The 72,089-nt window shown below is 38.2% G+C and overlaps 2 protein-coding genes across 6 annotated transcripts; both read right to left on the bottom strand.

Annotated features, from left to right (window-relative positions):
• Positions 1–33,789: 33,789 nt before the first annotated feature.
• Positions 33,790–35,992, bottom strand: LOC143561203 (protein SINE1-like). Its single transcript, XM_077049332.1, has 3 exons — positions 35,926–35,992; positions 34,240–35,294; positions 33,790–34,155 (listed from the first exon to the last, which is right to left on the bottom strand). The coding sequence occupies exons 2-3, from the start codon at positions 35,284–35,286 to the stop codon at positions 33,790–33,792; spliced, it is 1,413 nt and encodes a 470-aa protein (XP_076905447.1). The 5' UTR covers positions 35,287–35,294; positions 35,926–35,992.
• A 6,756-nt stretch (positions 35,993–42,748) lies between these two features.
• LOC143561202 (mitochondrial fission protein ELM1-like) lies at positions 42,749–47,194 on the bottom strand. 5 transcript variants are annotated; one of them, XM_077049330.1, is made up of 11 exons: positions 47,016–47,194; positions 46,841–46,946; positions 46,675–46,744; positions 46,506–46,602; positions 46,234–46,383; positions 45,710–45,836; positions 44,477–44,589; positions 44,330–44,393; positions 44,155–44,248; positions 43,967–44,075; positions 42,749–43,045 (listed from the first exon to the last, which is right to left on the bottom strand). In XM_077049330.1, the coding sequence occupies exons 1-11, from the start codon at positions 47,130–47,132 to the stop codon at positions 42,944–42,946; spliced, it is 1,149 nt and encodes a 382-aa protein (XP_076905445.1). In that variant the 5' UTR covers positions 47,133–47,194; the 3' UTR covers positions 42,749–42,943. The 5 variants fall into 5 exon arrangements, with proteins under 5 accessions (XP_076905445.1, XP_076905443.1, XP_076905444.1 ...); XM_077049328.1 differs by having other exon boundaries at positions 46,506–46,744; XM_077049329.1 differs by having other exon boundaries at positions 46,841–47,188.
• Positions 47,195–72,089: the final 24,895 nt, after the last annotated feature.

The following is a 72,089-nucleotide window of genomic DNA, read 5'->3' as shown; positions in this document are numbered from 1 at the left end:
AGGCCCAAGTTAATTTCGTTCCTCATATCTACAAAACAGTCAACTCTAAGTGAGGGGTGGGTGTTAGCCTTGCTAACACCCCTCCGATGCTTAAGTCAGTATCTTGTTTGAAGAATAATAATACTAAAAATGAAATAAAAGTATAAGTTTGAGTACATACCTTGACTGTTTATTATAACAGTTATCCTCGGAATAGAAGTCTTACATGAAATATTTTTTGAGATGTATAGCATTCCAAGCCCTTGGTAGTAAGTCACCATCCAAAGTAGACAATTTGTATGCCCACTTTCCTGCTTCCGAATCAATCAGGTAAGGACCTTCCCACTTTGGTGCGAGCTTCCCATCCGTAGGATTGGTAGTATTTTGAAAAGCTTTTCGGAGAACCAAATCCCCTTCTTGAAACCTTCGAACTCTGATATTCTTGTTGTAGGACTTTTCTATCTTCTGTTGATAAGAAGCCATTCTGATCTTTGCCAAATCCCGGAGTTCTTCCACCGCATCTAGATCTTCAAGTAGACTTCGAGTGTTATCTTCGGGATTTTTATGATTGACTCTGGCCGTCGGGATAACCATCTCTGTGGGGATAACTGCTTCAGCTCCAAACACTAATGAGAAAGGAGTCTGACCAGTAGCATTCTTCTAAGTGGTTCTATTTGCCCAAAGAACGAAAGGTAGTTCCTCGGCCCACTTTCCTTTCTTAGACCCCAACTTTTTCTTTAGGTTATTGATGATGATTTTGTTGCTTGATTCGGCCTGTCCATTAGCTTGAGGATGGACAGGTGTTGATGTGATCATCTTGATTCCCTAACTGGCACAAAAGTTAGTTGTTCTCTTGCCGATGAATTGCGAGCCGTTGTCACATACTATCTCTGCCGGAATCCCAAATCTGGTTAGGATATTGCGCTTGATGAATGAGATAACTTCTTTTTCTCTGACTTGAACAAAGGCTTTCGCTTCGATCCACTTCGAGAAATAATCTGTCATAGCCAACATAAAGACTTTTCCTCCTGGGGCTCTTGGTAATTTCCCCACGATATCCATCCCCCACTTCATGAAAGGGCAAAGGGATAAAATAGGATATAATGGTTCTGCTGGCTGGTGCAGAATGTTGCTATGTCTCTGGCATGCATCACATTTCTGAGAATAATTCATAGCATCCCTCTTCATCGTTGGCCAGAAATACCCCGTCATCGGGATTTTGGAGAATAGAGCTCTACCCCTAGTGTGATTCCCACAATCTCCATCATGGATATCCTGAAGAACTTCTTGAGCTTCTGTCTTCTCCAAGCACCTAAGATATGGTCCTACAAAAGATTTTCTGTATAATATATTATTCATATAGTATATGGGATTACCTTTGTGCGAAAAGCTCTTGGGTTTTCATCCTTGGAGATAACTCCATCCTGAATATATTCCATGATTGGGATAATCCAAGAACTTTCACTATCCTCAGGATTATTGGCTCCCACATCTTCGTCATCTCTTGATATTTCATTGACACCTTGCTCTTCTATTGCTGGGCTCAGGATATGTACGATAGGGATCTTGACACCTTCTGGTATCCTGAAGGATGAAGCTAAATATGCTAGGGCGTCTGCTTCAACATTCTCTTCCCTAGGTACCTGCGAAATATCAAACATTTCGAAACACTTTGCTAGTTTTTTACTAGCTCTAGATATTTCATTAGTCTTTCTCCTCTAACAGTGTAAGAACCATTAAAATGATTAGTTAATAATAATGAATCAACATGTACTTGAATAAACCTGATTTTCATGTCTATTGCTAGTTGTAATCCTGCTATCAAAGCTTCGTATTCTGCCTCATTATTTGTGGCTTGAAATCCGCAGGATATGGATTGAGGTATAACGTCCCCCTGTGGCGATTTTAGCAGAATCCCGAGACCTGTTCCTCTAACATTTGAAGCACCATCAGTGTATAGAGTCCACTTATCTTTGGTTTCTTCAAGTTCACATTTCTGAGAATAATTCATAGCATCCCTCTTCATCGTTGGCCAGAAATACCCCGTCCTCAGGATTTTGGAGAATAGAGCTCAGCCCCCAGTGTGATTCCCACAATCTCCATCATGGATATCCTGAAGAACTTCTTGAGCTTCTGTCTTCTCCAAGCACCTAAGATATGGTCCTGCAAGAGATTTTCTGTATAATATATTATTCATATAGTATATGGGATTACCTTTGTGTGAAAAGCTCTTGGGTTTTCATCCTTGGGGATAACTCCATCCTGAATATATTCCTTGATTGAGATAATCCAAGAACTTTCACTATCCTCAGGATTATTGGCTCCCACATCTTCGTCATCTTTTGTTATTTCATTGACACCTTGCTCTTCTATTGCTGGGCTCAGGATATGTACGATAGGGATCTTGACACCTTCTGGTATCCTGAAGGATGAAGCTAAATATGCTAGGGCGTCAGCTTCAACATTCTCTTCCCTAGGTACCTGCGAAATATCAAACATTTCGAAACACTTTGCTAGTTTTTTTACTAGCTCTAGATATTTCATTAGTCTTTCTCCTCTAACAGTGTAAGAACCATTAAAATGATAAGTTAATAATAATGAATCCACATGTACTTGAATAAACCTGATTTTCATGTCGATTGCTTGTTGTAATCCTGCTATCAAAGCTTCGTATTCTGCCTCATTATTTGTGGCTTTAAATCCGCAGGATATGGATTGAGGTATAATGTCCCCCTGTGGCGATTTTAGCAGAATCCCGAGACCTGTTCCTCTAACATTTGAAGCACCATCAGTGTATAGAGTCCACTTATCTTTGGTTTCTTCAAGTTCACATTTCTGAGAATAATTCATAGCATCCCTCTTCATCGTTGGCCAGAAATACCCCGTCCTCAGGATTTTGGAGAATAGAGCTCTACCCCCAGTGTGATTCCCACAATCTCCATCATGGATATCCTGAAGAACTTCTTGAGCTTCTGTCTTCTCCAAGCACCTAAGATATGGTCCTACAAAATATTTTCTGTATAATATATTATTCATATAGTATATGGGATTACCTTTGTGCGAAAAGCTCTTGGGTTTTCATCCTTGGGGATAACTCCATCCTGAATATATTCCTTGATTGGGATAATCCAAGAACTTTCACTATCCTCAGGATTATTGGCTCCCACATCTTCGTCATCTCTTGATATTTCATTGACACCTTGCTCTTCTATTGCTGGGCTCAGGATATGTACGATAGGGATCTTGACACCTTCTGGTATCCTGAAGGATGAAGCTAAATATGCTAGGGCGTCTGCTTCAACATTCTCTTCCCTAGGTACCTGCGAAATTTCAAACATTTCGAAACACTTTGCTAGTTTTTTTACTAGCTCTAGATATTTCATTAGTCTTTCTCATCTAACAGTGTAAGAACCATTAAAATGATTAGTTAATAATAATGACTCAACATGTACTTGAATAAACCTGATTTTCATGTCGATTGCTACTTGTAATCCTGCTATCAAAGCTTCGTATTCTGCCTCATTATTTGTGGCTTGAAATCCGCAGGATATGGATTGAGGTATAACGTCCCCCTGTGGCGATTTTAGCAGAATCCCGAGACCTGTTCCTCTAACATTTGAAGCACCATCAGTGTATAGAGTCCACTTATCTTTGGTTTCTTTAAGTTCACATTTCTGAGAATAATTCATAGCATCCCTCTTCATCGTTGGCCAGAAATACCCCGTCCTAAGGATTTTGGAGAATAGAGCTCTGCCCCCAGTGTGATTCCCACAATCTCCATCATGGATATCCTGAAGAACTTCTTGAGCTTCTGTCTTCTCCAAGCACCTAAGATATGGTCCTGCAAGAGATTTTCTGTATAATATATTATTCATATAGTATATGGGATTACCTTTGTGTGAAAAGCTCTTGGGTTTTCATCCTTGGGGATAACTCCATCCTGAATATATTCCTTGATAGGGATAATCCAAGAACTTTCACTATCCTCAGGTTTATTGGCTCCCACATCTTCGTCATCTTTTGATATTTCATTGACACCTTGCTCTTCTATTGCTGGGCTCAGGATATGTACGATAGGGATCTTGACACCTTCTGGTATCCTGAAGGATGAAGCTAAATATGCTAGGGCGTCTGCTTCAACATTCTCTTCCCTAGGTACCTGCGAAATATCAAACATTTCGAAACACTTTGCTAGTTTTTTTACTAGCTCTAGATATTTCATTAGTCTTTCTCCTCTAACAGTGTAAGAACCATTAAAATGATAAGTTAATAATAATGAATCAACATGTACTTGAATAAACCTGATTTTCATGTCGATTGATAGTTGTAATCCTGCTATCAAAGCTTCGTATTCTGCCTCATTATTTGTGGCTTGAAATCCGCAGGATATGGATTGAGGTATAATGTCCCCCTGTGGCGATTTTAGCAGAATCCCGAGACCTGTTCCTCTAACATTTGAAGCACCATCAGTGTATAGAGTCCAGTTATCTTTGGTTTCTTCAAGTTCACATTTCTGAGAATAATTCATAGCATCCCTCTTCATCGTTGGCCAGAAATACCCCGTCCTCAGGATTTTGGAGAATAGAGCTCTGCCCCCAGTGTGATTCCCACAATCTCCATCATGGATATCCTGAAGAACTTCTTGAGCTTCTATCTCCTCCAAGCACCTAAGATATGGTCCTGCAAGAGATTTTCTATATAATATATTATTCATATAGTATATGGGATTACCTTTGTGCGAAAAGCTCTTGGGTTTTCATCCTTGGGGATAACTCCATCCTGAATATATTCCTTGATTGGGATAATCCTAGAACTTTCACTATCCTCAGGATTATTGGCTCCCACATCTTCGTCATCTTTTGATATTTCATTGACACCTTGCTCTTCTATTGCTGGGCTCAGGATATGTACGATAGGGATCTTGACACCTTCTGGTATCCTGAAGGATGAAGCTAAATATGCTAGGGCGTCTGCTTCAACATTCTCTTCCCTAGGTACCTGCGAAATATCAAACATTTCGAAACACTTTGCTAGTTTTTTTACTAGCTCTAGATATTTCATTAGTCTTTCTCCTCTAACAGTGTAAGAACCATTAAAATGATAAGTTAATAATAATGAATCAACATGTACTTGAATAAACCTGATTTTCATGTCGATTGATAGTTGTAATCCTGCTATCAAAGCTTCGTATTCTGCCTCATTATTTGTGGCTTGAAATCCGCAGGATATGGATTGAGGTATAATGACCCCCTGTGGCGATTTTAGCAGAATCCCGAGACCTGTTCCTCTAACATTTGAAGCACCATCAGTGTATAGAGTCCAGTTATCTTTGGTTTCTTCAAGTTCACATTTCTGAGAATAATTCATAGCATCCCTCTTCATCGTTGGCCAGAAATACCCCGTCCTCAGGATTTTGGAGAATAGAGCTCTGCCCCCAGTGTGATTCCCACAATCTCCATCATGGATATCCTGAAGAACTTCTTGAGCTTCTATCTCCTCCAAGCACCTAAGATATGGTCCAGCAAGAGATTTTCTGTATAATATATTATTCATATAGTATATGGGATTACCTTTGTGCGAAAAGCTCTTGGGTTTTCATCCTTGGGGATAACTCCATCCTGAATATATTCCTTGATTGGGATAATCCTAGAACTTTCACTATCCTCAGGATTATTGGCTCCCACATCTTCGTCATCTTTTGATATTTCATTGACACCTTGCTCTTCTATTGCTGGGCTCAGGATATGTACGATAGGGATCTTGACACCTTCTGGTATCCTGAAGTATGAAGCTAAATATGCTAGGGCGTCTGCTTCAACATTCTCTTCCCTAGGTACCTGCGAAATATCAAACATTTCGAAACACTTTGCTAGTTTTATTACTAGCTCTAGATGTTTCATTAGTCTTTCTCCTCTAACAGTGTAAGAACCATTAAAATGATTAGTCAATAATAATGAATCAACATGTACTTGAATAAACCTGATTTTCATGTCGATTGCTAGTTGTAATCCTGCTATCAAAACTTCGTATTCTGCCTCATTATTTGTGGCTTGAAATCCGCAGGATATGGATTGAGGTATAATGTCCCCCTGTGGTGATTTTAGCAGAATCCCGAGACCTGTTCCTCTAACATTTGAAGCACCATCAGTGTATAGAGTCCACTTATCTTTGGTTTCTTCAAGTTCATATTTCTGAGAATAATTCATAGCATCCCTCTTCATCGTTGGCCAGAAATACCCCTTCCTCAGGATTTTGGAGAATAGAGCTCTGCCCCCAGTGTGATTCCCACAATCTCCATCATGGATATCCTGAAGAACTTCTTGAGCTTCTGTCTCCTCCAAGCACCTAAGATATGGTCCTGCAAGAAATTTTCTGTATAATATATTATTCATATAGTATATGGGATTATCTTTGTGCGAAAAGCTCTTGGGTTTTCATCCTTGGGGATAACTCCATCCTGAATATATTCCTTGATTGGGATAATCCAAGAACTTTCACTATCCTCAGGATTATTGGCTCCCACATCTTCGTCATCTTTTGATATTTCATTGACACCTTGCTCTTCTATTGCTGGGCTCAGGATATGTACGATAGGGATCTTGACACCTTCTGGTATCCTGAAGGATGAAGCTAAATATGCTAGGGCGTCTGCTTCAACATTCTCTTCCCTAGGTACCTACGAAATATCAAACATTTCGAAACACTTTGCTAGTTTTTTTACTAGCTCTAGATATTTCATTAGTCTTTCTCCTCTAACAGTGTAAGAACCATTAAAATGATTAGTTAATAATAATTAATCAACATGTACTTGAATAAACCTGATTTTCATGTCGATTGCTAGTTGTAATCCTGCTATCAAAGCTTCGTATTTTTGCCTCATTATTTGTGGCTTGAAATCCGCAGGATATGGATTGAGGTATAATGTCCCCCTGTGGCGATTTTAGCAGAATCCCGAGACCTGTTCCTCTAACATTTGAAGCACCATCAGTGTATAGAGTCCACTTATCTTTGGTTTCTTCAAGTTCACATTTCTGAGAATAATTCATAGCATCCCTCTTCATCGTTGGCCAGAAATACCCCGTCCTCAGGATTTTGGAGAATAGAGCTCTGCCCCCAGTGTGATTCCACAATCTCCATCATGGATATCCTGAAGAACTTCTTGAGCTTCTGTCTTCTCCTAGCACCTAAGATATGGTCCTGCAAGAGATTAATAGTATAATATATTATTCATATAGTATATGGGATTACCTTTGTGCGAAAAGCTCTTGGGTTTTCATCCTTGGGGATAACTCCATCCTGAATATATTCCTTGATTGGGATAATCCAAGAACTTTCACTATCCTCAGGATTATTGGCTCGCACATCTTCGTCATCTTTTGATATTTCATTGACACCTTGCTCTTCTATTGCTGGGCTCAGGATATGTACGATAGGGATCTTGACACCTTCTGGTATCCTGAAGGATGAAGCTAAATATTCTAGGGCGTCTGCTTCAACATTCTCTTTCCTAGGTACCTGCGAAATATCAAACATTTCGAAACACTTTGCTAGTTTTTTTACTAGCTCTAGATATTTCATTAGTCTTTCTCCTCTAACAGTGTAAGAACCATTAAAATGATTAGTTAATAATAATGAATCAACATGTACTTGAATAAACCTGATTTTCATGTCGATTGCTAGTTGTAATCCTGCTATCAAAGCTTCGTATTCTGCCTCATTATTTGTGGCTTGAAATCCGCAGGATATGGATTGAGGTATAATGTCCCCCTGTGGCGATTTCAGCAGAATCCCGAGACCTGTTCCTCTAACATTTGAAGCACCATCAGTGTATAGAGTCCACTTATCTTTGGTTTATCAAGTTCACATTTCTGAGAATAATTCATAGCATCCCTCTTCATCGTTGGCCAGAAATACCCCGTCCTCAGGATTTTGGAGAATAGAGCTCTGCCCCCAGTGTGATTCCCACAATCTCCATCATGGATATCCTGAAGAACTTCTTGAGCTTCTGTCTTCTCCAAGCACCTAAGATATGGTCCTGCAAGAGATTTTCTAGTATAATATATTATTCATATAGTATATGGGATTACCTTTGTGTGAAAAGCTCTTGGGTTTTCATCCTTGGGGATAACTCCATCCTGAATATATTCCTTGATTGGGATAATCCAAGAACTTTCACTATCCTCAGGATTATTGGCTCCCACATCTTCGTCATCTTTTGATATTTCATTGACACCTTGCTCTTCTATTGCTGGGCTCAGGATATGTACGATAGGGATCTTGACACCTTCTGGTATCCTGAAAGATGAAGCTAAATATGCTAGGGCGTCTGCTTCAACATTCTCTTCCCTAGGTACCTGCGAAATATCAAACATTTCGAAACACTTTGCAAGTTTTTTTACTAGCTCTAGATATTTCATTAGTCTTTCTCCTCTAACAGTGTAAGAACCATTAAAATGATTAGTTAATAATAATGAATCAACATGTACTTGAATAAACCTGATTTTCATGTCGATTGCTAGTTGTAATCCTGCTATCAAAGCTTCGCATTCTGCCTCATTATTTGTGGCTTGAAATCCGCAGGATATGGATTGAGGTATAATGTCCCCCTGTGGCGATTTCAGCAGAATCCCGAGACCTGTTCCTCTAACATTTGAAGCACCATCAGTGTATAGAGTCCACTTATCTTTGGTTTCTTCAAGTTGTTGGACTTCCAAGTCTGCCTTTTCTTTAAGTTCACTGGTGAAATAAACCACAAAGTCTGCTAATGCCTGGGATTTGATAGCAGTCCTAGGTTCGTATGTGAAGAAATACGGATCCGCTCCCCGGGTAAGGGTCCTGGATCCAATGAGTCCACAGGGTACTATACGATAACTGCTACCATGATATGAGTAAAGCTCCCTAAAGTCCAGTGACCGTAACCTGCAAAACAGACACCTTGAGTCTCGTTACAGGAAGTACAAGAAGGGGGTCTTCCTGTAACCACCCTCCGGCGTGAGAATCAGTAACGTTCGTAATGGAGAAAGTACTGAAGTACAAAGACTAAGTGTAGTCTGTGAGTGAATGAATACCTCATACCATTTGACAAGGTATTTATAGCCGAATGATGAAGGAAGATGATTGGGGCAGCTGTCCTCTTCTAGAAGATCTTTGAAAACCGCCTGGACACATGTCCTCTTGTGATAGGTTGAGCTATACGTTCCATGTGCATGGGCATAACAACCTGGACACGTGTCTCCCAATGATAGGACAAATCACACCCTGTCCATTTGCACAGTTATAACAACCAGGCCAGGTGTCCTTTGTTCATTGGTTAATATGTCACATATTCCCCAAGTTAGAATCTTAAATCTTCTTCTAGAGAGTACTTGAGTGATGACAGCTGTCCCGCAGGCATTGTCTTCCGAATGTTTAGGCGGACAGATGTCAATCCTGCGGATGATTTTTGAGGATGCCAGGATGCTTCCGCGTGTGTTATGAGGACGTTCTTCCTCAATTGTAACATCCGGGTGATCCATGTGTCCAGCGGGTGGCCCACATGGGGATTCTCTATGACCCGTGGGTGATACTTAAGGGTATTTGGGTCTTTTTGGTACCCTACCTCTACAAGTCCCCCAGTCCAGTGTTTCTTCCGCGTGAAGTTTTTATGCGGGTGAAATTTCTGGACTTAATGTATGTTTGGGGGTTTTTGTTGTTCGGAGGTTAGGTAGAAAATATCTTTTGTTGTGTGGATAATCATAAAAAAGGACAAGTTGACCACTCGTAGGCGCGTGAACAGATGATGGAACGTTTTTTACGGCTGTCACTGTACCCGACTGTGCAACTTTTTCTCTTTTTCGAATTTCCCGCGTGACGTGGCAGTCACTGGTTGGGTGATATTTTCTCTCTACTGTTCATATCCCATCGCATTAATTGCGATGGGTATAAATAAGGAGAAACTTCTTCTTTTTGAAGTTTTATCGCTCTTTTTCTTTGATTATCCTCTTAATTTTCTCTCTGAAAAAACATTGAACCTTCTTATATTCTTTCATCAAATCTTTCTATAATGACGAATGTTCAGACTGAAGTTGATGAGATAGAAATTGCATGGGACTATTCAGAATATGAAAATTTACTGGAAACGTATGGTATTCCACCCGAGTGGGAGCCAGAATTTCCTTCTATCGGTTCTATAGCCAGTTTTCCACCGCCTAGGAAAATGGCTTTGTATGCCGATTATTTTGTCCATGGGAATTTCCGGTTACCCATAACGATATTTTTCCAGAAAGTATTAACTACCTATGGGATCCACTTATCTCAACTGCACCCCCGTGCTATGATGCGAATTCGTCATTATGAATTTGTATGCATAGCACGTGACATGGTGCCACATATTGATCGATTCCCCGTTTTTTATCGTCTGAGCATGCGTAATGGCTAGTATACATGTCAGGGGTTTTCTGACCGAAGCATCGGATATGAAGTTGAAAAGGTATCTAAAGATTGGCGGAATAAGTTCTTTTGGATTTCTGAGGACGTGGTGCCATTAAACATGGTTCGTCGTCCGGTGAATTCTGCCCTTCCTGAAGTTGTTACCGCTAATCATGAAGGTCAAGAATGGTACTGTGTACTCACGATGGAACCAACACCCATGCGGGTTTTGCCAGAGGAAGCTTTAGTGTGGGCAGGCATGAGTCGTTTGTCGCCGACAGAATTTATGGAACCCATTTTTGTAGATTTAAATGAACGTAAGTTACTTTTCACTGTCTCTTTGCGTTTTGTGAGCGTTTTCATGATTAAGTTCCTATCCTTTTTCAGGTCGGAGTTCTATGATTAACGCTCTCTTTGAAGACAGGGGGTGTGTCCAGAAAAGTATCCGCAAGGCGGGAGATCAGCCTATTCTTGAAAAGACTAAGACTCAGTTTCTTTTTCCCAAGAAAGTTAGAGCTGATCCCATCACTTCTGATGCCACCTTTGAAACAGGTGCGTATGTTCTGAACCCTCCACCTCTTATTGCCATTACTCCCGATGGGATGATCGCCATTATATCATCAGACGATGATGATGGTGATTCTTCTGATTTTTCTGCTTCCGAAGAGGAGGAAGACTCTGAGGAAGATGTGCCTGAATTTTCTTCTGTCTCATCTTTATTAACAGAGTTGGAGAAAAAGAGATCGTTCTTTTCTTCTCAGACGAGTTCTGCGAGTGGGATGACTGCGGATACTGAGGCGAGATCGTCGAAGAAAAAACAGAAAATACTCCGTCCCAAGAACCCACAGTATAGCCTTGCTGACCGTCTTGACATTGTTGAAGGTATATGCTGACCTTTTAGTTACTTTTATTATGTTAAAGATGTTTGACTGGGTAAAGCTTTTGCATGTAGATCCTTTGATCTTTAGTGAGGATGTATCTGAGAAGCTGCCAACACCAACTCCTCAAACTGAAAAGCCGTCATCCCTTCTTTCAAGGGAAGGGGCGGAGGAAAAACCATCTACTCCGCCTGATGCTGCTAACGTGGAGCATCGTTCAATCTCCCCTTTGGTTGAGGTTACTGCGGACGAGAGAATGCCGACTCTTCCAGCTGATGTTTCAACGGGAGGTCCGGACGATCGGTCCGGCCGTGATACCCGTTTTGATTATTTGTTTCAAGGTGGGGGTGGTAGTGGCTATCAGCCAGACAATCCTACTGCTGAGGATGAGCATATTCAGACTGACGAGCATCCACGCCCACCTCCTCTTCAACAGTCTTCTTCCACCCCGGCTCGCCTTAAACCCTCGGGTTCCCGTTATTACGGGGATACAGGTTTGGGGGACAAACATGAGCTGTTTGTTCCTTCCTGGGGCATTACTAACGGTTCTCGGTTTTCTCATCCCAAACCTGTTTGGATTTTATTGATCATTGTACGCCACCTGCTGAGATGGCGTACCAACGTGACCTTTCCCGTCATGACCTTCATACCAACGTGGCTTATCATTTGTCCAATGCCTTAGCCGGTAGCCAAGAAGTCCTAAGTGAATGGCGTACCTTAGGCGGGAAAGTGGGAGATGCTCGGCGGGCCGCTGAGGATGCCAAGAAAGAGGCTGAGGGGCATCGTCTTGCCGCCCAAATCGCTAAATGGAAACAATCTGACGCGGAAATCGCTCTTAAGGGTGAGCAAGATCGCAACGCTGAGGCTGCCCGCCGATGGAAGGAGGCTTGTGAAAAGCAAAATTCTGTCCTTGAAGCTGCTCGAGCTAAGGCTCAAAGGGAGAGAGACGAGTTGACTCGTGCTCAGGAGGCTAACTATTCATTAGAGAATCAAGTAGCCCTTCAAGGGGCACGGATTCATGATCTTGAAGTGGAGCTGGAGTTGCAGAAGGAGCAAGCCAAACTTAAAGATCAGAGTGCTGTTGAAATTCAGACTGCTTATGATTCTCTTCTCCAAGCTCATGAGGAAGCTATCGCGGAATCAAAGGAGTTCTGAGAGCGGGTGGAGCGTGCAGAGCAGGACCATCAATGGTTCCTTACTCGGGGAGTTGATGCTGTAAGTCAAGCTCTATCATTTGTTGTTTTACACGCACCTTTGACATTGGGGACTTTTGTTTTTGTCTTGACAGGTCGTCCGCCATAATAAAGGAAGTAAGGAGCTAAATGATAGTTTTGCCAATGTGATGGCTGCTTCCTCATCCCTCGAGCGTGTTATAGGGTTTCACGAAGGAGTAAACTATACCCGAAGTGATCGCACATTTAAAGATCATCCGCTACATGGTGTGGACGTTAAACAGGACCGTGCGGACCGGGTCAGGGATCACGACACTTTAGTGTTTCCTTTACAAGATGCGCTTCCGGAGTTTGCTTCCGTATACGACGGCGTGCAACTTTTAAAGAATTACCTTGGGGAGGATTCTGAGGATGATTCTTCGGAAGACACATCATTAAAAGCTCCGGAAGACCCAGCAGCTTCGAAACCTTAGACTAGGCTTTAATGTTTTTCACCTTGTAATTTTATCTTCTTTTCCTTCTTGTAATTACTTTTTTGAATAATTAATGAGAAAAGATCTTGTCTTGTGTGGATATTCTTTTATTCAAAGAAAATATCTTTTAGAAAATATCTTTGAAATATTCAACTTTTTGAAATGTTTGAAAGTTTCGGATAACTATGCTGATGTGGCGGAGAGAGAAATTTCTTGAGGGCAATTGACAAGACGTGCATGACGCCCTTGACAGCGTGTTTTCATTGCCTCGAATTTCCCACTAGACGTGTCAGCCATCTGGCAGTCTATGGTTTCTCTCTCCTCTGGTACTTTATGAATCGCATTAATTGCGATGGGTATAAATACAACCCTTGTGGTTTTCATTTAACCTTTATCACTTTCATAATTTCTTTCAAATACTTGAGACTTTTCTGCAACTTCTTGAGATTTCTTGATTTTCCTGCTACTAATATGGCTAAGGATAAAAAGAGTACCCCTGCTATTACCGAGGTCGTCGTCAGTCTTAAAGAAGAAGATTATAATGACATCACTAATGTGTACGGACTAACAACGGAACGGGAACCGGAGCGTCCTGCTAGTGGTTCTATTGCCACTAGTCCGCCTCCGAATAAAATGGCCGTATACGTGGATCATTTCACAACGGGGAATTTCCGGATTCCGATTACCAAGTTTGTCCGATCAATTCTGACAGCTTATGGGATTCATCTTTCCCAGGTTCATCCTTTCGGGATGTTGAGGGTTCGACACTTCAAATTCTGTTGCCAGACTCATAACCTCGAACCCACCGTCGGCATGTTTGCCGTGTTCTATAAAATGACTTTTCGGGATGGGTGGTACAGTTTCGCATCTATCGAGAAAAGAACTATAGGTACGGAATGGCTTCGTAGGCTTCATGGCTGGAAGCCAAAATTTTTCTGGATTCGGGAAGACGTCATTCCCTTCAAGATGATGAAGCATAAGGCGGATACTCCTCCACCTGTCGTTCCGGCTACCACCCATGAAGGCTTTCCATGGTTTAAAACATTGATGTCCACCCCTACTCCCATGCGTCCCATTCACGGGGGAGCGATGGTGAGTGTGAAGATGAGCCGTTTGTGGTCGTTCCTAACTTTGGAACCGTACTACGAGCGGACTGAAAAAAGTAAGTAATGGGAACTTCTGTTTCTTATTAGTTCCTGCCATGTTTCTAACTGCTATAATTACTTTGCGTAGGTGAGGGTTCCGCCTTCAGCACTCTGTTGGATCACGAAGGGGGTATGATGGTGCGACGTCTGATTGACCCGAAGGATGGTCCTTTTTTGGATCGGATGAGCAACAATTTTTTGTTTCCTACCACTCTTTGTCCGGAACCATTGGTCTCCTAACCAATGTATGCTAAAGGTGAGAAGTTTGTTGAAGAAGCCATCCAAAAAGGTGAAGGCATTTTGAAACCCAAACCTATAACTGTTGTTACTTCCAGCGGAGTGATTGTACTCTTCTCGTCCAGTGAGGAGTCATCACTTTGTGAGGAAGTTTGTTCAACTAATGTTAATAGAACTGTGGGCTCAACTGCAGGTCTCACCCGCAACGTGCTGCGTCTCATCAGACGGCGGAGAAAGATGATGCTACCACTGTAGCAGGGGGTGAGAGACCTGTTTCTGAGGATGTCACTGTTGAGGGTGATCGTCCAGTTGTTGATGCGGGTGCCTCCAAGGTGGCGGGCAAGCGCAAGGCTAATCCTGTGAAGGTTGCCTTAAAGAATAAAAAACCCAAGAAAACAACTTCTTCCGCCTTGGAAGCTCGTTTGGAAAAGCTTGATGCGGAGGATCCTTCGTTAGGTATGCCAAGTTCCTCTTTATTTTTTATTCGTATTGAATTAAAATGTCTCTAACCCATTGTTGATGTTTTTTCAGTGAACCTGGATAACCTTTATGAAGGTGTTTCCGGTTTGAAGGATTCACCTGTTCGTCCGCCACCACCGTCTCCTAACACTATTGAAAATCCGGTAGTTGTTGTGGACGACTCCCCATTGAAGAAAAAGGGGGCTGACATAACTGATAATGCCAAGAAGTCACCTCCTCCTTACGTTCATCATTTTAGGGATCAAGGGGGTGTGAGCACATTTCCCTATGCTTCTCCAACTTCTCCTCCTCCTGAGGGGGAGGATCCCACCCCGCACTAGCCTAACTGGTCCCTTCGTCGGGATTCGACATTCCGCGAAGTGGATAAATGCTTTGAATTTCTGGGGGAATGTCTCCCGCATGGTGAAAAGGAGAGACGCCGCCTCAGTGTTTGCAAAGAATTGCTTAACTCCCACTCTTATTAATTGGCGAACTCTCTTTCCATGACCCACGAGATAACCAGGGACTGGTTATCGATGAATGAGCAATGGGACTGTGACACTCGTCAATTTCAGGTTAACTCCATTAATCCAAACTCCGTCAATTCAAACTTAAGATCACTTGATCTATAACGCACATCTCATTACATTTAAACTAGGATTTTAAATGACGCGTGACAATCACTACACATGTAGTCTTTCGGGATTGCACCGAAACGCAAACGAGTCGACTCAAACCATTGGTGAACAAACGACAAACATCATAACAACAAATACGTGATAATTATGTGTTAACATATATGTTACTTGATATGTTATGTGTAATACTAAACACAAGAGACAAGAGTTATTGTTTACACTAGAAATTGAATAACTAAAAGTAGAGGGGCCTATATGAAACATGCTTAATATTATAATATTAATAAAAACCCTAATCTCCCTCCTCTCCCCCTTAAACGATCGGCTCCTCTCTCCCTCTCCCTTTGGACGGCCGAAAGCAAGAACACACACACACAAGTATTTTCCAAGCTTCATCAAAGGAATTAAGGTGCTAGAGAGGTAATTAACATCTTCTCTATCCATTCTATGTGTTTAATTTTGATATTGAATGGGTTAATCAAAACCCTAATTCTTGAAAGTGATGATTGAGATGAGTTAGGGTTTGATTATATGCTTGATGATGAATTGCTAATGAAATTGATAACTAGTTGTGTTATTGTTGCTTGTTAATCACTTGTTCATTGATTTTAAACTTTCAAGAAAAACCCAAACTATGTGTGTAATGTGAGATTGATATGCATGGTTGGTTAATCTTGTGACTAGAGTGTTATATGCATGGACTATGATTCATAGATTGTTGTTATGTTGAGTTTTGATGTAAACTGGTACTGGACAGATTGTTAAATTTATGTTTAGATGACTGTAACTGAATGTTAATGTGGTAATTGGTCGAAATTATTAATACTACAGTGTACTAGGTTGAGTCTAGTTTCTAAAAAGTCAAAGTTTGTAATTTTTGGACGTGTAAAAGTTAACTTTTATTATTTTACAAAACTGTAGTGCAAGTCTAAATTGTGGGGTCTGCTGTTAGACTGTTTTGAAATTATCATATCTCATAAACTACAAGACCAAATGGGTTGGTTCCACTTCTGGAAGTTAACATTTGAGTTAAGAAGCTAACCCAATTGGTCTTGCATTAATTGAATTTACCATTTAACGGGAATAACAAATATCATTCTGTTGCGCACGATTTTGACTGTTGTGAGTTTACTGTAATGTTTTGGTCTTTGTGAGAAAACTATGTGGAATAAAAATACAATAAAAATAGTTCTGGAAACCTAACTCATGTGTGCTCCTGTGACGATTTTTGGTAAATTAATTGATATGTTATGATCTGTTGAATTGAGTAATCTTTCCAAGTAGAATTCTGTCTTGATAAAACTAGCTGCTGGACTATGTGAAAATACATGAAACGTGTTTGTTAAGAGATATTTGCTATGTTTTTGACTAAATTGCCCTTGTGGGGAATAATTACTAGTAATGAACAATGTTAGTACTTGATACTTATGTAGTTGTTTACACATGTAACATGCCACCAATGTGTTTGTCGAGTCACACATAATTCACAAACGAAACACGAAACGTATCTCATGCATAGGTATTATGTACCGAGTCTAGAGACTCAATAATAGTTCCAATACTTAGAAAATCTCATTCTTGTTTTAGAGCGCTAGTGAGGACTTTCTGTGACGCGCATCTCTCGGTTGACTTATTTTTGAATTCTTCGCAAACAGTGAGTTTCACGTTCCCCATTTACTCTTTTAAACGCTTTTTACTTGGGGGAGATAACATACTCCAAACACTTTAGATTTTTTTATTGGTTATATATCGCTTGTAAGGCTAAGTGGCAAACGAACCAACTAAAGTCCTTCATAACATCGAACCGTTTAGTATTTGTATAATAGCGAGTCACTGTTGAGTAGTACTACTGGGTTTGACAAACCCCACCCAACTCTAAACTCGACGGCAGGTCGAGTGGGTGTAATCTTGGCTAACACATTTTCCATGGTCGTGGTAGACATGGTGGCAAGGAAATTGATAAACAATCAGCTTCGGTGTCGAACACTTAGTAATACTTGTTTTATAGGCTAGCTACCTATCGATATATAATTGACATAACATTATCTGGTAACGCAAACGCAAACGCAAAACGTAAACGCAAACGCAAACACTTTATTTATATAAACCTGTGAACTCACCAACCCTGTGTTGACACTTTTAGTATGTTATTCTCAGGTAGCCGAGGCGGGCACGTGGTATAGGAACATGTATTCATTGAATATCATTGTTTTGAAAAACTTGTTTTAAACTTTTATTAATTGGGTTTTAAGTCGTCCTGCGTGACGCAACACTTGGTTTATGATTTACGCATCCGCACTTATTTAAACTTAAATGTTTCGTGGTTTGAAAACTTTATTTATGGTGTTTGATTATAACTAATGATTCCGATCCTGTTAGTTCACACCCTCTGACGGTAAAACTCCGTTAGTGGATTTTGAGGGTGTGACAGGGACGAGTTGGCAGCTTCCGCCTCCGATGCTAAAGACGAAGCTCTTAAGGCTATGAATGAGGCTAGGGAGGTCAGACAGGCCCTGGAGGCAGAGAAAACTGCTCGGTCCGCTGCTGAAGAAACCAAGGCTGTTCTCCATAAACAGTTGGAGGAACAAGCCAAGTTAGTGGACGCCCTTCGAGCTGAATCAGCGGCCAAGGACAAGCGCTTGACTGATCTCAACGTTAAGAATCGTGATCAAGCCTTGGAATGCGCCAAACATAAGATGGAGCTTGTCCGAACCAAGGCGGACCAAAAATGGCTGTTAGCAGAAGCCATTCCCAAGGTATGTACTTTCTACTTTTGTATAAATAATCTAAGTGTTTAGAGTTATTTATACGTGATTAATTCAACAGGTCATTGCTGATGTTCGCGCAAGTGATGAACTTGGAAATTGTGTTGCTATCCTCCTCAAAGCTTCGAAGCAAGCCGGTCGCCAACTGGGTTTCCAAGAAGGTTATCAGTTTGGCTCAACCTCTAAGCTTCCTGAGGAGTACGTGTTGGCTGGCCAAGATACTGTTGCCATCCTTAAACAGAAATCAAAGGACTTTGATTCTTTGAAATTTTCTTTGACGGAGCAGATATCTGGGCTTGCTGACGAGGAGGATAGCATTCAACAATTAAAGACTCTTCTTGAATTGGATGGAGGAGACGAAGAAGAGGAAGAAGAAGAAGAAGAAGAAGAAGAAGAAGAAGAAGAAGAAGATGCAGAACATAAGGATGCCGCGTTATAGATAGAATTTTCTGTTTTCTTGTAACTTGATCTTTTGCTGTAATCCCATTTGTGTATATAAAGAAGTTTTGATTTTGCATCCATTACACTTTGTTTATTTTGTCATAATATAAGTGTTTTTGGTAGGATCTTCTTTGTATGTCAATAAAGGATTACATTATAATACAAGTCTCAAATGACTGAAATGAAAATTTTCATAACTGAGGTATAAGCCAAATTACAGGAAATGGAATTACATATGTTGTGGACTTCTAGTTAGGCTTGCAGGCCGAAAGAAAAACAACTAAATGTAACATTTTTTCAGTTGGGCCCCATTCCAAGTTCTAGGGATCTCCGTCCCGTCCAACTTTTCTAACTTGTAGGCACCCTTAGATAAAACTTTGTGAATTTTATAAGGTCCTTACCAAGTTGGGGCCAACTTGCCCGAGGGCTCTTGCCCTGAGGCTTCATTGTTGCGGAAGACGAAATCTCCTGCGTCAAATTCACATCTTTGGATCCGCGAGTTGTAGTACTTTTGTAACTGGCGTTTGTAATTATGCTCGCGGATTGATGCCAACTCCCTCCGTTCCTCAATGAGGTTAAGGTTCATCCGGAGTTCCTGATCGTTATCTTTGATCATGAGGACTCTGGCGGATGGGATTCCGATTTCGGCCGGAATCATGGCCTCTGTGCCATAAGTTAAACTAAAGGGGGTTTCGGAATTACTAGAATTCATTTGGGTGCGGAAAGCCCATAACACGTGGGGAAACTCGTCAACCCAACCCGTCCTTTTAGTTCCTAGTCTGGCTTTAATTCCTTCTTTGATGGTCCGATTGGTTCGTTCAACCTGACCATTTGCTTGCGGGTGGGCTACTGAGGTGAAAGTTTGAGAAACATGTAATTCTTTTAACCATTCTTGTAGCCCACTGTCCGCAAACTGAGTTTCATTATCGCTGACGAGTTCTAGAGGAAAGTCAAACCGGCATATTATGAATTCCCACAGGAATTTCTTAACGCTTGCTGCTGTTATGGAAGCGACCGGTTTAGCTTCCACCCACTTTGTGAAGTAGTCGATGGCTACTATCAGAAATTTGACACGTCCGGGGGCTTCAGGGAAAGGTCCCATTATGTCAATTGCCCATTTCTGGAACGGCCAAGCTGAAGTGACTGGGACTAACTCGTTTTTTGGTCGAAGCGTGTTAGGAGCATGGCGTTGACATGAATCACACTTTTTGATTTCATGCACAGCATCCATATGCATCCCCGGCCAGTAATACCCAGCATTCATTACCTTTGCTACAACCATCCGCGGACCCGCGTGAAGACCACAAATGCCTTCATGAACTTCTCTGATTAAGTAATTCGCTTCCTCGCCATCCACACATCGGAGTAGTGGACCAAGGAAGGAGCATCGTTACAGAACACCATCAAGTATCTGGTAGTTCAAGGCTTTGTGTTTTATCTTCCGGGCCGCCTCTTTTCCTTCCGGCAGTGCCCCGGATGACAAGTATGCTATGATGGGTGTCATCCAGGATTCTACTCCAGTTTGGATTACTAGAACTTGATGTTGCGGAACAGATGGGCGATCTAATACTTCAATGCGGATGTCTTTGGCAAAATGTTCGAAGTTTGTCGAAGCCAATTTGCTGAGAGCATCCGCGGATTTGTTCTCACTCCTCTTTATGTGAATGACTTTGCAAGAAGAGAACTGGAGCATCAAATCCTTTACCTGTGACACATATGAAGCCATGATATCATTTTTGCTTCGTATGTGCCGTTGATCTGTCCCGCAATCAACATGGAATCTACTCGAGCTTCCAAATGTCTAACCCCAAGTTTTTTGGCTATCCGCAAGCCCGCCAAGAAAGCTTCATATTCTGCCTCATTGTTGGTACTTTTGAAGTCCAGCTTTATGGCATATGTAAACTCATGGCCTTCAGGGTTGACTAGCCTGAGGCCTGCGCCACACCCATCACTGCTTGAAGCTCCATCCGTGAATAAGGACCAAACCTGTCCCAATTCCGGAGGTGCTTGGGGTTGTTGCTCGATCAAACATTCTTTTTCTTTGTGATGCGGAACTTCTGTCACGAAGTCCACCAACACTTGCCCTTTGATCGCTGGCCTAGGTTTGTATTCTATTGCATGTTTACCTAGTTCGATGGCCCATTTGGCCAGTCGGCCAGATAATTCGGGTTTACTGAGAACATTTTTGAGCTTGTATCCGGTTAAAACATTGATGGGGTGCCCTTGAAAGTATCTGCGGAGGTGTAGGGCAGCATAGACCAGTGCCAAAACAAGTTTTTCAAGCATGGAGTATCTTGTTTCCGGGTCCGATAGTGTTCCGCTGACGTAGTAGATCGGTGTTTGAATATTCTTTCGATCTGTCAGGAGGACGGCCCCGATGGCAATGTATGACGCTGATAGGTATAACGTTAAAGGTTCCCCCGCACAGGGTGCTGTTAACGTGGGCAGCTCCATCAAACATTTTTTAACCTCCAAAAAAGCTTGTTCTGCTTCCGCAGTCCAATTGAAATGTGCTTTCTTAAGGCAATTTCTTAGTGTTGAGATAAATGGGTGAGATTTGGCTGCATGGTTTGCCAAAAATCGATTCAAAGCAACCAAACGCCCATTGAGTGTCTGAACTTCCTTGAGGGAGGACGGGGAAGGCATGAGGGCTATGGCTTGAACTTTATCTGGATTAGCTTTGAAACCCTCGTCCGTGACAATCACTCCCAGAAATTTTCCTTCTTCCATTCCAAATGAACACTTGGTTGGATTCAACTTCATGTTGATACTCTTCAAAGTATTGAATGTTTCTTCGATATCTCTCAACATTTGATCTTACTCAACACTTTTGATTACGAGGTCATCCATATATACCTCTAGGTTTCGACCAATTTGACTTTTGAATGCTATGTCCATCAATCTTTGATATGTAGCTCCCGCATTTTTCAGTCCGAAAGGCATCATTTTGTAACAAAAGGTGCCTTGATCGATGCGAAATGCTGTTTTGTCTTCATCTCCCGCTGCCATGCGGATCTAATGGTAGCCTTTGTAGGCATCCAGGAAACACTTAAATTTGAATGGTGCCACAGCATCAACCTTGAGATCTATCTCGGGTAAAGGATAACAGTCCTTGGGAAATGCTTTATTTAAGTCCTTGAAGTCGATACACATCCGCCATGCCCCATTGCTTTTGGGGACGACAACTGGGTTGGCGACCCAAGTTTGGTAACGGATTGGACGAATGATCCCTGCCTGCAAGAGGTCCTGGACTTGTTCATTCATTGCTTTCGTTTGCTCCGGACCCATCTCGCGTTGTTTTTGAACAATTGGTGTAAACAACGGGTTTACCCTTAGTTTGTGTTCCGCAATGTTCCGCGGGACACCGGTCATATCCGCGGGCTGCCATGCGAACACATTGATATTCTTTGATAATAACTGTTTCAAAAAAGTCCGCACTATTTCTGAAATAGCCGGTCCAATTGTTACAGTTTGTTCAGGAAAATCCTTATTCAAAACCCATTTCTCTGGTTCAGTTCTCAGAGTTTGTTTTGGAATCTTGCTAGGCTTTGAACTCTCGGTTGCAAAGTGGTGTCTGTTAACATGAATAATTGCGATGCCAGTACAAGTTGGGACTCCTACGGCACCGTGTGCCATAGACGGATGAGCATTGAAATCACCAATCGCTTCTCGCCCAAGGATAATGTCATGTTTTGATGTTACGGGAAAAACCAGAAATTCGACCTCCTCGGTCCATGAATGGATTCCATCACTTAGGGTGACTGGAAATGAAATTACACCTCGCGGATGCATTATTTCTCCTCCAAATCCCGATACTGGAGCGTCAATGGGTTTCAATCTTTCTTTGTCTTCCTTGTCAAGCTGGTCAAAACATTGATCATACATGATATCCGACGTACTGCCGGTGTCGAAGAAGACGTAATGAGAACGATAATGTCCGAAGAGAGCAGTGATGATCAGGGGATTCTTATTATTCGGGCCTCCTTTGATTCGCTGGAAGATTACTGGTTTATTCTTCCATTCTTCATCATCGGACTCTTTCCTTTTTTTCTCTATGTGGTACCCCCCTTGTATCATATAGACATTCAAATCTTTGATTTGTTTCTTACTTGGACCTTGGATGTCCCGAACAGGTGCTTTTCCATTGTCCGGTTTTCCATTTTTTACCAAGTGTTTGAGCTTTCCAGACTTCACAGCCGTTTCGATTTCATTTTTTAATGTTCTACATTCATTCGGATTATGACCAATGTCGTCATGATACGAACAGTGCTTGGTAGCATCCAAGAATGATCTTCTTGTTAACGGTTGTGGCTTTCTAAATTTTATATTCTCTGTAGTGAGAATTTCAGCGGGAGTCTTTGAAAGAGGAGTCCAATTGTTGGGACTTTGGTTTGCGGGTCCCGCTTTGTTCTTGTTGCCTTTGAGGGATCTTGCATCGAATGGTTTTGACACTTCCGCACTTGTTGGGACGACCATACTTGTTCAATTTATCTCTCTCAACTTGGATACCGTGAGGCGGACCGTCGAAAGTTTTAACATACGCAGTAGGAATTCGCAAATCTTCCAGACGTAGAGCACGCAGGGCTTTGAACCCAAGTATATTACCTACAATGGAAGTAAACATGTTAGTAACAGAACCTTCTTCAAAAAGGTCTAATGGGTAAGCTACATAAGCAATAAATTGACTTTCTTCTCCAGGAACAGGCTCGATGCCATAGCATCGGCCTTTGTAACGATCAAGGCTCGTAAGTCCATCGGTCCATACAGTTGTCCATGTACCAGTAGAAGATTCAGCGGCTACTGCGGCCCCTGTTTCTTCAGGCGGAACTCCAGGTTGAGGAGTTACTCGAAATGCTGCCAAGATATCAGTATCCTTGGTTTCATATTCAGGAGTATAATAAGTCAATTTATAATCTTTAACACCGGCTTTGAATCCAACACTTGCTTTAGTCTCTGTTTGTGGTGACATAAATCCCTCCCTACAACTCATTAATTAATAATTCTCAGCCTTGACCAGATAGGGCCTTTCGCCTGTCTATTAGGTCTTGGATTCTGAAATTCAACTTTGAATTTTTGCTTCGGGTTACCATTCCTCAGTGTTTTCTCAGTATTAGAATACACCTTTGCCGCAGTCATAAGGCAGTCCCACTCTTTTGGCATTCCATCTCTGCCAGTAAGTGTGCGGACTAAATCGTCACATTTGACGTTTTTGCGGAAGGCACCGCGAAGCATGTCCTTACTTATCCCACCAATGTTCAGACTTTCATCGTTGAACCTGGTGATAAAATCTTCTATGGATTCATTGTCGCGGCGGACGACATCCAAAATTTCTGATTGATCTCGAGTATGTTTTTTCTGTTGGCTGAAGTGTTGGGAAAATTTTTTCACCAGATCATCCCAACTAGAAACTTCCCCATCAGGTAATTTTTCAAACCATTCCCTTGTGGCCCCTGTTAGTGTCAATGCGAACATGTGACACCAATAAGGGAGCGTCCAACCGCTAACACCTCCTACCGCAATAAAGTTCTGGAGATGATCACTTGGATCAGTCATACCATTATACTTACCCACCGATGTAGGTATCTTAGCATTAACTGGAAAGGGTGCTGTGGTTTTTCAGCAAAGGTCGCAGGATGGTATGGTTTAGTAAAGCCTCGTTCTGCATTGCTATGGTATTCGGTATGGCGGACTATGTCATGCGGACGGCTGCTTTTTGCCTGAGAACTCATCCGACTGTCTCCGGTATACACACTGTAATCTCCAGGGTGGTAAGATGAATCGTAACCATCAAACTCATCTAAATAAGATGGCATCCGCATATTTATGCGAGGACGAGGACGTAGCCTCGGAAGTTCGCCAAACTCTAGCTCTATCTGTTGACTGTAACGGGTTTGACTTCCTCGCACTGTTGGCGGAGGAGAAGGAGATTCCCTAGGGGATTCCTCATAATCCAAAGTGCGAGCTTGAAGTTGCTCGTTACGCTTTCTACGCTCGTATTCGGCCACCAAACTTTGTTGTTGCACGTGGAGCCACTCTTCAGGAGTCAAGGCTCCTCTGGATCTGGAGTTACGTCTATGAGATCTCGCCACGTCAAATTCATCTGAATCATTTTCTAGATCCAACACTGACCGCTTTCGACGAGTTTCTTCCGTAACCGTCTGAGATTACCCAAATTAGAATCTTCCGGTGCCGAGGCCCGTCCCATATCAGGGAGGTGGTACCGGTTGGTGCTGTGACGTTCTCTAGGGTAAAACCCCCAGGTGTTACGTCAATGTTTCGTGACCCTGGAGCTGTGATTCGCTCAAGAGTACGACAACTTGGAGTCGTGATACGTGCAAAAACACTAAGACCCGGAGGTGCTTCTGTGTTAGTTACACGTGACTCAGTTGCAGGGGTTCCCGTCGGCCCTTCAGGAAGTTTACTCATATCAAACGAACCAAAAAACCAACGAAAACTATTGTTGTTCTAGCAAAAATCACGGATGGCGCCAATGAAGAAACACGGATCCGCTTCCCGGGTAAGGGTACTGGATCCAATGAGTCCACATGGTACTATACGATAACTACTACCACGATATGAGTAAAGCTCCCTAAAGTCCAGTGACCGGAACCTGCAAAACAGACACCGTGAGTCTCGTTACAGGAAGTACAAGAGGGGGGATCTTCCTGTAACCACCCTCCGGCGTGAGAATCAGTAACGTTCGTAATGGAGAAAGTACTGAAGTACAAAGACTAAGTGTAGTCGGAATATATGTGAGTGAATGAATACCTCATACCATTTGACAAGGTATTTATAGCCGAAGGATGAAGGAAGATGATTGGGGCAGCTGTCCTCTTCTAGAAGATCTTTGATAACCGCCTGGACACGTGTCCTCTTGTGATAGGTTGAGCTATACGTTCCATGTGCATGGGCATAACAACCTGGACACGTGTCTCCCAATGATAGGACGAATCACACCCTGTTCATGTGCACAGTTATAACAACCTGGCCAGGTGTCCTTTGTTCATTGGTTAATATGTCACGTATTCCCCAAGTTAGAATCTTAAACCTTCTTCTAGAGAGTACTTGAGTGATGACAGCTGTCCCGCAGGCATTGTCTTCCGATTGTTTAGGCGGACAGATGTCCTATCCTGCGGATGATTTTTGAAGATGCCAGGATGCTTCCGCGTGTGCTATGAGGACGTTCTTCCTCAATTGTAACATGCGGTGATCCATGTGTCCCGCAGGTGGCCCACAAGGGGATTCTCTATGACCCGCGGGTGGTACTTAAGGGTATTTAGGTCTTTTTGGTACCCTACCTCTACAGTATGTTATATCATATGCACTTAGCTTTACTGCCCATTTTGCCATTCTACCTGACATTTCTGGTGTTCTCAAAACAGACTTAATAGGATAATTAGTTTTAACACATATAGGGTGAGTTTCAAAATAATGTCTAAGTTTAGTAGATGCCATAATAAGTGCTAAAATTAATTTCTCAAGATAAGAATACCTGGTTTCAGCATCCAAAAGACTTTTACTTACATAATATATGGGATGTTGTTGACCTTCGATATCCCTAGCCAAAACTGCACTTATAGCATTATTTGATACAGCAAGATATAGAGATAGGTGTTCACCTTCTTCAGGTTTTACCAGTAGAGGAGCAGAAGAAAGATAAGCTTTTAAGGATGCTAGAGCTTCCTCATGCTTACTGATCCACTCGAACCTTTTGTTCTTCCTCAGGATATAATAAAATTCTTTGCACTTTTCTGAGGATTTGGATATGAATCTGTTGAGTGCCGCTATCCTGCCAGTTAACCTTTGAACATCTTTGACTGATGATGGGGATTTCAGATTCAGGATAGCTTGTATCTGCTCCGGACTTGCCTCTATCCACCTTTTGGTGACCATGTATCCCAAGAATTTGCCAGCCTTCACTCCGAAATGGCACTTTGAAGGATTCAGCTTCATGTTATATTTGTCGAAGATATCGAATGCGGTCTTGAAATCTTGGAGGTGATCCTCAGCTTTCTTGGACTTCACCACCATATAATCAATATAGACTTCCATCGTGTCCCCCAGTTGCTCTTTGAACATCATGTTAACTAACCTCTGATAGATCGCACCTGCATTTCTAAGTCCAAAGGGAATAGCAATATAACAATAAATACCTGTGGGAGTCATGAAGGCCGTATCTTCTTGGTCTGAGGGCTCCATCTGGATTTGTTGAAATCCTGAGGATGCGTCCATAAATGTCAGCATCTCGTGGCCGGCTGTAGCATCTACCATCGAGTCTTTGTGTGGTAGAGGGAATGGATCTTTAGGACAAGCTTTATTCAAGTCTGTGAAATCTACACAAACTCTCCATTTGCCTTTATTTTTCTGTACAACCACCACATTTGCTAACCATCGGGGATATTGAACTTCCCTAATCATATTCGCCTTCAATAGTCTTTCTACTTCTTCTTGGATAATCATGTTTCTTTCAGGTGCGAACTTTCTTCTCTTTTGATGGATTGGCCTGAAAGAGTTATCAATTCCAAGTTTATGTGTTATAATATTTTTGGAAATACCTGTCATATCTTCATGTTTCCATGCAAATGTTGACAGCCTTGTCTTGAGGAAATCGAGCAAATTTGACTCAATATCCTCAGGAATACTCGTTCCTATCTGCACTTTAACTTCAGGATCCTCGGGATAAAGAGGTACTTCTTTAATTTCTTTTTCCCTGGCCTCCAATACGCCTCGTGCTGGCTTCTGTAATTGCTACGCCGGCTGGGGTTTGGCAGTACACTTCATGGAAGAGGTGTAGCAATTCTTTGCGTCTTGTTAGTCACTGATGATTTTGATAACTCCCCACGGACTTGGGAGTTTCACACATTGGTGATAAGTGGAGGGAACTACTTTCATCTCGTGTATCCAAGGCCTGCCTAATATAATATTGCAACAAGATAAACAGTCAATAACACAAAATTTTTGCATTTTATTTACCCCTTCGACATATATTGGGAGTTTAATCTCCCCAATAGTGTTCTTAGTTTCTCCACTGAATCCAACCAATACTGAGGAACTGGGGATGATCTCATCCTCAGGAATATTTATCTTTTTCAACACGTCTAATTGAATAATGTTGACGGAGATTCCGCCATCTATGAGGATCCTGCGAACATAATGGTTAGCCACATATAAAGTTATTACCAAACTATCATGATGAGGATCCTGAACATCGACTCTATCACTTTCATCGAAGGATATAATCCTCTCTTGAGTGAGAATAGATGTCATTGTTGGTCTGTCAGCCACTTCTAACTTTCTTTGGTCAGCATTTCTCTTTGCAGCAGAATAAGAGGTTCCACAGATGTCGGATCCTCCGGATATGAACATGATTTTTCTAGCATCTGATGGTGGAGGAGTCGGCTTTTCAGGAATTTTCTCGGGATCCTGCTCTCTTCCCTTTTCTTGCCAAGTAACTCTTTCAAGTGGCCCTTGCTGAGAAGATAGCTGATCTCCCTTCTGAGTGCAATGCAAACATCAGTTATGTGCCAGAAGTCTTCGTGGAAGGCACACCATTTTGATTTGTCTTTCCAGTCTCCTGGTCTCTCCATTTTCCTTGGCCACCTGGCTTTCTCACCTAAATCCTGCATAGCACACATTAATCCGCCAATATCAACAGAAAAACAATATTCAGAGATACTAGGATATTCTTCATCGTTTTCCTCATCTACTGCATTAATTCTAGAGTTATCAGGCTTGTAGTAAGGCTTTGCTCGATATGATTTTCCCGGGGATTCGAATTTCCTGTTCGTCTGATCATATTTCGGGATATCGACCTTAGAGTTTTTCTTGTCGTCTTATAGCCTAATAAACCTCAGAGCTCTACTTCTTGCTTCATCTAATGACCTGCATGGAGTCATAACGAGATCATCATAGAAAGAGGAGCCTTTTTCTAACCCCAACTTGAGAGCTGCTGAAGCTGGGTTTAGATTCGGAATTTCCAGCGACTCCTTACTAAATCTGGTAATAAAATCTCTCAAGGATTTCCTAGGATTCTGGGTAACCCTATAAAGATCACCTGTCATTTTCTCAAAAGTTCTACTGCAAGAAAACTGATTATTAAACATGTTAACTAAATGAGAAAAAGAATTGATAGTGTTAGGAGGAATACTCAGTAGCCATTTCATGGCTGCTCCAATCAAGGTAGACCCAAACCCTTTGCAAAGACATGCTTCTTTGATTTCCATAGGGATTGGATTGATCTCCATACGTTCTCTATATTGTGCGACGTGTTCCTCAGGATCCGTTGAGCCGTCATATAGTTTCATATTTGGGGTTTGAAACCGTTTTGGGATCTGTACGTCGCTAATTGATGGAACAAACCTGGATATCCTGTGACTATCGGTGGGAACTTCAGCTATGGGACGGATTATGCTAGGGACATTTGATATCATTTCCTTTAGCTTCTGCAATTATCGGGCTAAACCCGGACTTATGCCTGCATCTTGCAAAAATCCTTGATTAGCATTAAATGGAATCGTATTGAAAGAGTTACCCTGATTAACATTCTGAGGAGCGGTCTGGGCGATGTAGCTCGTATTCCTAAACATAGTATTTCCAGGGTTGATAGATGGAGCAGTTGGAGCATTGGTCTGCATCGGGATAAAGTCTCCCTGGTGCACATTAGAGGATCCTGGAGGCTGCTGATCTTGAGCTAATCCTGAAGATGCCGCCTGCTGATAGGGACCAGTCTGATGGGGCAATCCCGAGAATACCGCTTGTTGATAAGGAACTGAGGACCCCGTCTGATGATACAATCCTGAGGATCCAGACTGTTGGAACAATCCTGAAAATCCAGACTGTTTGAACCATCCTGAGGATCCAGACTGTTGGAACAATCCTGAGGATCCCGCATGTTGAGAAGGCCCAGCAGATGATGAATACGGGTACCTTTGAGATCCAGATAAATGTAATCCCGCATACCCCAAATGCTGGAAAGATGGGGGTCCAGAGTTGTACGCCGTGGTTAGCTCTGGATGCACCAATCCTGAGGATCCTGGAGGAGTGAAATCCAGAGATCTTGGGATTAGTGGTGTGAATTCTTCCACCGGCTTTTTGGACTTCTTGACATCTTCCAGTTCCCTTACGAGCATCTGGTTGGTCTTGTTCTGGCGATCCATCTGTTCCTGTAGTCGTTTGTACAAAGACAGAAGGTCGTTGTTGGATACCATGACGGGATCCTGGGGAGATGGCCTCGAACCTGAGAACACAGGAGTAGCAGGTTTCTTCTGAGCATTGTCAGGCTTCTTCGGGATAACACCAGCAGGAGGAGGAGGCATGGGTGGCCTCCCAGAGGATTCTGAAGCTGCGGCAGAAGAAGAAACAATCTTGGGTTGTGAAGACATGTTGTGGATATTGAGAGTAGGGTTTCGTTTGAGAGTGAATAATGATCAAAGCACCGTTTGCCCCACGGTGGGCGCCAAATTCTTTCGGTCAAAAATTGACAAAGCAACTTTTGATCAAATTAGTGCGTGAGGTGAAGTGCTTATCGATAATAAGATCGAACACAAAGATATGATTACGAGGGAAAAAACCCTTTATTATGATAATCTTTGTTTCGGTCAAGAGTTTACAACTTAATCCTTAGTTGAATCGCTTCGGTTAAGGATTATGAACCTAACTTTTGGTCGAATTAACGCTTGATTCTTATGATCTCCGGCACAAAAAAACCCCGGACGGTGAAAACTATCACCGTCAATATTATTAATAATAAAATCAGTGATTACAAATGTTGGAGCTGATAAGTGATCGTGAGCTAAGTGATACAGTGAGTACTAGCAGCTAAACAAGTGAATTGTGTGTGAACTATCGATATTATCAGCTCAATATATAATAAGAGATTTACAACTGATATCCCGATTATTCCGGAAACCCTAGACTATTTCTTCCACTCATCCCTTGCTGCCCACGTTTAATTTGACGAAGTCTAAGCACTAGTCGTTGCAAACCCACGTTCATATTAGCATATTAAACACGTGGTCTTATCTGCAAAACAAATAGACAGTCGGATATCCCGAAGTATAATCCTCAGAATACTTGTATCGGCAGGATAGGTTGAAATCCCTAACTAACTCTCCGAGTATCCCGGAACTGAAAGAGTCTTCCAATATAGCCGTTGGGGAACTCTTCTTTTGAGTCTATCCACGTTCTTCAATGTTCATCCCACGTCTTTGACCGATTCTTTTGGGAGTGACTCATCAAATGTGGTCCCACACATGCTAATATTAACTATAAGTGCGAGATTTCGGCATAATAATCAATATTTGACCATTAATCATTACTTGGCCCTTAATGCTAGCGGTTATAACTCATTCCACACGTTTTATGTAACCACCAACCGTGTATTTCGCATGGAGTAAATCAACAATTAATATCTGCAATTATAAATCAACACCAAGAGAGAAATATCTATTTATTAGCAATAATACTCAGGATACTAAACTTATTCGAGAATCCTGAACATATTCGGAATCCTGAGCATAGATCCGACTATAAAATTTAGGCCCTAACAATTATTATTTATAATATTTATTATTATTACTGTTAGAATTTATTAATATTATTATTTAATTATTATTATTATATTTATTATTATATGTATTATTATAATTATTAACGTAAAAAGCTAGGATATATTTCTTTTTGACTTTGTACTAGCTTTGAATTATTTATAATGACACATGATCATATTTTTATAACCGGTTTATATATATAGTAATTAGTTATAAAGAAAATATGAATTATTTTGTTTTATAATAAGAACGTACAATATAATTATTTAGTCATTACAAAAAAAATATAATTTTTCTTTTTGACGTTGTCATCTTTTTACTCAGCTGAGGTCCATTTGCAATCCGGTACGTCAATCGGTTTTCATAATCAAATTAATTATGAGAAACCCTGGCATAACTCATATTTTTTTGCCAATAACCGGTTATAAATAATTATGAAAACTAATTATTTTCTTTAAACTTAGTTCATACTTACGTTAATATAATTATAAATAATTACTGCTAGGATTATTATTATAATATTATTATTATTATTTAGTTATTATTTAATTATTATATTTATTATTATTCTTTATAATATTTATTTGTAATGGTTTTAGATTTTTGAGTCTTGTAAAGAGTTGGAGGAATGGGCAAAAAAGAGAGGACGAGATCATGGGTGTGTTATTGTGGTCCGACGGTCAAGGATAAACGGTGTGGACCTTGCATGCAATCATGGAGGGGACCCAAACTGAAGGCCACGATCAGACGTACCGGTAGTATCAAAAAATACTATCCATTTAAACTCCAAGGCAGGTACGACTCGTCAGGTAAATGTTGGAGGCTTAAAGTGGTAAACGATACACACAACCACGATCCCATTTGTCTTTGAGGCGGGGTACGCGGAGCTCCGAAAAATGAACAGCGATGAACTTGATCTGGTTGCGAGGTTATATCGGAACGGCTTGAAGACCTAAAAAATTCAAGATGCCGTAAAAGACCAGTTTCCCGATTGCCAACCATCACTCAGGAACATATACAACTACACATATCAGCTTAGAAACGAGGAAAGAATTGGCGATACCCCCATGAAGGTAGTTGAAAACCTTCATAGTTTACTATATATATAAACTTGTGCTTATAATATTTATTAATGTTTTATTTAATCCAATGCAGGTACTTGAACACTTGTTCGATAAAAATGGTTTCGTGTGCTATACCCGGGAAAATGCTTCGAACGATAGGACGGAGGATATTTTCTTCTGTCATAATAAGTCGCATAAAATGTGGCGTGCATTCCCTGAGGTGTTGTTGATTGACACGACGTACAAGACCAACATGTACGACTGACCGTTGGTTCAATTTGTTGGCGTGACATCAACATCAAAGTCGTTCTGTATTGGCCACGCATTTATAATTAGGGAAAAAGAGAAGAACTTCACATGGGCACTCGAGAAACTTAAAGAATTGCTCGATGATCGTATGGAGCCACGGGTGATACTGACTGACGCGGACCAAGCCCTTATGAATGTGTGTCAAGTAGTCTTCCCTAATGACTCGTGTCGGGCCAGTCGGCACGCGCTGCTTAAGTCCCGGTGCCTTTAGTCGAGCCTGCCCCGATAGCAGCGGCGGAGGTCCAGGTTGTTGACCAGCCTGTCGACGAGGAGGAGGGCGCGGATGTTGATGCTGATGTTGACGCACATGAGGTACGTGTTTATATTATCGTTTAATTTTTACTTTTAATTCATCTATTTTATTAATTAGTTATTGTTTTGATATTAGCCACCGCCACAGCATGTCCCCCGTACTTATCACGCAGTGCGTTTCGATGCCGGCAGTGACGCCAGGTTACAGCTCATAGAGCGGGGGATGCTGGAGATGCAACGGGTGTGCTGGAGATGCAGCGGGTGCAGCTGGAGATGCAGCGTCAGATTGGTTGGATCGTCAGTTACCTCAGCCCCGCTCAGCGTGGGGTACCGCCTCCACCTACTTTTGACCACGAGGCGAGCACGTCGGGCGTTAAACGCGGACGGGGTGATGATGTGGACAACGACAGTCAGGGATCAGGCGTCAGACAGGGGGTCGACGACCACGTCAATGTTCATGATGCGCCGTTTACGGCCTCCGACATCGACGACACCCCGTATTTATAGTTTGTGTGTATTTTGTTTTATTATGTAAAAACTCGATGTTTTTGTATATAATAATGTTTTGGTTTGGTGTATATATGGGTTTATTGTTTTGGAAAAAAAATTTGTTACAAAAACTTTATATAATAATGTTTATTGTTTTTAAAAATTTATTATATAAGAACAATAAAAAAAAGGAAACAAAAAAATATAGACATATAAAGAAAAGAAAAAAACACAAAAAATAAACTAAAAAAACATAATAAGACAAAAAGTGGGTTTTTTTAAAAACACCTCTTAATAGACGGCATATAGTGTTATAGGCAGCCTATTAAGAGGTTTTTTAGAAAAACCCAAGGTGCCTCTAACATTTCCCTTTTTAGATTGTTGGATAAAGCTAAAGCCTTATTTCATGGCTAAACACTTGACATCAAATTAGAACCTTTAAACAAAAGGCATCAACTAATAAACTTCAAATTCATGTCTATCAGCAATAATAAACATTCATACTTTTGACTTACAACAACAAAAGACCTAAATCAAGTAGGAACAACATTATATTCTTCACTTTTATCTCCCACTAACAAGAAACAAACAGTTATCCCAAACAAAACAACAAAACCGCAAACAATCCTCATAACCGAAAACCAACGTGTCAGTTTAGTTTCACGTTCAGCTTCTTGACACATGTGTTCTGAAGCATCATAAAACCGCTCCTCATCAAGACCGAAACTGTCACTAAGGTCACATTTCAGATCAAACTTGCTCAACAATGGGCTCATGAAACTTTGACTTGACCGGCTTTTGACTTTTTGACTTTGGTTTGAATCTTGAAGGCACTTCATAAGCTTTCTTGGAGTTGTGAAAATCTTAATATGCTCAAGATTTATAAAAGACCAAGATCTCTGAAACAAGGTTTACAACAATAAGATAAATTAAAACAGATAAATAAACATTCAAAAACAAAAACTTGACTTCATTAAACTCACCAGAGGACTAGGAGTACCACTTCCGTCAAAGTCAACTTCTTGTGATAAACCACTAATCCCATATGGCGAATCGAGCATATAACTCATTGTTTGTGATTCAGGTGATGCAGTGAGACCCCTTTGACCAGCCGAAGTCAACTTCTCAAACTTTGACCCTTTTTCACTCAAAATCCTATTCGCAGTTTGTATTGCTTCAAACGCTGCACCTTTAACATAAGTTGTTTGATCGTCATCACCATCGCATTTCTTCATTTCCTCAATTATAAAACCAAGTTCCGACATCAAACACTTATAATCCAAACTTTTCATCAAAAAGCTAATCATTTGAATCGCCATCAATCGTTTATGCGAATTGCCTTCCAAACCAGCCACATTTACAATCTTGACACCAGACCGAACCAACAACCGTGCATACGCTTCAACGATTAAACCATCACGTTCCGCTAAAGACATAACCAAACCCATATGTGCATTTGTAGTTAAACATTTCTCTAAAGCCCCAACAACCCTTTGACACACCTCGTTGACCGTTTGACTCGAAGCAAAGCGCCAATTATCCGAGTCAACCAAAGCCTTTAAACATAAAGCTGCACCAGATGACAAACTATCTTGGTTCGACAAAAGAGAGTCCGAGAGGGGTTTACAAAGCGAGTGAATAATTTTCCGTTTGTTGTGATCCGGTGTAGCGGGGTCTACCGCGTGTGTAGCAATGGTGGGGACCACTTTTGAACAAGCTTGGTGAAGGGAAAAAGAGGGGGGACAGCATTTTAATGTTTTGATTATACTGGACATGATGTTGTCGATTTGGGGAATAATTTTTGGACCATGAACGCGTGCGAGGACTTCGTAAAGTGAGATTGTGTATTCGGTTGGTGTTGATTCGGTTTGTTTGGTGTTGGAGATTTGAGAAAGGAAGAATGGGATCGCGGACGAATCTAAATTTTTTATGTAAGATTTTATTCCTTTCATGGATGAATTTTTGCTATCGGGATCTTTATCGAGGTTTAATAATTCTCGCTTAAGTAGAAGGCTTAAATTCCTCCCCATTTGATGAACTGCAAAAGAAATCAAACCGGTCAGTTTGGGTTGCGAGTTTGGTCAACTGAAAAGGACCCATATTTTTATTTGTGTTAAAACTTAAAACATCAACTCTAGCATGTACAGATTTAAAAACTTGTAACTTGAACATGACCCGGTGAACCCATTTACCGAAATGTGTCAAACGGGTTGACAAATTGTAATCAGCCCATTAAACATGTTAATCGGGTTTTTGAGTTGTAAAAATTGGATTAAGCAGGTCAACCGTTTACATAAACGAGAGTATAAAACACATTAACCCGAACATGACCCATTGAATTAAATATGTCACCAACAACAACAAACATATTAGCAGGGTCTGGGGAGGGTGAGATAGTGTAGGCAAACCTTACCTTTATCCCGAAAAATAAAGAGGCTGCTTCCAAAGAGACCCTGGCTTAATGTCAGCCCAATCACAACCCGTTTATTTATTAAGCTGGTAAGATATTAAAATCCTAAATAAAAATTACACTACTAATCATATCTGTAAATTTCAAAAGGATAAATAAAAATCAGCTGAATAATCAAAAACTGCAAGAATTTGATTAACAAGTAGAGATAATACAGTGGTTAGATGAATGAAGATTGAGATGCAGATTCCAATAGTACCTGTTTGCTGCTTCGAAATAATTAAGGATGTTGTGAAACGAGGATCATGGATTTGGTGCCATTGAGATAAGTGTCTTGTCTTCAACTGGATTTGGAGTATGTATTTCCCCCCACTTTTTTTATTCAAAATCTAACTACGAGTTCTTCCCTCTTCTACTTTTGTGGGTTTGACGCTTTTGCCCTTAATTGACTAAAGAAATAAAATATTTTATTATATTAAATACTACTCCTTTTATTCTCGTATTACAGAGGTTGTTTTACATTTTTCGTTTATGATATTTATATACTTTTTTAAATTTTAATTTTATTTATTGTAAACAAGTTAATAATATACTTAGAGTTTGATTATGAAATGATTTCACAAATAAATGAGATGTAATAAATAACTCGTTTAAAAGCTATCAAGGTTAAGGTTTCTTTGATTAACCGATATGTAAAACTAAATGTTATATCCCGTTTAAGAGTTATATGGGTTTGGTGAGACTCATACCCATGAATTCGGGTCAAATGCATGAGAAGCTTTTATTTACAAATAAAGCAATCTGGTGGTTTAAGATAAGATGGGAAACAACCATAGAGCATTTTAAGTTTTCGTTTATATGTATTTAAGATTATTAAGCATTATTTAAGGAAAATTCCCGTAATATCCATATTAAAATATGGTTTTCCAAATCTGTCCACCATTTACAAAGAATTCCCAAAATGTCCATTACAAAAAAAAGCGGGACGACTTTTTGATCATTCAAGATGACTAGTTCGTATAGCCAATAAAAGTGAACACATGTCCATAAAGCTGACGTGACGACTGGTTCGTCGGGTCGACTGCATTCATGTCTTTGTCGGGCCGACTAGATCGTGAAAACGCCGACTAGATCACTCTGTTAAAAACCCGTTTCGGTTTACGCTTATACTTCGACGCACCACAGTTAAAACACTTGTGATCATTTTTTAACTTTTTTTGTACAACATACAATCATTTGGATATGCGTGTATTCTTTTAACTTTCAACTCATCGAACACATCAATTGTTTTGCATTGTAAAACAAAACTTGTAACTTGTTATCTTCCAGAAGCAATTCATGCACAGCCTCTAATAGATTTGTAAAAATTTTCAAACAACCGGTATATAATGGTTTTTATAAACCATCAAAAAGATGTTTAATATGTCTAGTTCATCATCACCAACATCAGTCTCTATATTTTTAAACATGTCGTTTAAATTGTCATTGGTGTCATTTAAATCCCCATCGTCGTCATTTATTGAATTACGTTTATCTTCATTCCTTAATTATTTGACGACATGCCACGATCACCAAGTGACTCACCATGCATTAACCAACAAGTGTATTTAGGCTTATAACCACGAGTCGTCAAGTGAAACGCCATTTCATTAATATTATCAAATCTTTTGTAGTTTTGACAATCCCTACAAGGACACCAAATCATTTCATCTCCAACTTTTACTTTATTATCTTTGGCAGCCTTAAGAAAACCTTGAACGTCATTTATATATGTTTTGCTAGTACTTGGAATACCATACATCCAGTCTTTACGATCCATCTGAAAACAAAATAACAAATAAATATACGTATGTGGTGTAAATTGGTGCTCTAAGGCGGCAGATCCTAACCCACTTTTTGAAAATTATATCACGTGTGTATACAATTTAATGAGTTGACTATTTAAGAAAAAATCGGCATCATTTCCCCTCAACTCCCAAAGTATGCGTATAAAACGCAAACGTGAAAGAGTATGAGGAAATAACTATTGATTTTTTCTTAATTAGTCAACCTGTAAATATCCTACACGAGATATAATATCCAAAAACCAATCCCAAAAGGGGACAATCCAAAATTTATCTCTATTAGATATATTTTAGATGGGCACATACTCTTAAGGGTTATCATATACGAATGTATACAATATGTATAACTAATACATATAAAACACACACACACACATATATATATATTAGGAGTGTGCACGAAATCGAAAAAATCAAACCGGAATTAAAAAAACCAAAAATACAAAACCGAACCGAAAAAAATCCTAAGAAACCGCCTCAACATTAACCATTAAAAGCAAAATAACCAAACGGTTTTAAAAAATTAAAAAAAATAACATCTTTTATTTTTGAGTTAAGTACGTTTTAGCCTAAAATCGTACCGCATTGCACCGCACACACACCTGATATGTATCACATACATAATATACATATACATTAACACTTAAAACAACTAAAAAGTAAACACAAACACTATTTTTAAATAAAGATAAATAATTTATAAATCAAAATAATGAGTAAAAGCTATGCATATTAAGTCAAAATCAAAGTTTTTGGTACCTCATAAATGTGCTTTGAAAGCTTTTAAGAGATTTAGATGAGAGTAATAATGGAAGACTTACATGTTCTATATTAGTGACATGTTGGGCGACTAGATCATATCAAATGAAGATTATAAAAAACGTTATCAGAAAAGAGGGCCGACTAGATCGTGAACGAATACCGACTAGATCGTGAAAACGCCGACCAGATCGTGAAGTTTTCAAAAATGTCTACAACTATTGAACGAATTTTATAGCTACGTATGTTTTAATATTAAATTCACAAAAAAGTTAACAAAGTTATATGATTAATATCATTGATTGTTATAAATATACCGATTACAATATCATTTTTTAATAACAAAATACATGATATTTAATTAATTTGGTGTGCGTAATTGGAACCAGCGACTAGATGTGTCGTTTGCTCTACATCTTTGACTTTGACGACATACACATCACAATGTCGGGTGTTCAAGGTTCTGGTTGGGTCGCCTCTCTATATATCAAGCGGGACCCCCCCCCCAACGAAACCTTCCTCGTGAAATATGGTGGATGAAGTGAAGCCGGTGGTAGTTGGAGTAGTGTGATATGGAGTACACCCCACCCCCACTTCCACACTTATTGATCGCATCCTAATTCCGAGGCCACATATTCTAGAAATGGAGACAGGTCATACTGATATATATTGGTTTGAGGTTTGGACGTGGCTTTTTTTTTACAAATTTGGAAGACATTTTGCAAGGATATTGGGCAAGTGTTTGGGTAGATTTTGGTGGTTCATATATCTATCCCGATTCTTGCCTATTTATAGTTTAAAATGTTAGTATTTTTTAATTTTAATAACGCGATCTAGTCGGCATACGTTCATGATCTAGTCGGCCCTCTTTTTTATAACGAATTTTCCAATCTTCATTTGATATGATCTAGTCGGCCCATGTTTTTAACAACGTAAGTAAAATTTTGGGCCTTAAGTAAAAGGTTTATTTTATTTGATTTAAACAATTATATTTTTAAATAAGCTTACTTAGTTATCATTTGGGTTGTGCAATATATATGTGTGTGTGTAAATGAGATGGTTCATTGGAGAAATCATATTAGTGTGAGAAGTTATTTATAATCATTGATTAGATTGATCAATGGCCTACATTGATTATGACATTTTTGTAATTAATAACTCATTGTTTTAATGCATTTTTTAATTAAAAGGGGTAGTGTAGTAATCTTGTGTTTAGAAGATACATTAAAATTGTAGATTATTATCCAAAATTCCCATAATCATGCTACCATAATCAATTTTTCATATTTTCCAAAGATATCAAATATTGTTTCCATATTTTCATATTTCCCAAAGATACGTTAATTTTGTGTTTATGGGAGTGTATTATAGTGTAGATTAATGTAGGGAAGTGTGATACACACGTTAGTTAACAATATTTATGTTTGTAAATCATAGTATGGATTTTGGGAAAAGATTTATTGAACATAATTTTTATTTTTGTATGGTTATTATAACATAGTTTGAGTGATGTAAGAACGTGTAGGATAGTTGCGATACTAATGTGTGGTTCAATAAACTTGTGTAGGGTAGTGTAGGTGAACATATAGTTTATCTGACTACATATAGTTGTTTCTAAATTTGTGTAGGACAGTTCAATAAATTTGCATAGGGCAGTGTAGTGATACATGTAGTTGTTTAGACAAACTTTTTGACAACTCGTTTTATCTGACTACATGTAGTTGTGTCTAAATGGTGAATGATGATGACTACTTTTGTATGGCATTGTAGTGAATTATTAGCTATGACTTACGCTTAAAATGTTCGTGTGTATGAAAGTGTAGGGTGGTGTTGGAAATATCACCTAAAAATGTTTGTGTGTATAATAATAATAATAATAATAATAATAATAATGCTAAAAATGTTTGTGTATAATAATAATAATAATGCTTAGCTTGTATGATCAGCTAAAAATTGAAATAATCATTCGATATTATTGTTCACCGAAGTAACTTTTAAAAATAATTTGATTTGATAATTTGAAACTAACAAATACAATTAATACATATCATATAAAACAAATTATCAAGTTACCCCTACGTTAATTATATGAAAAAATAAAAAAGAAAAAATCTAATTGGTTTAAATTATTTTCTTACACTTCTCACACTAATGTGACTTTTCACATGAACTCAAACCAATATATATATATATATATATATATATATATATATATATATATATATATATATATATAAAAGGTAAGGATCCTAAGAGAACTCTTTGCAAATTGAGAACTTTGAGAACCATTTTGGACCCCTAAAAGCACATTTAAAAAAATATTTAAAAAAATCATAAACAAAAAATAATAAAAATTTTAAAAAAGTAAAAAAAAACCAAAATTCTTATATTTCATTATGGTTTCATTAATAAAAAAACAAAAAAAAGGTCGTATTATACATATATGTATAATTTTATATAATTTTTAGTTACGTGATATACACATATGTACAGTATCATTTATCTTAAATTATACACATGTATACAAAAAAAACATGTAAATGTACATATATGTATATATTATACATATGTGTATATAATTTAGCTAAACCGAGTTTTTTTATGAAACCCGGATGATAAAATAAGAATTTTGGTTTTTTTACTTTTTTGATTTTTGTGTTTTTTTTTATTTTATGATTTTTTTTATTTATGAGTTTTTTGTGGTCCAAAATGGTTTTCATAGTTCTCAATTTCAAAAAGGTTCTCTCATGATCATGATCCTATATATATATATATATATATATACACACATATATATATATATATATATATGGTTGATTTCATTTGAAAATCACTTTGAGTTTTAAGAACTCGAAAGAATTCAACGTAATAATTTTTGTTTTGATTTTTTACATATATGTAATATATGTAGGTCACATGTACGTAGAAAACTTACAACATTTTTTACGCACCGAATCGACTTTTTACATAATGTAACGGATGTTTAAATTAGTGTAATCGCTATACATATTTATATTCTCTCATACTTAATTTTTTAATCAGATTTAATCTCAACCAGATAATCTAACATATTTAATTAAATGTGTGGTTAAGAATGACGTTCCTAAAGTTCTTAAAACTCAACAAGTTCTCAAATTATACCGCCTGATATATATGTTATACAAATCGACAATGAGTTGCGTAATTTGATTTAAATATTAAGAATACATATTTTTTTTTTCAAAAAAGTATATACAATTTTAAGAAAATTAAAAATTCAAGCCTGTCGGGATTCGGGGTGATCAGGCCAGGGTCGGTCAACCACCTTGCCCAGCCTCATAGTTGGCACTGATGCTTTGCCACACCACCAAGGCTACAAAACATGAAATACATATGTGGTCAGCGGACTCCCCTGTAGCCAAGCAACCGCTACACACAACCGGGCCTGAGAATACTTTTCTCGTTATCAGGTTGTCCGTAGTAGAGAGACGATTTAGTAGCGCACGCCACACCACAACATTCTCTTTTAACGGAACCCAAGAATTCTATTCTAAGATTTTTTTTATGAAGAGTCTCAACTTGATAGAGAAGCTTTTTAACAGAGGCTACCAAGAATGCACCGAAGTTATCATCACTCCATACCCACTTATCTTGACCGCCCCTTAAATATGAAATCATAAAGTTTATAGCAACTCCATTAACACGATTTTCTTTCTCTCTGTATTCTCGGAGATCCAAGACTTCAATCTATGTTTCCTAATATGAGATTTTATGATTTCACATCAGTTTAGTCTTGGTGTTTCTACTTTATACTCAAAACAAAACAAAAAACTCAAGTTCATTGTTTTTCTATTTTTATTAAAAATTAGAAGAAAATAAAATTTACAATCAATTCCATGTAAACCTTTTAATACAACCAATTGCCATCTCATTACTTGCAATAAAAGGGTGACATGTTTCAACTCGAGCAATCATAAGGTGGCAAGTCACACCTTTCACTCATAGACGTGTTCAATTCCTCTAGTGAAGTACCAAATAACAACCTAAATTTACATCTTGGCTTTTATTAACTTACTACTATCATCATTAACTTTATGAAGCACTGGACCTAACAAAATCTTCATGTATAAATATATAAATTGAATTCTAACATCCTATATTCATCACACACACACACACACACACAAAAACACCTAAAACTTCATTCCATAATCAGGCCATTATAGCATCAACTAGATAGATAGCACATCTACTTAAACCAAGTAGAACTGGAAACAATCAACACAAAAACGAAATTTTATACCACTAATTCCAACAGAAACCAAAAACATTCAAAAGACCAGTAACCAGAGCCATGGGCATTCATAAGAGCACAAAATGTTCATTCCTCTACAAAAACAAAATTTGAATTTAACATGTTGAGAGGTTAAACCAAAAGCGTTTCAAGGTCCTAATTTGTTGAAATGGAAGTCTTATGCACAGTTTTAAATGAGAAAGAAGCGAGGAATCCTCTTTTCGACTTTAACTCTCCCATTCCAGACGTTGCTTTTCTTTCTATTACTTTGAAAGTAGCTGCTACCGCTTCAGCCACTTGAATTTCGATATTCCTTTTTATTTCTCATCAAACGAATGGCATCTTCTTTTCCTATAAACCCAGTCAAAGTAACGTTTGACCATCAATATGATTCTAACCCGTCAAGGCTGCAAATTCCAGCCACGCTTGGCTAGTGCTTGAATCACATGCTCCGCTGCTTCCGCAGTGTCTTGTAAGGGAGGATAGGTCCAGGATTTGGCTATCTGTGCAATAACACCATGTAATTGTTGAAAGTTTAAACTAAACTTTAATTACTATTTGTATTATTATCAAGTATATGGGTCAAACTTGTATATTGTTAACAGGTAGGGGTTTATACCATTTGACGCGTTGATTTGAATATACTGGTTCTTTAGGTTTATACAGGGTCGATTTATGTTGAACAAATTGAATATATGAAATCAAGATTATGCATTAATCTGTAATCATGTTAATTAAATTTATTTTATTTTATTTTTTATTTTTTAGAATATGCAATGCTTATCATATTGGAAACTCTAACAGAGACTACAGATTTTAAAAGTCGGTCGAGGGTTTTATATGTCCCGATTTTGGGGGTTTGATGATTCGGCCAATGTTGTGGAACTTTGAACCGCTCGTCTAAACCGAACTGGCCGTTTCACCTTTTTAAATTACTATCTTTTCAGTTTTAGATTATGCAATTACGCATATGCATTATATTCATGAATTGTATTTATCAGTTTAAAAACTCTTAACACAAACTACAGATTTCGAAATTCGAAACAAAAAAAGCTTATCATTAATCAAACCTTAGAAATGGATTGTTGTTTCATGAAGCTGTACTTCATGATTTGGCCCAAATTTTAATCAAAACCGGACGAAAGAAAGTAAGAAACCATCAACAGAGTACCATTATAGATTTTAAAGAAGCGGAATACAAAATGAAAGCAGGAAAAAAAAAACAAAAAAAACCCTTCATTAAAACATGAATCGACCGCTAACCCTAGATAAAAAATTTAACAAATGAGAGAAATCTTAAATTTGAACAATGGAGGGACTTGTTTGTGATTTTGTATGTATCCATATCCTATAATCACAGGGACTAAAAGTGTACTTTATAAAAATATTAAGAGTAAACGTCTTTTGCATTTGTTAAAACTTACATTCTCGTCACCAGTGAATGGTCGCGCCATCCCTCGCTCTTGTAGACATTTATGGAAGTATGCAAACTTCCATGTGCACCTTTCAGCTCCAATTACATAAACAGGCTTTCTGAAACATTAAAAAGTTAATATAATAGCTAAAACTGATTATTTGCCAAGATTTTGAAGAAACCGGATATGCTTATTACCCCATACTACAAGCCTCACTTAACATGCTGACTGAATCAGCCGTAATCACAAAAGCATCAGCCCAAGCTAAATGCCCCATGTGTGGATTCGGATCTACACAGTGTCATGTATTCACCATATTAATATATTTTATTAGTGTTTTATAATAACTGAAATAACTGAAAATGGTGGTACCTTGGCCGTCCCAGATATAAACCTTAGGGTGGTTATGAAATTCTTTTACCAATATGTCGGACACCTGTTTGTTGGTTAAAACTTTACAAAAATATTTTATGTTTTACATTTGACTATGAGTTGATTAATAATAGAAACAATCCGTACCTGCTTCGGGGTCCGTCTAGAAAACGAAATCCTAATGCTCCCACAAGTTGGGAGAACATTCATTAATGATGCTGTTAACTGCCTTGCCAGGTCAGCACCGTATTTGCAGTGACCTATAGTATGCACAAAAGTCCAAACAGCCTTGTTAATTCAGAAAACTAGTGAGGTAATTTTCTGCATAATAAATTATGATGGTAACTGCAGAAGATGGTGTTTGGATGTGCTTAAAATGAGGAAATAAACTGTAATAAGCAAAAACAAAATCATGTTTGGTTAAAATAGTAAACACTGGAAAGTTTTCATAGTTGTGGAGAAAAGAATCCGTTACTTGTTTGTAGACAATACTTATTAGTCAGGTAACTAAAAAATAAAACGACCAAAACTGACTTCTTTTAATCTTTCTATCAACTATAGTCATATTTTTATATATAGGAACAACTTTTTAGGAGAAGAAAACTGTATGAGCAAAATACGGAGAATTTCATATACACCCAACTCAAACTTAAAATATCAAATATGCCCTTAAAAACTAGTTAAAATATCATATTTAACTATTTCATTGAAAGCAAATCAAGAAATGACAAATTTACCCTTATTTTTCTAAAGCTTTTAAATTTCATATTTTAACCTTAATTTTTTTTATTTTACCCATCAACAGTATTTTTTTTTTCAAAATATGATATTTACTTGTTTCATACAAAGTAAAACTTTATATGATATTTTACCCATCCACAATGTTTTTTATTTTACCCATCCACAATGTTTTTTTTATTTTACCCATCAACAATGTTTTTTTTATTTTATCCATCAACAATGTTTTTTTCTTCAAAATATGATATTTTAACCTTATACATTTTATATGATATTTTATGAATTTCTTTTACAAAACTGGTACCATCCCACCACCCAAATCTTTTCATCAAGAAGCTGACTTGCGTTAACTCTCGATTTTGAGGAATACGCTTGAATCAATCGAAATCGATTGTTCTACGAAACGATTTCGATCGTTGTACCAAAACCCAATGGAATCAATGAGACGACTGAATCGAATGGAAAACTATTAAGAACCGAAGTACCAACAAGAATCCTAAAACTTTAAAAAAACATTTATTTGATAGGGGTAAAACAGTCCTTAACCAAAAAATCATTTAACTTGGGTATATCTGATTCTTTAAGTTTGATTTGGTTATATATGAAATTCTCCCAAGAAAATAAATCTGAAAATAGACTCACGAATAGGTCCTCCTATGTTGACTACAAGCAACGGTTTGCACAACGACGCCAGCTCATCATGCCAGGCTGAGGCTGCACATTGTAAAGCATCTGAATCAACTTGATGAAGGGCTCCAAGTGTTAGGACCTAGGATTGTATATAGAACCAGCTCCATAAGTATACTTGCAACTATAATATTATATGGGTTGATTTGGGTTCTGTTTCATCTCTAATAGGTCAAGTGGATTAAGCTTGATTAAAAAACTAAGCTACTATCGTTACAATAAACTTTTCAAAATCATATTTAACGCATTATTAAGTATTTACACAACTCAAAAAATATGAATTGAAAGTGTTTGTGGGCTCAAACCAACCTGCTTGGTTTTAAACCTGATGCGATGTAAACGCATCGCTGCACTTGAGGCAATGCATTTACATGATGTGCTCATAATGCGCTAAGCACAATCTTAAACCAAGCTGACCTGTACTCATTTTAGTTATTTGACCCATGCACCTAAAGTAATAAACATTAGACGTTACCCACCACATTTTTTCTCGGAGGTTGACGAGGAGTAATCCAGCCACGAAGAAACCAAGGAGTTTGTTTCTTTCCTTCGAGAGTGTGTGGATAATAATCATGTTGAGGGGTAATCACCATATCAAACCTACTCAAATGTGAGCGCGGGTGTTGTATCTACAACCATCACAGAACAATACATGTCATTTGTAGCTATGTTATGTATCGGATCAAACTTTGCATAAACCAAGTATTAAGAAGGATCAAAGCAACATAACGATGAACGGTTCCTGTCAAACCTGTATAGTAAAAACATGGTCCGGAGCAAACCGTTTAATTGAAGTTGCAACAGATATAGTGTCCCGCCCAGACGCAACCACCAATACAGGGCCATCTCTAAAACCGAAAGATACAAACATAAAAAAACTTGGATCCAAATAACATGAATTAAATAAAAACAAAGCATACTTATGAAAGGTCTCTCTGATATCGGTCGCAATAGCCTGAGCATCAGCCTCTAAGATATCATCAGATTGATCTGGAATATCATCTATACAAATTTAATGATATGGTAGGAAATAGTCAAGGCAAATTCGCATGCTTTTATAGTAAGAAATAAGTTTGACATACATACCAGCAGGAAGAATGGGTTGTGGATGAAAGACTTGTTTTTTGAATCTATGTAATAATAATGTTTTGGGGGTGGAAACAGGGAGCCACAGTTTTGGCCTACGAACACGCTGATCAAACAAACAATAACTACAAACATCAAATAGAGAAATGAAATAGTAGGAAGCATACATACATACATAAAAGGAATGGTGATGAGATAGGCCTAAAGCTCGGATTAATCCGTAACATTGATTCTCAGCTCCGGCAAACCCGTTTCCGATGATGATAGCTCGTCTAACAGTTGTTCTATGCATTTTAGGTTGGTTTTACCAGGGTTTATGCATTTTACTAGGGTTTATGTAGTAACCAAAACAATAAAAGTTTCTCAAACATACATATTGTTAATAATAGGGGTTCGATTATGGCGTGTTTGGAATTATCTTTAATCAGAATGACCCATATTTGACGGTTTTTGAAAATTCACTAAACTGACCCACCAGTTATGTCGGTTATCGGTTAAAATAAGTTCGGTTAAACAATTATGACGATTAAGTTGTTCACCCCTAGGTGATACTTAAGGCTTGGGAGTTGGGATATTTTAGGTCCGAGGTTCTAAAAGTGACAAGGGTTTTCTGATGATGGTGGGTTTTCTCGGTATGGACAATTGACATACCGTCTTAGGAAAGTTTATTCGGATATTATGATAGTTTTCAAGCGCTATAAAAAAAACTTTGTCCATTTCATTCTTCTGAAAACACTTGAAATTTATTCCATTACTATCAACACCCACCGCCACCCGTCGCCATTACTACCAACACCCACTCACCGTCACTAACCATTGCCCCCACCACCGCCAACCACCTTAAGGATAAGAATTTGTTGACGATGAAGCATTGTCACATGAAAAATAGATCAGGGACCCTAAAATGTGAAATGCTATAAATGATGTATTAATTATGTAATTATCATAACTAGCTTAACGAACTCGTAGCTATGTGGTGGTGGCGATATTAACACATATTATTACCAAATATCGAATATAGTTGATTTGATTGAACCATTCACAATAACATGTATTGCACGTAATACAACACTATAGTAGATATACAATACGCGTTATTGCATATATGCAAATACAATACTATATATATATATATACACACACTAGCTTTTAGCCCGCGTGTCACGCGGGTTACTTATAGTTTTTTGTTATATATTATTATGAATAGGTATATTGGTTTTTATCAGTCCCAACTATCTAATTTGGTCGTTGTCGGTCCCAACTAACGAATTGGATGCTAACGATCCCAACTTTTAACGTATTTGTTCCCGACGTTCCGTGACTAACCGAATCCTAACACCGTTAGTTGCATGTCGCCAGAAAAACGTTTTTTTGTCGGAAAAATAACATTTTTTTTCCAGAAAACACCACCCAAACACTGCCACCACCATCAATTGACTCATCACCAACCAACCACCACCACTTGAGCACCACCAACCATTTCCGTCGAGTTTTAGGGTTCCGGCAACCTCAATAATTGAAGCTCTTACTGGAAAAAGGTTCCTAATGGTCCGATACAAAGTTACAAAGATGTATGGGACAAAAATGTTAAGTTTTTCGAAAATCAAATTGTGAGTTTTCTGGCCAAAAGCGTTTTTCCGACAACCTGCAACTAACGGCGTTAGGATTCTGTTATTCGCGGACTGTTGGGAACAAAGACGTTAAAAGTTGGGACCGTCAGCAGCCAATTTGTTAGTTGGGACCGACTTTGACAAAAAACGATAGCTGAGATTAATAAAAACCAATATACCTTATGAATATATATAATTTTGTTGTATGATGTGTTTAGATATTAGTTGAAGTTAAAGTTTAGTTTGTTTTATTTATATTTATATTGTGTTGTTATGGTTGCTTGGTGATGCGGAACTTATATATTGTTTAACGGACCACGTGATCAAATGGGCGCTCATGCATCTAAGTCTTAAGTAATGTAGTTTGAGATTTTATGTTTGAGCTTCATAGTGTATTGGGTTTTAATTCAATTGATAGACTTTTATATATTTTTATACTTCTATAATTGTGAATAATCTTGTCTTATCTCTTCGTCTTATAAGATTAAATCCAGGGAAATAACGGCTAGAGGTTTGTCAAACACATAGTTTATCCACTTCCTTATGACCCTTACTAACATAACAGATTTGTTATTAGCATTACCTATATAATTCAACATCTTAAAGTTTTTCTATCCATTTTGCTATGTAAACATCAACTTCGGGTGAAGGGGGGGGGGGGGTGTTAATGTAGATGACCCTATAAATTCCCTGATGGCATTTGGTGAATTGGAAGCTCACTACAGGGTAAAATCATATTAAAAAACAAACAAACTTTTTTTTATTGTCATATATCATTTTCTGACCGTTTTTTAATTGTATTGTATTCAGTCGCTGCTAAAAAAACGTGTTTTAAGAAAAAAAAAAGAGAGCCATGAAGTAAAAAGAGCAATGAGGTCGAACATGTGACTGTTTAATAAATCATAGTGACTATTTTTCACAAACATGAATGAATATGCACATTTTTTCCATCTCACAATAAATGCAATTTATAAACTAAAAATGTATACATACACTACCCTGGTTCATTCATACATCGGTATTCGCCTAATAGTTAACGCCATGTCAGCTTATTAGACAGCCCCAATATTATTTTTGTTTGAAACAAAAGTCATTATATAATGTAATATGAAATCTAAATAAATAAATAAAATTATGTCAACTGCAATAGGGGAGGACATGCAGTCTAGGTCTAGGCAGCTAACGCATTGTCATCCCATATATGAATGCATTTTGTGTACTTTTCCCTGACCTGATTGGTAGTTTAGAATACTAAAAAGTTAATAAAATAGCAAAACACCCTAGTTTTCCAAAACTTCTTTATAACATATTTTAATGCGAAAAAACACAGTGCCAAAAATTCCTTTTAACAAATACCACAACTTGCAATTACAAACCTTTAACTTAATTATAAAACAACAATTGACAAAACCCTTAAGAGTTTATTCTTTTTCTATTTTTATAATGTATTAAAAGAAATCAACTAAAAAAATATCCCACAAGAATATGGATTAGAGTTGAAGATTTGTGTATTCCAATGTCTGTTTTGAGCACTTGATCTTCACCGTACGATTTCAAATTTTGTAAAGTCACCTAAGGTATTATAACATCATGACAATTATTAGTAATACTAAATAAACATATAACAACATCTCTAATAAGAATTGCAATAAATCATGTCAAAAACATACTCTACCCGACAAGGATGATTCAAAATCAAAGATTTTAGACTTCAAGAATAATTATCTAAACTCGAAACGTAATCATTAAGTTCCAATGACTATTTATAAATAAAATATAAACTAATCATCATATCTGAAAATTCTTGTCAACATATTTTTAATACTTTTATTTTGAAAGTTAAAAAAAATTGCATTACCTTTTTAAGCTTAGATTTTCTATTTTTCTTTTCTTGTCATTGTTTAGTGTTTACTCGTCGTTGTCCGTATTTGATGGTAGTCGTATTGTTTTGTAGGTTCTCTATGTAAGTGAGTCCTTGTGTGGTAAGTGGTATAACATTTCTCGTGTTATCTCTGCATCATTTATATTTTTTTCTGTAATTTTGATTTTGCCTTTAAGGGGTGAAAAATTTTATATATGATTCATATTTCCATCCATCCAATTAGTTATATATATAAAAGAGAAGTTTGGTGCCACTAATCAAGTGGCGGCACCAAACCTGTCCATACCGTTTTGATTTTCTTTTTTTAGTATTGGTTGCATAGCGAACGTAACGAGACCCAACCTAACGTCAATTTTTGTTTTTGTAACGGAAATAGGCTAAATTTGTGTAAACTCCGGGACTGATAATGCTAGGGTTTTGATGCCATTTGGTTTTCTTATTTTAGTTCCGGTACCATAACGACCGTAACGAAAACTGACCAGATGCTAATTTCCTTTTTAATTTTTTGTTTTAGTTCTGGTACCGTAATGTAAGAGAAAGAAGCCGACCACATTCTTGTAAAGTCAGTGCATTTTGTTTTAATTCCAGTACCACTGTAACGAAAACCGACCAACTGTCATTTTTGTTTTACTTATGACATAGTAAGAAACCGGCTGAATTCACGTTGACTTATCATCTCAACGCTCGAGACCGACAACGCTTGAGCTTTACCACCACCCAGATTTTACCGACATGCCCGGTGCAACGCGCCGGGTAAATTCCTAGTTAGTTATACAAACAAAATCAAATTAACACTTTGATTGTTGTTGTGAGTATTGCTCTTCTTAGAGATATAACATTGCCGATAACATGCAGATTTCGGTACCACAACAGAAGATTCGAAGATTAGTATATCACATGCTATAGCGACTAAAGTCAAAAACGATGATTATTTTTCCTTTCTACAAAACAAATTGTCAAAAATTTGAAGTCCTTATATATATAGCAGATAAAATGATTCCTTTATTATTTTTCTATTATGTTTTAGAATTGAAAGTTAAAAAAGTTACGGTGATACGTAACTGGTTGAATTTCGATTTGAGTACTATATTATTTTATTTATTTACTACTACGTTTTATAATTGAAAATTCCAAAGGTCATGGTGATACATGAATGGTCGAATTTCAATTCGATCCTTATTTTCATATTCATTTACCCTTATGTTTTAACTTAAAAAGTCATGGTGGTACATAATACTAGAGGAGTGCAACCATATTCTTTTCACAAAGAGAACATGGTCGCGTTTGAAAACTTATAGTTGTGATTCATATGGCATTGAATGTGGTATGCTTTAATGTGGTATGCTTTGGCTTAATAGAGTTCATGCTCTTTCCTAACTCTTCAGGTAAGCAACCGGGTCCCGCGTCTGATTGAGATTTATACGCATTGCTTATCCTTAGGTTTCAATAACCTTGGTGTCAAGAGTTTCGGAAAACAGGAATGTCCCCTTACAGTTTACTACATACCCGCCATATACAACCATCTTTAAGAAGAATAAATATCGGAACACCACAATAAAAATCAATAATTGAAAATGTTGGAAAACTCTTTGTTTTTAGGCATAAGCCTTGGACTTGTGTGTGCTTGTGTAATTGAAGTACTTGAATTATCAGTATAATAGTATTTGTGTACATGAGGCATAAACAAATCAATAATAACCAAATAATGTGCATTAAACAATCAAATTAGGCTCACATAATTTCTAATCATGCAACGTAAACAATTAAGCAAATAAACTATAACTAACTAGAACACTACGTCTAATGTCCTATCTTATAGTCACGGATCTGATACCAATCTGTAACACCCCGGCTAAAGCGGAAACGCCTGAGTGTGACGTACAGATTGCCCAAAACACATGTGACATTATTAAGTGACAATATTATCATTAATTCATTCAAAAGCATCAAGTACACAAGTTATTTCAAATGAACAAACACAATGGAAAATGAACATAACAAACATCTTCTTGTTTATTATCTAGATAACCTAACTTTTAGTATCCTTTTCATATCATCCTCTAATGAAAGTACATGTAGCATATATATAAAATAAAGTCAACTAATTGAATAGTTGGTGAGTTCACACAGTTTAAATACTACATAAAAACAATACAATTTCATGAAAACTTGTGAAAAACACATAAGGGTTCTTTACACTAGAAACAACGGTCCATGAGTGTAAAGAATAAATGAATGTCTTTTCCAGTTGGGATTGTGCACCAACATACTCAGATCGGAGTCCCTTTTCCACTAGAAACAATGGTCCTGAGTGCAAAGAGGGGCGTATGATCATACTTATCGAAGAAATCCATGCACGTAATATTTTAGCAAGTAACAAGTAAACACACAAGTCCATGATGCGAATTGTAGTTTGTAAATAATAAATAAATGAAGTTGAAGTTTGATAGGATATATATGCTACCCCAAAATAGTAAAAAGGTAAAAATGGGGTGTGAGAAACTCACTTTTGATATTGGAGACAACTTGAAACAATAACCGAAAGCGAGTTAACAAACGAAGCAATTGAATCTCACGAAACTATAAATAATACCGAAGATACAAAAATCAAGGACTAGCTACCAGAATTATAAAGTTAATTAACTTATGGTAAATGGGGACTTGTGAATTTTTAATAAGTTTAACAAAAATGAATAAAGTTTATATAAATCATTTGATGTTTATTAGTTGAAGAATAATTTGTAGACAAATAATTATAACTTATTAATATAAGATTAACTAATAATATTAATAACAATTTATGATTAAACATTTGTTTTCAAGTAACATAATTAATTAATTAACTTAAATGTTTTGAATGAATTCTCTTTAAGAAAATTATAAATAGTAGTTATGTTGAAATAAAATAAACAATAATTAATTTACTCAATTATTAATTCAAAGATATGAAGTATGTTATATCTATTGTAAAATATTTTAAATAAAAGAAATTTTTATAAATAATCTTATTTAAAAGAAAGTTTATAAGTTATGATGATTAACGAATCATAAGATTTTGTAAATATATATTCATGTTTGTTCTTGCAAAATAACTAGGCTTGATCCAAGATTTAGAAAAATCAAAGTGTTCATCTTGGATATCCATGATCATAATGATTTCTTAAAACCAGGATATAATATTTTTATGATAAAAGTAACATGATCATGAAAAACAACTTATGAACAACTATGAACATTCAAGATAAAATCAAAACGAAAGTTATAAAATGCTTGAAATGGTAACAACTTACTTGTTAGTGCTCTTAAACTTAAGAAAAAAATGGATTGAGGTGTGAAAATAATGAAGGATTTGTCCTCCTTTTATATTGAAAATATAGAGTTGTTAAGCCTTAAGGAAATTATGAAAATTAATCATATTTAATATAATTAAAACACAAATTAAAAATTGTTTAATAGGGTATTCAAAAGGTTTAACTATTTTAATAAATTTTGTTGAATTAAAACATCCAATAGTTTTTATTAGTTAAGTAACATATGAAAAGATGATGATAATAATAAAATTAATAATAATTATTATAAATAATAAAAGTAGTAGTTGTAGTTAACTAATAATTCTAGTAAATTGCATGGGACATGTATATAAATATTTGATCTTGATTGTGAATGTTTTAAATGAGTATGTAATACTACAAGGGTGGTGAAATGTATAATTGCATAGAAATGATCACATAAAATACATTAACGAAAATTGAGATTAATTAATAATATTATAAAAATATATAAATTTAAATAGAAACAAAACCGAAAATTTAAAATGGGTTGGGTTTTCGGGTTTGAAAAGTAACGAATGTTACAATTTATATTTTTATTGAAATCAAACTACCATTACTACGATAGTGTTTGGTATAAAGTAATAGAGATTGGAATGAAATGAGTAATTCAAAAGGAATGAAATTAAGCATGTTTGATTGTCATGTATCAATTAAATGGATCATTCCAAAGGAATGTAATTCCTTCCATTTATAGATTTTTTCATTTCTAATGAGTAGGGGTTTTTTTGGTATGAGGTAATGGAATGAATGAATGGAATGAACATTGTAATAGAATGGGCAAAGGAATGAAATGAATTATTACCATTCCATTGTCATGTTTGGTTACCATATAGGAATGAAATGATTCTTCACTTTATCATTATTATTATTATAATTATTCACCAATGATAATAATTATTATCATTAGTGAATATTATTATTAGTAAATAATACTAATAAACATACTCATAAAAACGTTGAATAATAATAATAATAATTAATAACATTATTATTCATAACAACTAGTTTTTAAGACCCACGACTTACAACGAGATTATTTAACCAAATAAACATACTCGTAAAAACGTTGAATCGTACATGTACGTTGTGAAATGTTAACTTCTCAAAATTTAAATATAATAGTAATTCTAATATAATAATAGTTATATTATAATATGCAAACTAATAATAATATATTATTATGATAATATTGATAATATACAATAACTGCAATATAAATAAATATCTATAATATAATATTGATATAATAAAAATAATAGAGATTATTATTATTATTATTATTATTATTATTATTATTATTATTGGTTAATTCTATTCCTTGAATGAATGAAATAAAGACACCTCTTTTTTAAAGGAATGAAAATCCTATAAATGAAAGAAGTTTCATTCGTTAAAGAATAACCCATTTCATTAACATATGACAACCAAACATGTTTTAATTCATTCCCTTGAAATGATTTATTCCATTTCACATTTTATTCCATCATACCAAACACTACCTAGGTGTTTTTTTCATTCCTTCAAGGAATGGAATGAAAAATAGTCATCTACAATAATAAAACTAATAATAATAATAATTAATATTATAATTATTATTTTATTATCAATATTATAACTATAATATTACATTTTCATCTAACTCTATGCATCATCGGTTGTAACTTGAGCTTCATTGTTTGTATATTAGTTACATCATGATCTATAAGTTGTACATTATGCAACGGGAATTATACTTTTTTTCTTATTGGACCAAACTTTCCATTATCATTCTCACCACCTTTTGCTTCCACTACCAGTTTTACCACCGATCATTTATTTGTCTGATCCACAAAACCTTGACATGTTTATCGCCTCTCGCCACCACCTTGATTGCTTTTCCACCGCTTTCATACCACCTTTGTCTTCCTTACCATCGTCACTGTTGTCGGGTTCGATTTCCGGACTCTTGGTAGCGGTGGTGTCGTGTTGGAACGATGGCGATGGTTACGGCGGTTGATGGTCATTGTTCACGGTGGCGATGCTGTTGCAAACGGTAGGGATGCACTATATTACTTTTTCTTTGTATCGTTGCTTTACTTTTTTGTGAATTGTTTTTCAAAGTGGAGTTTATTCACAATAAAAAAATGGGGAAAGTCAAAAAAAAAAGGAAAGGAAAATGGTGTATCTGCTGCCAGCAACGAATTAGGAAGAATAAGTTTGAAAATCAAGTAGGATCCGCCATTGGCAATGGCGGATCAATCATTGGGACCTAATCCGTCACTGCCAATGGCCGATTAAGAAGAAGAAGTTTACAACCCCGTTTTTGTTTCGTTTTCTTCTGTTAACTTCAAACCCCCACCTAACTAAATTTTGTTTTTTACCTACTAATTATTACCCAACTCACTTTAATTTTTACCAACCCTACACATGCATAAATACAAGGGCTGCCATCTGCATAGAAACATGCATGCCATACACATAAGCATACATGCCATACACATGCATCACTTTAATTTCAGATGATATGATACATGCATGCCATGTTTCACCTGTGAATTTTAAAGCTGACAATAACTCAGCTAGCAGCAATAATTCAAAGCAGCAACAATAATTCAAAGCTGTCATTAAAGCATCAAAGCTGTTTCTCATGAGGAAGAAGACGAACTATAAAAAAATTATTTTGTTCCTAATCCGCCATTGCCAATGGAGGATTAGGTTTTAAAAAAAATTCAAATTTTCTTCTTAATTCGCTGCCATCAATAGCGGATTAAGGGTTTTACTTTTTTCTTCATAATCCACTGCCTCTAATAGCCGATTAAGGATTTTCGTTTTCTTCCTAATCCGCCAATGGCAGGAGCGGATTAGGGTTTATTTTTTTCTCTTTTATCTTTTTAAGGTATTTAAATTAAAGAACCAATGTTTTATTGCACGTCGCTAGTAGCCCAGCTGGTAAGTACATCAGTTACGGAATGGGAGGTCACGGGTTCAAACCCCTCCCAGCCCGTTTTTGGTAACATTTTTAAAATAACTTTCCACCATTCACTTATTTGTTTAAACTTTCCCCATTAACTTATTTTTTGTTGTAACTTTTTTTGAGTACCTTTCACCATTCACTTATTTTTTTTGTAACCTTTTTTGACCTACCAACTTTCATCTATCATGCATTATTAAAGAGAAACAGCCTTATTAAAGCTTTCAGATTTCACAGCCTTATGCAGGTTCACATGCATGCTGCCACTCCTTCAAGACCCATGAACCAACATGATAACATGATAAAAATTGAAGATTAATATTATAAGTAACCAAGGCAAATGACATGACTTACAACTAAATTAGATAACATAAAATAAATAGAGGTACAATATGATGACAATACAACAAACGCTAAACAAGGTCGGGTTCCACGCGCCACTTATATAATTCAAGAGTCATCTGACGTCGGTAGTTAGCACACACCTCATCAACGTCATTTTCAATCACTAAGGGCTTCTTTTTTACTAACATTTCCATCATCATACAAACCAGAACACCTGAATTAGAAGTGTTACCCTTGTCTTGAGGCACGTTAACCTTACTTAAACCGATAACCATTTTTTTTTTCTCGTATGAAATATTCGAGTTTCTCCAGTAGCGTATACGATCAAGAAACCATGGGAAAACACTGATAACATCTCCATTTTAGCACTTTGAAGTTTTTCATTTATCCACCTTTTATCTGTCCAGTATTGGGTAAGTTCCATCGTTCGCAGATCTATACGGACGAGTAACCAATCACCACCAGAATGCAACAAAAACGGAATATACACTTGCTCAACCTCCCAAAATCGTGGATATGGGTCTTTTGTTCCGGCTAGCTCTATGGCAACTATAGAGTCTTCGTTTTTCATTTCGTCAAAAAAACACGGGGGCAACACCGTCCAACGGAGTCTTAAATCTGGATTAGTTCTTAATTTTGCGTATCGAACGATCATCAATCTAGTTGTCCACGCTTCGATGTGCTAAAAACATATTTATCAAAAATATTAGTTAGTCATTTAATGAAGCATATATCTAAAAGTATATAAAACTTTATATAAAAGTATATAAAACTCTAGAATTTTACCGTTTCAGAGAGGGAACCACTGGACTCGTACCCTAACAAAGTACCCCAGAAACTTCGACTGAGTGTTTTCATGGGTAAAAACTTTGTATAGAAAATTGGGGCGTCTCCATTAATATAAAACTCAACTACATCTCTTGACCACCTTGTTTTCGTTGGATTAGAAACTGCAAAATTATTTTTTTCGTGGGGGTGGGGGTTTTCGTGGGGGTTTTCGGGAACATATGAAGAAGTTATTGCACGAGGCCTCGTTAAACGCCTCCAAACATCCTCAGTCTATCTTGCCGATTTGGAAACTGGTTGTGAGAAAAAAAATTCTTCATTTTCTTCTTTGTCTCTTCGGTGCACCATTTGGAAGAAAATTAAGTGCTTGAAAGATGGAGTAAATATGTTAAATATGAAGTATGTATTTATAGTTGAAAGTGGGTCATGTATTGTTTGAAACAAGATGTATTTATCTCTTACAAATTAATACCACTCATCTACAAATTTATGTCGTATAGTTCGTTTAACTCGTATGGGACACTTAACCAAACAAACGAAAAATCTAACCACACTAACGAAACTACTAACCTAACTAAATCCAACTAACCTAGTTATGTTTTCTACCAACTTAATACTACCTGCCAAAGTCCCAACTACCAAGTCACACATTTAAATCATTTTAGTAAATATAATAATAATAATATGTATTAAATCATTTTATAAATTTTAGTAAATCACTTATAAATACCACCATCCATCCAAGATACCACCTTCATTCAATCACCAAGTTACACATTATAAATAACCTCATTCAATTAAAAATACCATCATCTAACCACTTTGTAATTCAACTTCCTCTGTCAACTTTCTCATTCAAGCATCAAATGTTTTCTTCTTTGCCATTCAACAACTTTGTAGTGCAGTTATATTATGGTGGTGAAGTGTCATACACACAAGGGGTTGTTATGGGTGCTCCGGGAACTCGTAGCATTACGTTCTTAGTTTCTCAATAGATCAATTATTCCGAGTTGTTTGACAACATATGCAGATGTGTTCAAATTGACCGTCAATGTTGTTGTCTAGAGTTAACACTCTACTACGAATTCAATGGAGGTTATTATACCGCACATATTCACCAAGAAAGTGATATGTATTTACTATACCAACTAGCTTCCTTTGTCCCTGGTTACACCTGTAAAATTCATGTGGCGTGGACGACAAGAGTTCCATACTTGCAACATCATGAGCATGGTAGTTCCTCAATCATTGAAGACCACGATGAAGGTTTTTATACTTCCTTTTTTACATCCCTTTTAATAATTTTTATAGTAAAAAAATGTTGTAAAAGGTAATAAATTATTTTTTTTCTTTGTAAGACTCTCATGCTGAAGAAGTTGAAGACACATCAGAGAGTGAACCATCTGTTTCTGAATATGAATCGGAGGACGGCGAATCACTCCCTCCTTTGCCTCAACAATAAAGTCAGGGACTTACCGATTTTCCTGACCTTAATGTTGTTGGTAGAGGAATGCATGAAGACTATGTTCCCATGGATAATTTTGCGGAAGATGAAATGGAGTTTTGGGACGAAAAAGATGCATAAATACGTTTAAATATGTAGTTCACTTCAAAAGGCAAGTTTATTACACCGTTAGAATGTGGAATATCAACCACAACAGAGAGATATTTATGGTAGAAAACCGACCCAAAGTCTTCACGACGAAATGTAAAAGTATCAAACAAACAAACAACCAGAACGATACCTCACAACCATGTCTTTGGACATGCACGGCAAGAAAATTAAAAGATTCAAATTATTTCAAAATGACAACATGGACACCGGCTCACTCGTGTTTAACCACTGTTTCTCGCAACAACAACCAATCCCTAAGATCAAAAGTTGTAGCAGCCCACATCCAACAACAAGTTCTTGCAAATTTATTGTATACTGTGAAACAAATTCAGTCTCTGATCAAAGAGAAACTGAATGTTGATATCACTTACGGCAAGGCTTGGGCTGCCAGGAAAAAAGCCATCGAAAACATATACGGTAACTGGGATGAAAACTTCCATGAGTTACCAAGCTACATAATGGCACTACACCAAGCAAACCCCTGTACCATTGTCCAGTGGTTACATCATCCTTATAGTCCAAGTGCATGCTCAGTATTCAAGTATGTATTTTGGGCATTCCGTCCAATTATTGAAGCCTTTAGTTTTTGCATTCCAGTGATATCTATAGATGCCACCCATATAAGGGGCACATACAAAGGCAAAATATTTATTGCGGTTTCCAAAAACGCAAACAACATGATCTTGCTGATTGCATACGCATTGCTGGATGAGGAAACAAACGAGAGATGGAAGTGGTTTCTTCAAAAATTTGCTGACAACGTCGAAGACCCCACAAGGCGAAAGTTGTGTGTAATTTCTAACAGGCATGCGGGAATAAAGCACGCCATGGATAATTTAGAATCCTGGAAGGAACCCCACGCCTACCATCGATTTTGTCTAAGGCATGTAAGAAGCAATTTCATGGCGAAGTTCAAGAGTGTGAGCTTGAAAAGGATGTGTTGGGAGATCGGATGCACAACACAACAAAGAAAGTATGATCGCCTGATGGATGTGCTTAAAAAACAAATAAACAAGTGTGGCGGTACCTCCATGCGATAGATAAAAAATGGATAGTCCTGTATGACAGTGGGAATTGACGATGGGGTAACCCACTACGAACATATCGGAAAGCATGAACAATGTGTTACATGGTGCCAGGATGCTCCCAATAAAGGCGTTAACTGAACACACCTTTAAAAGAGAAGTTGAGCAATACGCCATACACTACACAACCGCGTATAATTGTTCAACGGACTATCCTCACCGCATGTGGAAAGTCTACCATAATCTTTAAATTAGGGCTCGACAACACCGAGTGTTCCCTTTTTCAGCACGTCATGGACGGTACATGGTGGAGTCATCCCTACAAACATCGGGCGAATCTGGGTTTAGTCTGTATACGGTAGAATTCCAAGAACGAACCTGCACGTGTTTTAAGTGGGAAATTTATCGTTTCCCGTGTATCCATGCAATCGCAGTATGCCACCACATCAGTGGAAATGAAAGAGTAATGGCTGATCCGAGGTATTACACACAAACCTACAGTGCCCAATACACTCACCAGTATTTTCCGGTGCCTCATAAACAAGATTAGTTGTACGACGTATGGAGAATTCGTGGGGACCCATCGAAAATAACCATCTTGAGGGGAAGACGGCGTGCTAGGAGGATGCACAACGAGATGGATGCCAGCTACGCTGAGGAAACGATGGGTCATAGGTGTTCTGGTTGTAAATCAACGGGTCACAGGATCAACAATTGTCCAAACAGACAACATTAATTATTGTATCTTTTATCATGTATTCAAGTTATTGTTTGTTTTATTTTATGTGTTAAGTATAACTTAGTTTTCAATATTCCAAAAGATTGGTTACCTTTTCACAATTCCACACCATGTTGGTTTATAAACAAAGTTTGTCTCTATGGCATACTGCTATAATTAGAGTAATTTATTACAACCACTATAATTTAAGATACACCTTGTTCAACATATGTTTTTTCTTTTATTATTTATAACCACTAGATGAAACTACATGTAGTGTACAATAGTTCAAAAGGCAAATCACATCTTATTTTCCTTCATGAAGAAAAAGTAAGATGTCCTGAAAGTTAGAACACATGTCTAAACTCGTATCTAAATTAATAAACAAATAAAAATACAAAAGTGTAGGTGATTGTTTGTCCCTGACATCCTCATCATAAATTTGTCCCATTCTATTGTTAACAAATCTATAATAAAAATAATCACATAAAAAATGTTTTACACACATAAATAAATAAAAATACAAATAATTACATGCTGAATTAATTTAATGTCTATGCGGATAGCGGATCTGACAGCCACCCGTGCCACAACCAACTGGTCTTGGATGTCTTCGGGGTCTTGGATCTTGGCGTTCATCATCACTTGGTGGATTTGAGCCTTCGGGTTCAGTCAGCTATAGGTCCAAGCTCATCTGAACCGGAGTTAAATGCTGGTAACGCGGTTGTTGTACACTAACACCGGTATAATCGTAATTCTGGAAGTCTCCCGGGGTGTTTGTGTACATCGCAGGGATCATGTTACTTGTAGGAGTGCAGTCAAACAAAGAGGATACCCAATTGTTTTGTTCGTCGATGGTTGATGATCCATGTCTAACATTTTGAAACGAAGGTCGATAACCGGCCTGCCAATCAAAATTGTAGGGACCCTCCTCAAAGTCGGCAGCATGGCCTCCAAAATTGGAGGGACCCGCCCCATAGTCGGCATTAGGGCCTCCAATCTTGGAGGGACCCGCCCCATACTCGGTTGATGCCCTTCCAAAATTGAAGGGTCCAGCCACCTGATAATCATCATTAAAAGGGTTTTCCCGAGGTCTTGTTGAACCATGACGCCCTTGAGGACACGGAGCATGTTGGGGGAGCGTGTTATCTTGTCTCAAATCCGGTTCATTAGTCTGTATGTAGGATGGCTGATCCACATGATTAACAGATTGAATTAGTTGAGAAGCCATGTTTTGGACCCCTGAAAAATTTTCATAGTAATGGTCAGGGCCCATGCTCTGCATTCTGATGGCTTCTTGACTAATGTGGCCTAGTCCATCCACCTACAAAACGAAAAATTAATTAAAACTACACATTACTTATTTATTAAAATTAATTTTACATTAGTAAATATACTAACCAAGTATCTTGCCGTTCCTCCGTGATCATCGAACCCACTGTGTATAGCACCGGGGTCGTGCCTCGGATCCTTTATGTATAACACAGTATGTCGATGGAACCATTCATTGTAAGTATGGAGTGTCGTAGGCGTGTTGGTCAGCATAGCTTGCACCATATTTTCGCGTCTTTGGTTCCAATTTTTGACATACTGGGCATGAACGTCAGACAAGTCTGTGCCCAACCTCCCTTTCCGTGTTGTCTTACGGAGTCTCCGGAGCTCTTCACGTGATAAAGGGATAGGGTTAGGGACCTCCTGAAGAAATCCGAACTGTCTCATTGTTGGTACATAAATGTCAGTAGTTCATAGTCTAGCGCTTGTAATCGAGTTTGTAATGTAATTATGTTTAAGTTTATGTTTATGTATGTAAGCGAAGTTGTCAACAAGTTCGCTTAGGCGAACTTGTTGAACAAGCGAAGTTGTCGACAAGTTCGCCTAGGCGAACTTGTTCAACGAGCGAAGTTACTGACAACTTCGCCTGAGGCGAAGTTGTCGTGTATTTATATAGCCTACGGGTTTAAGGTTAATAGATATAGTTTTGGTTAATCACGTGTAATTCAGTAAGTCTATAGACGAGAGATAGAGTCTGTAATAGTCGTGTTTCAAGTTATATTATATAACGTGTTCGTTTGTATCGCGTGTGATTGTTTTACGTATTCTACGCTCGTAACTACCTACGCAGGGATTCCGCACCTACGTAGATAGCGATATCCCGTGTAAGATCCGTTCGGGAACCTACAATTGGTATCAGAGCCTTAGGCTCTTATGCTATGGTTCGAGATCTGGGTTTTGGTGTTTCTGGCACGTTTCTGTGCGTTTCTGGCCGAACAGCGCCGCAGGCGAAGTTATTGTTCATCAGGCGAAGTTATAACAACTTCGCCAATGGCGAAGTTTTAACAACTTCGCCATAGGCGAAGTTAAGAACAACTTCGCCTACTGGCCCAAGCCCAAGCCCGAGAAGATGTTTTGTCTATATATATGTGTGTCTTGTTTAGGTTTTGTATCCAGAAAATAAGAGTATTGTGTTTTAGTTCATTTGTCTAGAGAGTAAAAGAGAGGAAGTGTCGTGAGAGACGACCCGAGGTAGAGCTCACCTCGGGTCGGACGTGTTTCTGTTTATGTTACGGTATGTAACGTGTTTTAATTATTATTATAAAGAATCTGCAGATTTGTTTATCCCGTTCTAGTATTTGTTTGTGTATTTGTTCGTGTACGTGTTTGTGTTCTTCATCTTTACATCATTAACGAGTCTAGGAGGATTCCGCACTCCTAGACCTCGTGCGGATCTCGTATCGATCGGCGACGCCCCCGGGGGGACCTACATGTGGTATCAGAGCGTATATGATGTAAAGATGAAGAACACAAATGTCAACGGCGACGCCCCCGGGGGGACCTACATGTGGTATCAGAGCATAAATGTTTAAGTTGTCAAGTAGGTCCCCCCGGGGGCGTCCCCGATCGATACGAGATCCGCACGAGGTCTAGGAGTGCGGAATCCTCCTAGACTCGTTAATGATGTAAAGATGAAGAACACAAACACGTACACGAACAAATACACAAACAAATACAAGAACGGGATAAACAAATCTGCAGATTCTTTATAATAATAATTAAAACACGTTACATACCGTAACATAAACAGAAACACATCCGACCCGAGGTGAGCTCTACCTCGGGTCGTCTCTCACGACACTTCCTCTCTTTTACTCTCTAGACAAATGAACTATAACACAATACTCTTATTTTCTGGATACAAAACCTAAACAAGACACACATATATATAGACAAAACATCTTCTCGGGCTTAGGCTTGGGCCAGTAGGCGAAGTTGTTCTTAACTTCGCCTATGGCGAAGTTGTTAAAACTTCGCCTAAGGCAGAAGTTGTTACAACTTCGCCGTTGGCGAAGTTGTTATAACTTCGCCTAAGGCGAAGTTGTTCTAACTTCGCCGTTGGCGTCTCCGCTGGTCTGAATTGCATAGCGACGGTCACAAAATGCACCAACAGTCTCCCCTTTGACCGTTGCTCTCAATTCTAACAAACACAAAAGATCATCCGTTACAAAACATGCACCAACAGACTCCCTCTTAACTGATGATCTTCTGTTTACTCATCAACCAGCCGTGTCTGAAACTGTCCTGTAGCTTCACAAATCTACCAATCACCCAGCGTCTTCCATATCAGATCTCCCCTTCAGTGTAAGCTTCTCCGACTATAATGATTGAGGTCTTTGAAATGCATGCATCCCCGTGCCAAATTGATCATCTCAACCAATCACGTGAAGTCCATCTGACTTCACCAACACGTGAAGTTGGGCTCCCTCCACAACTTCACCAACTCGTCGGCATACGGTAAGGTTTAATCTTCAACTACTCAACATCAAGTGATCAATTTCATCACAAAACCACCTTGACAGAATCTAACACATGACCATTAATTAATCTGAAGCATCTTCAATCACCAGGGATAACGATCAAGAACATAAACACTTTAATTCCCGATTAAATCCAACTTGTTCCAGAATTTTCACTCTAATAAATAAGCATCACGTTTCAGGATCCAATTCTCGAACGCCTTGAAAATAACATAATAATATGCTCTGACCGCAATCCAGTAATGACGAAAACCTGCAGTTCAATTTGACTTTCTTCAGTTGGTCAACCTCGAACAACAACAATTTCATTGCCCACAAACACCCGAATATGTGTCAATATCCAGTTTCAAACAATATCCCATTCACAACCTCAACTCCAAATCCAGAGTTGACACGTATTTGTTCACACGTAAGACCAAGAGATAACAAGTTTCACTCGTTGACGGAACAACATCTTCGGTCTCACAATAATCGTGTACACCTGGCCATACAGACGAAAACTCCAAACAATTTTTTTTTTTAACTTCACCTGGCTGCTAACTTCACCTGGCCATAACTTCGCCTGGTCATAACTTCGCCTGTTCATAACTTCGCCTGCTGCTAACTTCGCCTAAACCCTAAAATTTAAGCGACAACTTCGCCTGAACCCAATAACTTCGCCTGCGGCGGCTGTTCGGCCGAAAACGCACAGAAACGTGCCAGAAACACCAAAACGCAGATCTCGAACCATAGCATAAGAGCCTAAGGCTCTGATACCACAAGTAGGTCCCCTTGGGGGCGTCGCCGATCGATACGAGATCCGCACGAGGTCTAGGAGTGCGGAATCCTCCTAGACTCGTTAATGATGTAAAGATGAAGAACACAAACACGTACACGAACAAATACACAAACAAATACAAGAACGGGATAAACAAATCTGCAGATTCTTTATAATAATAATTAAAACACGTTACATACCGTAACATAAACAGAAACACGTCCGACCCGAGGTGAGCTCTACCTCGGGTCGTCTCTCACGACACTTACTCTCTTTTACTCTCTAGACAAATGAACTATAACACAATACTCTTATTTTCTGGATACAAAACCTAAACAAGACACACATATATATAGACAAAACATCTTCTCGGGCTTGGGCTTAGGCCAGTAGGCGAAGTTGTTCTTAACTTCGCCTATGGCGAAGTTGTTAAAACTTCGCCTAAGGCAGAAGTTGTTACAACTTCGCCGTTGGCGAAGTTGTTCTAACTTCGCCGTTGGCGTCTCCGCTGGTCTGAATTGCATAGCGACGGTCACAAAATGCACCAACAGTACCAGAAGTTGCAGGTACTACATGCTAAGAAGATTTTCTACATTCCTGCTTGGAAAGAGGAAGCTAAGAAGTACCAGAAGTTGGTTTCTGTATGTGTTAGATAGGGAGTGCATGCTTGAAGAGATGAAGAGAGAAGACGAGAGATTACAAGACACAAGCTTTGAAGATCAAGATATGAAGCTACTGCCAAGGGGGAGTCTGTTGGTACATAAATGTCAGTAGTTCATAGTCTAGCGTTTGTAATCGAGTCTGTAATGTAATTATGTTTAAGTTTATGTTTATGTATGTAAGCGAAGTTGTCAACAAGTTCGCTTAGGCGAACTTGTTGAACAAGCGAAGTTAAGAATCTGTCAACTGAAATGTCAACGGAAATGAAGGCTCCACGTGATCGAAATACGTATATGATGGATTTAAGTTCAACTGAAATGTCAACGGAAGAATCGTGTCTTTTGACGAAAGCAAGCGAATCGGAATCTGAACTGTGGCACAGGAGAATGGGGCACATTCGTCTTCGGAAGATGAACCATATTGTCAGACATGGGCTTGTGTTGGGTGTTCCCTTAAAAAGTTTCAATTTTGAAGACAAATGTCTTGCGTGCAAAAAGGGAAAGCAGCACAAGAAGTCCCATCTCACCAAGAAAGTAAATTCAATTGCCAGTACACATCTCTTCGGTCCTGTGAATGTAAGAAGTCTAGGTGGTACAACTTATTGCTTGGTGATCACTGATGACTACTCACGATACTCGTGGGTATACTTCCTGAAATCAAAGGACGAAACGGCTCAAATGGTGAAGAATCTGATTACCAAAGTTGAGAACATTATGGATAAACGAGTGAAGTTCATCAGAAGTGACAATGGTTCCGAGTTTAAAAATTTTGAAATGGAGATCTTCTGTCTGTCAAGAGGAATTGAACACCAATTCAGCGCTCCGTATACTCCGCAACAGAATGGAGTGGCTGAAAGGAAGAATAGAACTTTAATTGAAGGAGCCAGAACTATGCTGGCTGATTCGAAGCTTCCGGTGGTGTTCTGGGCTGAAGCTGTTTCTACAGCTTGCTATGTACTGAATAGAGTTTTAACGGTAAAAAGACTTAATAAAACATGCTACGAGCTTATGCATGGGAGAAAGCCCAATTTGTGTGGACTTGAAGCTTTCAGGTCCCCGTGTTCAATTTTAAAGGCACATTCAAAGTTTGGTGAAGCAGCCGTTGAAGGAATCTTAGTCGGATATGAAGTTGGGACTCCCAACAGGCGTGTCTTTAATACAACGAACGGCAAGGTTGAGGTGGTATGTAACACCGACATTACGAGTTACAGATCGCCAAGACCGAGCATCGGACCTCCTGGGATTTTCGACTATGATAGGCTCTTCAAGTCTTTTAACATACCTGATTTGTTTTGTACAGAAGAAGAAGAACGTGTTGCTACGAAGATGATTCTAGATGAGGAGGAAAATTTGGCACATAGACAGCTATTTGATGATTGTCAACCTTCCTCATCAAATTCTATCGGTTCCCATGCTATCTCTCCTGAAGAAGAGTTTATCAATCCATTTCACTCTCAGCCAGAAACAACCATTGATGAGCTCTCTTCTAATTTAGAAGATAATTTGCATGTCGGTGCTGTTCCGACCACGAGAATTCACAAAGAACACCCTTTGGAGAATGTTATAGGTGATGTGTCCTCCGGTGTACAAACGAGAAGTAGCTTGAATGAGCACACCTGTGTTTATACAAGCATTAAGGAAACGGGTATAATGAACGAATGTTTGTACTCATGCTTTATTAGCCAGATTGAACCGAAAAATTATCAAATGGCTCTTAAGGATAGCTCGTGGGTCGAGGCCATGCAAGAAGAGTTGGCTCAATTTAAGAAGATGGAAGTTTGGACTTTGGTTGAAAAACCAAGGAATGTGCATGCGATAGGCACAAAATGGGTGTTTAAGTGCAAGAGAGATGAAAAGGGGATTATTATAAGAAACAAGGCGAGGCTGGTCGTTAAAGGTTTTAATCAGCAAGAGGGGATAGATTATAATGAAGTGTTCGCTCCGGTGGCCAGGTTGGAAGCGATAAGATTGTTTTTGGCGTTTGCTGCTTTTAAGAAGATGAAAGTGTTTCAGTTGGACGTGAAGAGTGCGTTCCTCAATGGGAAAGTTGATGAGGTTGTGTATGTTGAGCAACCTCCGGGTTTTCCTGACCCAGACTTTCCTGATCACGTGTACAAGTTGAGCAAGGCGCTGTATGGATTACATCAGGCACCTCGTGCCTGGTATTCAACGTTATCGGACTACTTGCTAGAGAATGGTTTTGAAAGGGGTTTGATTGACAGTACACTGTTTGTGAAGAGAGATGGAAGTGACTTCCTGCTAGTTCAAGTCTACGTGGATGACATCATATTTGCTGCATCAAGAGTCTCCATGTGTCAGGAATTTGAGGCCGTCATGAAGAAAAGATTTGAGATGAGTGCTATGGGTGAACTAACGTTCTTTTTAGGATTGCAGGTTGATCAAAAGAAGGATGGGATGTTCATTCATCAAACAAAATATGTTCATGATGTCCTCAAGCGCTTCAAGATGGAGGACTGTTCTCCATTTGACACTCCAATTTGCGTCAACCACAAGTTGGGAGCTGAAATAGACGGTGACGCAGATGTGGACCCAACTCAGTATCGGGATATAATAGGTTCTTTGATGTATTTGACTGCTTCTAGGCCTGATATAATGTTTGCTGTTTGTCTTTGTGCTCGTTTTCAGGCAAACCCAAAGGAATCTCACATGAAGGGTGTGAAGAGGATTCTGCGGTATCTCAAAGGCAAGCTGAAGCTAGGGTTGTGGTACCCGAAAGGAGGAGACGTGGAACTGGTTGCTTATACAGATTCTGATTATGGAGGGTGCAATCAGAGTCGGAAGTCGACAACAGGAGGATGTCAGTTTCTCGGTGGAAGATTAGTTTCCGGGCAGTGCAAGAAACAGACATCAGTCGCAATCTCTACGTGCGAAGCTGAATATATGGCAGCATCCAACTGCTGCTCTCAGGTTTTGTGGATTCAGCAACAATTGCGCGACTATGGTCTGAATTTCTTACTCACTCCTATTTTTATTGATAACACTGCTGCCATCTCAGTAATTAACAATCCCGTGAAACATAGTAAAACTAAACATATTGACATTCGTCATCATTTCATACGGGATTGTGCTGAGAAGAAACTGATTAAGGTCGAAAAGGTCGAAACGCTAGAAAATTTCGCTGATTTATTTACAAAAGCGTTTGATAAATCCAGATTTCAAAACCTAATTGAGCTGAACGGGATGATCAATCCCGAGTAACCATGTTTTTTGTATTTATTTAAAAAAAAAAAAAAAAAAACGTCACTATTGCTTAAAATTAGTCGGTTACCTCAGTTTGATGGACATATCCTCGGATATGTTTTGGTCCTCGTTTCTACTTGTAGAGAATGAGGGTCGCCATTAACCAGATGACTGAAAGTGACCGGGGCGGTTATGATGTGTTTTCTTTCTGTCGCTGAAAATTAGTCTTTCATACTTAGTTAGAAGGACACATACTTGTATGTGGTCGGTCCAGTTGATCCATTGGATCTTCAGGATTGCCGTTTACCTGAACACTTTGACGTGATCGGGGCGATTGAAGTCAAAATTTTTTTTGGGAAATGAAATTACTTTTCAAGTCTAATACTTCGTAAGAAGTTCATTTGCTAAGTTTAACAGGAAATTGATCCAACCTTGGAAAATGATGTTTATACTAATTTTGTGTGCTTAACTAGTGAAGTTCTTAAGCTTAAAAGGCATTAGAACAGTCATTGTATGTCAAGGTAAATTCTTAATGGTGTGTAAAAGTATATGTGATACAAACTAAATATACTTGATTTTACGTGGAAACTACTTAAGAGTTTTTCATGTCTTCGTTTATATCTTTCCGCATGATAGGCATAAAAGTGATTACCCAGTCATACACGAGCCCGTAAGTGTTCTGATTCCCGTGAAGAAGGCGTTTCAAGACACTGCAGTGATCCAGATTCGGGACTTGCAGTTGTTTATTACTCTGAAGTCTATAAGTATGTTTGTTAAAAAAAAAAAAAAAAAAAAATTAGTACTTATGAGTTATTGTAACATTCGAGAGTTCAAGATATCGAGACTTCTCAATCATGGAGTAAGAATGAGTACGGGAAGCAGACAAAGAATACTTACAAGTTAATCAGACACTATGGGTCGAAGTCAATTCGGGGTGACTTGGGGAAAGCCAAATACGCTTTGAGAATAGATAGGAGGCATCAAAATCTCTGAGTTGTTGCCCACTTATTTCTTGAGCTTAATTGAACTTAACTCGTATCACAGAAACGATGAAAACCACTTTAAGTTATTTACATGTGTACAACCTGTTTCTCTATGTCATAATACAGCTAAACACGGATCTATGTGACAGTCACGGAGTTAGTATGATTCCGTTAGGATCTTTTCTAAAATATGGTGGTCCCTGACTAGACTGAAATTTGATCCCTTATACTTCAAATTTTTTTTACGTTTTTGTACTTAGATAGCTTTATGATTTTTTAACTGGTTACTTAGAATTGATCATGTTGTTTATTTCTTCTTGGAAAGTTTTATAACCTAATTGGAAAATTGTTAAAATTATAAGGTTTGATTTTGTAAATATATAGGCGATGTTGTTGAACAGGCGAAGTTGTGGATAACTTCGCCTAGGCGAAGTTATCTGTAACTTCGCCTGTATAACAGATCCCCTATATAAGGGATACTTAAGGTCAAAACTGTTCATCAGTTTATTATTATACAGCGAACTTGTTCTCCGATATTTCAGCGAACTTGATCTTTTCGATTTCGATTTCTTTCTTTGTTCTCAGTTTCAGTTACCGTTTCACGGTATGTGTTATCGGTACATCGTGTTAGCTGTTTTTTCTTGTTTATCAAACTTTATGTCGACCGCTTCGAGATCTTGGTCCGTCGGATTCAAAACCGACTTTTATAACTTGTGTTTAACGTGTTCATGGACAAACTTTTCGTCCACATAACCTTAATACCAAGTGTTATTGAGTTCTTCATCGTCAATTTTACCGAAACATCGGATTTCCGGATGTTTGGAATGCTAACAGTCGCCGATTCAGTTCAGGCGAAGTTAGGGTTTCGGCGAAGTTATCCGCAACTTCGCCTGAGGCTTAATTTCGCCTAACCCTTATCTTCGCCTGAGGCGATGTTGTGAAGAGGCGAAGTTATCACTAACTTCGCCCAGACCATTTTACTTAAAATTAATTAGACGAACTTAAAGATGAAGCGAAGTTGTTCCCAACTTCGCCTCACCTTTAACTTCGCCTATACAGGTTTGATCACAACTTCGCTCCTGGTAATCAAGCGAACTTGTGTACAACTTAAACGTTTATCTAACTTGGTTCGTTTATTGCAGATATGGCTGCTGTTGGAAGTGCAGGAGGTGCAGGTGATGACGGTGATGATCACAGACAATTCTTCCCAGCTCATAACCAGTTCATAACACTTGACCCAGATGCAAAGGGCGTGGAGGACTACAGGGAGATAATTACTTTTCTCCTGCGCTCACGGATATATCACGCAATAACAACTACCCTGCCTATTTCCCTACCGAATATTGAAGACTTTTGGCAGACGGTAGAGTACGATTGCCGGGTTGAGCCCCCGGTTATGCGAGTCACCGTAAACGGTCAAGTTGTTCAGTTTTCTTCTGAACAAATACGGGTGGCGTTGCGGTTTGGTGAAGAGACGAGGGATGACCCAACGAAGTTTGTTGCGCCATTCCGTGATGGGGCGTTCCTCAGGATGGGGTATTCTGGTCCCTTAGGGGACACTCAACGGAGGAAGG

The sequence above is a fragment of the Bidens hawaiensis genome, unplaced genomic scaffold (genome assembly GCF_021521415.1).
Source record: "Bidens hawaiensis isolate Kalapana, Puna unplaced genomic scaffold, B.hawaiensis_p1.1 tig00020636_1, whole genome shotgun sequence".
Classification (NCBI taxonomy): Eukaryota; Viridiplantae; Streptophyta; class Magnoliopsida; order Asterales; family Asteraceae; genus Bidens; species Bidens hawaiensis.
Note: the sequence above shows the minus strand (reverse complement) of the source record. Positions and strands in the feature narration are given on the sequence as shown.

Coding starts and splice junctions, on each gene's coding strand:
- LOC143561203 (XM_077049332.1), bottom strand. CDS start 35,286: ATGGGGAGGAATTTAAGCCTTCTACTTAAGCGAGAATTATTAAACCTC. Junction 34,156..34,239: donor GTGGTACTCCTAGTCCTCTG/GTGAGTTTAATG, acceptor ACCTTGTTTCAG/AGATCTTGGTCTTTTATAAA.
- LOC143561202 (XM_077049327.1), bottom strand. CDS start 47,132: ATGCATAGAACAACTGTTAGACGAGCTATCATCATCGGAAACGGGTTT. Junction 46,384..46,505: donor ACCATGTTTTTACTATACAG/GTTTGACAGGAA, acceptor TGATGGTTGTAG/ATACAACACCCGCGCTCACA. Junction 44,394..44,476: donor CTAGACGGACCCCGAAGCAG/GTACGGATTGTT, acceptor ACCAACAAACAG/GTGTCCGACATATTGGTAAA.